This window comes from Erinaceus europaeus, chromosome 2 (assembly GCF_950295315.1).
Source record: "Erinaceus europaeus chromosome 2, mEriEur2.1, whole genome shotgun sequence".
Classification (NCBI taxonomy): Eukaryota; Metazoa; Chordata; class Mammalia; order Eulipotyphla; family Erinaceidae; genus Erinaceus; species Erinaceus europaeus.
Genome location: NC_080163.1, coordinates 73,287,508 through 73,359,596, shown reverse-complemented (window position 1 = coordinate 73,359,596; position 72,089 = coordinate 73,287,508).

The following is a 72,089-nucleotide window of genomic DNA, read 5'->3' as shown; positions in this document are numbered from 1 at the left end:
TGTTGTCTAGCCTCCCTTCAGAGTATGGAACATTCTCTACCGTTGTTGATCCAAGATGAGCAAGGTCCTATGGGGGGCCCACAAAGGGGTCTATTTTATTTTTCCTGATAGAGATGACCAGCAACAATGGAGAGAGGAATTTGTTCGAGGTCTAGGCCCATCATGTCTGTTTGGGAATCTCAGGACTCCCCAAATAGGGCCCCAGAAAATGGGGTGGCCTGATAGTGACTAAAGAGTCATCGTTAAAGTATGCCAGTCTCATGCCCTTATTCAGCTTTTGCAGTCCCTGCTTTGATAAGGTTAGCTTTGGAGTGAATTAGTGAAGTGTAATAAAGTAGGTGAGGAGGGTATCTAAGTCTAAGTAGACATTATTTCATTATGAATTTCATACTGACTCATTGCAGACTATTATGTACTTCCGCTTTCAGGTAAATATTTTGCTGCAGTTTATGGGTACATGCAAACATATGCCCTATCTTATGGGGCCTGGTCTATATCTAGTTTTGGGGACTTTGTTAGGAAGTGAACCTCCTGGAATGGAATTAGAGAATCCTATGAAAGGAAAGGTCTCACTGGAGTAATGAAGGTGAAGGGTTGACATTCCATGCTTGACGTCTCTGGACACAGTCTGAAGTGAAGCATGCTGAGGTGGTACTCCTTGCGTTGATTTGATTGAGATTGGCAGATGCAACATCATTTGGTATGGATTCCCCAGAACCCCACCGCACTAGGGAAAGAGAGAGGCAGGCTGGGAGTATGGATCTGTCAACACCCATATTCAGTGACGAAGCAATTACAGAAGCCATTCTACCTTCTGTATGTCACAATGATCTTGGGTCCATAATCCCAAAAGGGTTAAAGAATAGGGAAGTTATCAAGGGATGGCATATGGAGTTCTTGTGGTGGGAATTGTTTGGAGTTGTACCCCTCTTATCCTATGGTTTTGTCAGTGTTTCCTTTTTATAAATAAAATAAAATTAAAAGGTTAAGGCTAAGTTACTAAGTAACAAAGGCACTTTTTCAAGTCTCATCCCTTTGGGTTCTTTCTAAAAATGATTCATTTATTTACTGTGTGTGTGAGAGAGAGAGACAGAGACAAAGACAGAGATGAGAGAACAGAGCGCTGATAAATTCTGGCTTATAGCAATTCCAGAGATTGAAACTATGCATTAAAATATGCAAATCTTATACTCTAATATGCCAAGATATTGCCTCTACCTGAGAATTTCTTTCTTAAAATTTCCTGACCTCATCTCTTCCCAATTGGCTCTAAGTGTTTGTGGCTAAAGATTCTTTTAATTTCAGGAATGGAAAAAACGGTTGAGTGAAGGCAGACTAGGTTGAAAGAGAATGGGCTTTGGGTCATTGTATTGTTTCAAGGCAAATTGCATTCCTGCATTAAATATTTAAACTGGAATTTCTAATACTAATTATGTTGGACCTGCATGTGTCTCAAAGCATGCCACCATATGGCACAAGACAGAGTTGCTAGAACCAGATATAACTAAAAGGAATGTGAATTAGCAAAATAATGAGCTGAATCTTATACAAGGTATTAACCATACCTTTAATTACCAGGTACTATTAACACTGAAATTGTTCTGCTTTGATAAAACTATTATAATCTTCAAATACATTTGCTGTACATGGTTCCCATTGATGAAATATTAATGTATTGAAAAAATCAAACATGCTTATGAAAATGCACTTATGTCTTCATTTTCCAACGTGTATATAAGTAATGAATAAATATAAAAGTGCTTAGTTAAACAACAGGAAATTGGGGCTAAATAGAAGTAGACTGCATTACTATCTAGTCATTCTATTTGTGCAAAAGCAGCTATTCTTCCATATTTCTCTCTTTAAAGTAAAATGTGCTGCAGTTATAAAATCTCTTTGTTGAATTAAGTGTATATGAAGTCTAAGGCTCAGTGACCACTCAAGGGTGCTGGAAAAAAATAAAAGAACTTCAGAAAACAACCTTCCTGTTTTATATAACCTCTTGTTAATGAACTCAGTTTTTGTATTGATGTTTTCATAGTCCTGTAGCTAATTATGTCTGTGAAAAGCATGTAAAATATCTAATACAAAGACTTGAAAGTAAACAAATGATGTGTGTTATTTATACTAATGACTTAGTTATCATTACTATCATTGCTTTATTCTCATGGGTGATGGAGGGTGAGTTTACATGTTGATAAGGTACATAATAAACATCCTACATAATAAGAATATTGTATTATGATAATCATTTCCATCCTTGGTCCATGTGCATTCCTACCAAGGCTATCACTAATCAGGAACTGTGAACTCTGAGCTTTTGCTCTGCTGCCTACTTGTTAAAAGAGCTTCTGGAGTTTTCCCCCAGACTTCAAGAAAGAAAATAAATATAAGGAACTATTATTAGAGACCACTGAAAAGATAATATTAAAAAGTCATAGTTTTCTTTAATAATAAATTTCACAAATAATAAACAAGATATAAATCAAAATCTTTTTAGGTATTAATTATTTCAATGTTTCAGATAACTAGTCCGAAATCTTTATGTTTATGTCCTAGCAGGCTAGGAATTACTGCTACATCTTTAAAAAAACAATGAGAAGGAAAGAAAGAGAGAAACACTGTTCTACTACTCACTTTACCTTTGTTGCTCTCCTGTGGGAAAAGAAATCAGGGATCAAATCAAGTGTTTCAAGAATGCACAGTGGATACTCTATTGTTACTTTCTCATTTTAAGAAAAAATACAGATATGGAAAGGGAAAGTGAAAATCAATATTGAGGGACTTATTATATTTTACTCAACATGTCATTTCTCTTTCATGTGTATGGTTTCTAGGCTATATTACTGAGGTAGGTAGTATGATTTACAACTGAGGGGTAAGAAAAACTTTTCAATGTCATACTCCTATTGAAATAAGCAGAATGTAAAACAGTGTTTGAGCTGCATTGTTCCCAAGTCTGAATAAGCTCTTTTCCACACACCATACTAATTACCAAAAAAGTGTGAGACTGACATGTGGGGGTTGCACATAAATGTAAGTGCAACAAGGTAGAAACCAGAATGTTTTCTTGTCCTGAAAAGAGACAAAGGAAATACACCAGGACAAAATATTCTGGCTCTAGACTTAAACAGTACTATAATTTTACAACAATAATAAGTATTTAGATTTGCTTTCTGTTTCCTATTTATTAGATCCTATCTACATTCTCTGGCTAAGGGGTATGCAGAAATAGCTCTTTGTGATAAATTGTTGTGTTTGTCTATGAATGAGTGGGAAGCTACATCAGAGATAATGTAGTGTTTACGGCTTTGCTGTTAGCAAGATGGGCTTTCTTTATGGAATGTAATATTCAAATCTATGCACTAGTGCACTTTTAAATAGAAAGTTTGCTTTCTATTTTCACTTAAAACAATCTTTTATTTTAATTAAGAAGAACACAGTTTAATCATCCATCTTTATAGCTAAGGGAATTTCACAGGCCTATAATACTGTCAGTTAACATTATATAGAGAACTAGAAAAACAGTTTCTTGAGAAGAATTGAGTCTCTCCTTCTCTCTCTCTTTCTTTCCCTCCTTCCATCCCTACATATTACCCATTTCTACCTCCTTCTTCTCCACTTCTTACTTTTCTGTATTCTAGCCTCTCTCTTTCTCTCTCTTCCTTCCTTTTGTCCCTGTGAAGAAAATATTCTACAGTGTCTCCTTAATAGTGTATTGTGTCATGAATTGGGTTCTATCTCAAAACATCTTTCAGATTCAGACCTTTCTGGAGTTTCATTTCAATGCCATTCCTAACAAAGTCCCCAATCATACGTGCACATATTTTTCATAATACTAGAATAAAGAGTCTTTCAATAAGTATCTTTTAATTAGAATCAGTCATGTACAAGTTTGAAAACCAGGGAGGATGAGGGTCAGGGAGAGCCTTCATTTCTTTTTTTTTAAAGTTTTTAAAAAATATTTATTTATGTATTTATTCCCTTTTGTTGCCCTTGTTGTTTTTATTGTTATAGTTATTATTGATGTCATCGTTGTTGGATAGGACAGAGAGAAATGGAGAGAGGAGAGGAAGACAGAGAGGGGGAGAGAAAGACACCTGCAGATCTGCTTCACCGCCTGTGAAGCGACGCCCCTGTAGTTGGGGAGCCGGGGCTCCAACCGTTATCCTTAAGCCGGTCCTTGCGTTTGGCGCAACGTGCGCTTAATCCTCTGAGCTACCGCCCGACTCCCCGAGAGCCTTCATTTCTAATACTTTCACTGTAGTATAAATACTTCAGTCATAGCTAATTTCAAGGTAATTTACCCATCACATTTTATTGAGATCATAGAAGATATTACAGGAAAGAAAGCATGACGTTCAGCCTATATTTATGTATGGATACTTTATTCAAATCAAGTAACTCTTGTTTTCAGCACACAGACATTATTTCTTCCAATCCAGTTTCCTTTTTTTTTTTCTGAAGAGATAATAATAAATATGCAAGATAATTTAAGATATATCTTTTTCCCATTTTATTCAGTAGGACAAAGAGAAATTGAAAGAGGATAGGGAGACAGAGAAGGAGAAAGAGAGATACCAGCAGACCTTGTGAAGCATGCCTCCTGAAGGAGCACGCACTTGGGTCCTTTCGAGGGTCCTTGCACATAGTACTATGTGCACTTAATCTGTTGCACCACTGCCCACCTCCTTAAGATATATTTTATCATTTTTCTCTTGATTAGTGCTTTGGATGAAATTACATTTATGAAAAGATCTAGGAATGTTACATTTATTATATTGTGTTGGTTTGTTAATGAGATAGATGTTTGTTTTACTAATAAGCTTTTCTGATTAAGAACTTAAGGCAGTAGGCTATTAAAAGCTTTCTCAAAGGAGCTTGGAGGTGACACACCTAACTGAGCGCATATATTATTATGGATCTGGGCTCCTTCCTTCAATCCCCACCTGGAGAAAGGATAGCTTCACTAGCAATGAAAAATGGCTTCAGGTCTCAAGACAGTAAAATGATATAATAGAAATTGTAATATCAAATAGTGGTGATCTCTAAGATCTATTCATGGACTACTGAAAAATAGTTAAAAACTATATGGATGGGAGTCGGACTGTAGTGCAGCGGGTTAAGCGCAGGTGGCGCAAAGCACAAGGACCGGCATAAGGATCCTGGCTCGAATCCGGGCTCCCCACCTGCAGGGGAGTCGCTTCACAGCCGGTGAAGCACGTCTGCAGGTGTCTGTCTTTCTCTCCTCCTCTCTGTCTTCCCCTCCTCTTTCCATTTCTCTCTGTCCTATCCAACAACGACAACAACAATAATAACTACAACAATAAAACAACAAGGGCAACAAAAGGGAATAAATAAATAAAATAAAATATTAAAAAAAAACTATATGGATGAGGGGCTGGATGGTTGTCCTCATGGCTAAGCACAGATTACTATGCACAGAACTTGAGTTCAAGACTGTACTCCCCAGCTGCAATGGAGAAGCATTGTGAGCACTGAAGCCAGTCTGTGTGTAGGTGTTGCACCCTCCACTTCTCTCTCTTTCTCTGTCTGCTCCTCCCTCCCCAATTTTCTGTTTTATCTAATAAAAAAAAAAAAAGAAAACAATAGCTGCTGGGTGTGGTGGATTAGTGCAGGCACGGAGCATCAATGATAACCCTGATGGCAAAGAGCAAGCATTATGGATTAAAATTATACTCTGCTGGACAGTGGAACACATGGTTAAGCACACATAGTATTATGTGTAAGGACCAGGTTTTGAGACCCCCGCCACTCCCCAACTGCAGTGGAGAAACTTCACAAGAGGTGAAGCAGGTCTGCTGGTGTCTACCTTTCTTTCTCACTCTCTGTCTCCCCTCCTCTCTCAGTTTCTCTCTATCATATCAAATAGAATAGAAAAAAAAAAAAAGGGCCTCCAAGAGCAGTGCATTTGTAGGGCCAGAACCAAGCCCCTGTGATAATCCTAGAAGTAAAATAAAGTAAAATCTCAAGGTATAATTTTATGTATTTGTTTATTGGGGAGAGTTAATGGTTGACAGTGCAGTCTTTGACACAGAGGCACAACCTCTCATTTCTCCTTGATAGGTATCTAGGAAACGAAGAAAGGCATCTTTTTTTTATCTATAACTTAGTTTTTTTTATCTATAACTTACATAAAGACTACACTAAAAGTTACTCAAAAAATAGTCAACTATGTGCATTACATCTATCACATAGTTTTATTTTTACTACAATCACTTATTAAATAAGAACAATTAGAAATTATGTGTACCTAGATGTGTGATAGTTCATCTTCTAAATAAAAAATTTTCAATATCTAGATACTATCTGTGTATGTGAAGCAATAAGATTTATGTCAGATAAGACTACAAAGATTCTATTGTTTCAATTACCTTTGTTGTTCTCCAAGAAATTTCTGCCTCTGCTGGTTTGTATGCACAGTCTTCATTCATTCATTCATTCATTCATTCATACACTTATGAAATTCCTTTGTACCAAGTACTGCTTAAACAATGGAGATATCAGAATTAACAATGTGATAACCTTGTTATCAAAGAACTTACATTAATTAGAGATTTGTTTTCTTCATATAATAAATGTCTTCCTTGACCAATGTTAAGCAAATTAAAATAGGGTCTGGACCTGAGAATAGCTAAATGACAATTTCAGATAGTATACGTGCATATGAAACATTTAAAATGAAAAGGAAACTATAAGAAAGAACTAACAATGTCAACAATGGGGGATAGAATGAGAATTTCAGGGAAAGCCAGTATCTACTGTGATGACTCTAAAGCCCTTGTGATCTTCATTTGTTTCTTAGACAGACTATAACAGGACAGAAGAAAAAGTTGCTATATGACGAGGTTACATTTAAGCCAAATACTGGGGTTTCATAGCTAGGCTACAGAGTTTGCACTTAGTTCTCAATGTACCAGAACATGATGGTGGGGATTATGTTTGGGAAAATGGGAATTAGTTTACCTTTTTTATTTATGCATTTGTTGTATCGTGTTATTATTTTTACCACCATGGTTATTATCTCTGGGGCTCAGTGACTACTTTACAACTGCACCATCCCCAATGGCCATTTTTTCCCCATTTTTGTTCTTTCTTTTTTGATAGCCTAGAGAAGGAAGGGGAGTTAAGAGGCACTATGAATTCTGAACCCAGTGGTAGAAACAGAACTTGAACCCTGATCCTCACACTTGATAATGTGTGCCCTACCAGGTTTGCCACTACCTGATCCTGGTTTATTTCATTATTTTTTTTAATATCATCCTTCTGTTGTGTTGAAAATGAATTATGGAGCCAGGTGGTGGTGTGCCTGGTTGAGCGCTCATGTTGCAATGTGCAAGGATCCAGGTTCAAGCCCCTGGTCCCCACCTACACGGAGAAAGCTTTGCGAGTGGTAAAGCAGGATGGCAGGTGTCTTTCTGTCTTTCCTGCTCAATTTCTGACTGTCTCTAGCCAATAAATAAATAAAGATAATAAAAAATTTTAAAAAAAGAAAATGAGTTATATATGGCAAGCATAGAAACCAGTTAGGAGGCTTTAAGAAATCCTAACACTATCTGTGGTGGAAAGTGATGGTGACCTGGTATAGAATCATAGTAGTAGAGATGCAAAGGAGATTCCAAACATATTTTAAAGACAGAAGTAGCAAGATTTGCCGATGAACTAGCTTGTGGAATCAAAGTATTGAAAATACAGAATTAATGACTAGTTCCAAATTTTTTATCTTGATCACCTGAAATGATGGAGTTGACCATAACTAAGATAGGTAAAACTGATAGAAGAATAGAATTAGACGACTGAAAATAATAATTGGTTTGGTCATATTCACATTTTTAGATATTATCAAATAGGTAACCAGAAATATCCCATGGAAATTTTGCAATACCAGTCTTTCAGCTCACAGTTGCAATTGTTGTCTCTGAGGCAAAGATTAGAGTTTACTGCCCATTAACGTATTCAGATTATCTAAGCATATGGTTCCCCTTCCATAATATATCCCACTTGTGTGTGAACATGCCACCTGATCTTTACACATGCCTTAAGAGAATTAGATTCAGGGAACCAGTAAAAGTGCTTTCACTCTGATCACTGTAGTTGTCATAACAAAGATCTTAGTCTCTGATACAAAAGACTCATTATCCTACACTTATGAGACAGTAACAGGCTAACTTTGTAAGTAGAAGAGGATAACGTCTCAGACCTATTTCATTTCTTCCTAGATGTTAGACAGTTGTAGTTGTCCACTTGAGATCTGTAGATATGGTAGTGTTTTATTTTCCAGTGATAGTGACTGTTGCAATTATAGGTAGATTCGAACTGCCCCTGCGGCTACAGACAGACTATGACCCACATAGTCAACGACTGCCACCTCTCCAGATTCAAAGGAGGTCTCGAAACTTTATATCAGGCTCAACCTGACGCTGTTGACTGGAAGAAGGGCAAACACTAGAAGAAGAAGAAGAATAGGTAGATTGGCTTGTGTCTTAGGAGTTTGCTGAGTTTCTCACTATATGATCATTAAAACTCCTCTTGAATAATGAGAATTCTACATTATAGGATTGTGCAGAATCAGGAAAACCAGTATATGAATACTTTGGGATAAAGTACTGCTACGTGTACCAGCATATTTAGTTATTTCAAAGTATCACTAGATGTTTCAAAATTTTATATTCTTACTATTAAAATTAGACCTTATAGTATACCATAGTATTAGTAGCATCCTAGTATTAGTATCATATGCTTAAACATATACTTTATAAGTAGTAATAAAATAGTATATAATTTTAAGGTTACAAGGAAATAATTATCTATTAAAAGGCAAGCTACCTTTCTTAGATAAACATGTATTTTTTTACATTGTTTCTGACATGAATTTTTAATTGAATTAGGAGTAGTACCTTTACCAATTGGCTGTTTCTCTCTTTATAGTATATGAATATTATCCCTATAAAACAGTGAAGTGCATTTAATACAATTTAATAAGATTATACTTGTGTGTATATGAGATATTATGCATATGTAACATAAGAGGGATTATATGTACTTAAATCTGTTCCATCTATGGTCATTGTGCACAGAGATATATGTGCAAATCCCATCTCTGTGTCTAGGTTTGAACTTTCTCTCTTATCCTTCTCTTTGCATATAAGTACTGCATGCTAACCGATTGTGCCACTGGAGCTCCAATATACTTATCTTTCCATGTTAGCTTCTGTTGTACACAGACATCTTCTTCTGTAACATTGATTGTCTTCATTTGAATCCCAGATTATTACTTTCCCTTATTTAAAGAGTAAAGGATGCTTTGTGTAGGCCAGGATGGGTTTATTCCTGAATCTTCTCACCCAATTGTATGGTGTATTTTTTCATCTTACTAAAAATATCTGTTTCCTGGATTTTGATTATAGGGGTAGACTTCCACATCACCCTGAAATAGGCATCAGCACCAAACCATCATTATCTTTCACTATAGATCACTGACAACCCCCCATTCCTCTACCTGCAATCTCTGAGTCCCTATGTCTGCTGAAATTGACCATAGTCCATTGAAGTTACACCCTGTATTATTTATTGGTTTTTATCTTGGTTTCCACCTATGAAGGAGTTTATCTGATATTCATCCTTGTGGCTTATTTCCTTTCCTGCCTGTGTATGGCATCTGTTGCCAGAAGCAACTTTATGTTATGACTGAAGTTTTCTCGAGTTTTTCAGACATACCCTATGCTTTCTGATATTTTCTTGAAGGTGAAGGATCTAGAAGTAGACAGGAGAAGTTTTTAATATTGTGGAAGAATGTCCAATGTGCTTCTTAGAGTCAGAAACTCCTTTAAAACCAAATTTTCCTTCCAGCCCTTGCATTTTGCATTTTCATATTCAGTAACTATGCCTGACTTAGCAAAGTCCAAAAGCTGTCACCCAGCTTTAGTTCTGACAGCAGTGAGTGGATTGTCACTCTGGGGATAATGTACCAATGGAATAAATAGAATTTATAATCATTGCATCAAGGAAAAAAATGTGTCTGTACTCTCTATGTGGGGGTCCTCATTTAAGCCCCAAATCTAAGAAAGACAAACATCAAAAATACAGCTTGGTGTCACTAAGAAAAGAATCTGAACAAGGCATTTTCTTCACAAAATATAAATTATGGGATTTCATGTCAGTGATTTGATGCCAATCAGAACACAGCTTTTGCCCTTCTCCTGACTATGTTGTTTTCACTTTCTGAAATTATCTTCATCCTTCCTTCTATATAGTTATGTACTTCAAGGCCTTGTAAGCCACTCTTCTCCTTCACCAGTGATTTACCATGACCTACAACTCCATTTATCACTCCTGGGTATGGTAGTTGCATTTATTCATTATCTAAACTCAGAAATATATTCTGTGTTCCAGGAGGTGGTTCAGTGGTAAAGCTTTGGACTCATAAGCATGAGGACCTGTGTTTGATAGCCAAAGACATATATGTCAGACTGTTACTTTGGCCTCTCTCAAAATAAAATAAATATTTTTTGGAAAAATATTTTTAAAAATTTATTTATAAAATGGAAATATTGACAAGACCATAGGATAAGAAGGGTAAAATTCCACACACTTCCCACCACCAGAACTCCATATCCATCTCTTCCCTTGAAAGTTTTCCTATTCTTTATCCCTCTGGGAGAATAGACCTAGGATCATTATGGGGTGCAGAAGGTGGAAGGTGTGGCTTCTGTATTTTTTTATTCACATCTCTATGCCTTTGAATTACAGATCTTCTCCTTTTACACACACACACACACACACACATACACACCCACACAAACAATTGTGTGGGTTGAGTTCTGTTTGGGGTCGAGCCTTGCAGTGGATGGTGGTTTACCAGCTAGCAGATGTTATCGAGCAAAAACCAGACCACCATCCACTGCAAGGAAGCAAAGATGTTTATTACAGATTCGAATCTGGGCCAAGCAGTGACTGACAGCAGTCCACCAAGGCTCGACCCCGAACAGAACTCAACCCACACAATTTATAGGATTTCAGAGTACACTCCGGGTGGGGAAATATGCAAAATGAGGATTCTATAACACATTCAATAACACTCTACAGAAAACGTGGGATCCAATCACTTCAAACATTGCAACACACTCAGCAACCTATAGGAATTGTCTAATTTCAAGTCTTTATGCAAAATAGGGTCACCACACTTTCCCATTATCAGCTAAAACCACCTGGCCATCAGCTCCCTCGACCTTGAGCAAGCGGTTGGGTTTCAAGGACTTGGGTTTGCAGTTAAGCTAGCTATTTCCTTTAAGACAAACAACAGGTGGCTTACATCTTGGTGTGGTTTTAGTCTAGCCCCGTTTTCATGAATGGGAGGTACAGGGATTTTCCACTTCACAGCAGAGTCACACGTGTTTAGTTCCCAGTAGAAGTAGCCATGACAGATGCCTGAAACACCTCTGTAGAGATGTTTCTAACCAGAAGAAGAAGCAGCAGCCAAAGAGAGTGACTTCTGGCTGGCTGTAGTTTTAAGTCTACTCAGTCCACCCACAATGTTTTGTACACCAGCACAGACTGGATCCACCCATAGTCCACCATACTCCTATGCAGATCACTACAGACTACGTCGGCAAGGCTGACGTTAGCACTGTGCTGGGACTTCCATCCCTGGTTGCTGGTATACTGCATCACCACAAATATATAAGTACATGGTGGAAAGAGGGATCTAGTAGAATTCTAGGCCCACTGAATTTATGGGTGAATCCAAGGATTCCTTGACTAGGGCCCCAGGTGATAGGGTGGCCTGACAGTGACCAAGGCCATCATTAAGTGAGTCCGTTTTTTGCCCTTATACAGTTTTTGTAGTCCCTTCTTTATCTGACATGCTTTGGCTTTTTCCCAGTTGTTAAAGTGTTGAATGCCATTTGTTGTATCCAAACTGGTATTATGTTTATGGGGACTGGCCTCAAGTTAGAGAAGAAATACTTTGGTATTTTAGTGGCATCTAAGCTGACCTTGAATTTTATTGCATTAACTTGCTTGGTGATTTTAATAAAAATTGTTCCGGAGACAATAATTATAACATGCTCAGCCAAGTGCACCATGCCCTTGTCTCTAGAGGCAATAATTGTCCTTCTATTGATAAATATTTTTTCCAGTACATCTCTTGGTCAACTGTATACAGTGTTTTTTCTAAAAATTATCATGGGGTGATAGTAATTCTGATGCTGTCAAAAGAGATCAAGAGATATTTATTACTTTCTTTTGTGTAATTAATTGAGTCGATAAAATGATTGAGGGAAATGAAGTAGGGGGTAGAAGAGGAAGGTGTCTAAGCCTACATAATATACTTGGTTCGAAAATTTATGATACTTTCTTTAGGCCTTTCTACTAGATTGCTGAACTAAATAGTTCTAAAATCTAATCAGAGAGGACTATTAAACATTTTTATTTTGAGGTATATAGTTTCCCCTAATTTATGGATATATGTATATATGTGCCCAGTCCCCTAGACCCTAGGTCTATAACTTTACAATCTGAAGTGGAATTCAGTAGTCCCATGTGTTAGGAAAGGTCTCTCAAAATTATAGAGATGGAAGGTTGATATCTCTGGCTTTGTGGTGTCTCTGAAAACAATAGGAAGCAAAATGACAGTAGTGGCATAAAGTGGCATGGTGGCACTGGTTGAATTGATTTATCTGAGGTCAGCAAAGTCAGAGGTTCCGGGACAGGGAGAAATACAGATTTTAAAGAGAATGGGGAAGGCTCTCTGCAGGCTTGGGATTTAAAATGGGCAATAACTAATAGATAATTATTACTATAACCAAATTAGTTGGGAACTTGATGTTTTTTAATCAAAAATCCCATGGTTGTGATTTACCTTACTATACTTGATCTCACCATGCTTTATGTCATTAAATGATATCTACTGACAGTATCTTAGATAGTGACATGACCCAATGATCCTGATCTAGATGTTCTAAGGTTATAGATAACTTAGTAATAATAATAATAATACCAAAAAACCCTTATATTTCAAACTGCTTAAACCATTTAAATCCAAGGTCATTTTACAAATTTGATACATTAAAAACTTAGACTAAAGCAATACATACACAGAGTAAAATGTAGAAAGTTATAGAGCTTGAAATGTTAAATGTATTTTCCCCCAGATTATTGAATTAATAGTGATTTGTAAGACTATAAGTTCACAAGAGTACAGTTTCACACTGCCATCCAAGGACTGTTTTTCTACCATGACCTCCATAGAGTGAAACTGAAAGCTGACCCTTCCCCCAGAGTCCTTTAAAAAAAATTTAATTGGGGGATTAATAGTTTACGGTTGACAGTATAATACAATAGTTTGTACATGCATAACATTTCCCAGTTTCCCACATAACAATTCAACCGCCACTAGATTCTCCTCTGCCATCATGTTCCGGCACTTGAACCCTCCCCTGACCCCAGAGTCTGTTACTTGGGTACAATAGACCAAACCTTATCCAAGCACTACATTGTTCAAGTTGTATTTTTTGTAAGAAATGCTAATACAATTAAAATATATAGATCAATTTCTCTTTTCAAAATTTTGACCAGGTAAACCTTTTTATATGGACTCTTTAAATAGTATTATTTGACCATATCATACCTAAGATAATTAGTGGTATTTGTCAGATATAAGAGAGTTGCTGGAGTTTCATTTATTTCCAAGTGTCTACATGCATATGCATCATATATCTTATTAATAATAAATTACATTATATAATAAATGGTATATTTAATGTTGCATTTTATTACACATTAGTGACATATATACACTATGTGTAAACCCTCCATATATCCAAACTAGTTCTGAATTTTCTAATAATCACTGAATTATACTTGAAAAATTGATGACTATTTTCCAGCTAAAGGTCAGCACAGACATTTCATGTATTCCATAAAGAACCAGATCTTGCCCAGGTTGAGGTCTGCTGCACAATGAACTATTGCAAATATTAATAACTTCAAACAATAAAAATCACTGCTTTCCTAGTTTGAAAAATAAAAGGTAGCTGCTTGCTTCCTTTGCTAATGATTTCAATGTTGAAAAATCTTTTCAGGGAAGTTCCCTCTGCTGGAGTTTTGCTAGTAATCTTTAGCTCCGCATGAAGTCTTTGGATTATGTTGCCATCTCTGAAAGTGGCTGTCCTCTTCCATCAGTTTCCTGGGCAGAAGATCAAACCAGCTATTAGGTGTCTGTTTACACTGTGTGAAAACAAAATTAAGGTATAGAAACTTGTAGTTGCCCTATGCAAAAAGTCCCAGGAGTCTGACTCAGCCTTTGAAATAATAGGGTGATATATATTGCTGGTTCTGATTGAGCAGATCAGCTTAACATATTGAAAACCCACAAGATTATGGTCTAAGGATGGTAATGGAGACTTAAATGTGTATGTATTATCCTGCTTTTTCATTATTTCTAATCATAGGGCATGGGTCATGTGGTCTACCCTTGTAATATAAAACTTGATAACATTGTCATGTTAATTATTTGACTTACCCCTTTGCCTAATCTCCCTTTGGAGCTTTGGAGAGTCATTGTTTAGCATAATTGATCTTCCTCTCATATACCACTGTTCTTCAGAGACCACAAATAGGCCTACTGTACAAAGTATAAGATTCCTCCGTAATTGTTTAGTAGGTAAAATGTCTCTTACTTAAAGAACGTTAAACTTGGCCTAGTGGAAAAATGTCAGAGGAATGAATGCTCCTGAGGACTTTTCCACCTAATATGCATTCTTGGAGCTCAGAACTCAAGAAAACTTTAGTTTTTTGTTTGCTGCTTGTTTTTCTTTTCTTTTTTTTTTTTTATTTTTTTTATTTTTTTGGTTTAGTTGGTTACACAGTGTGGGGAACTGTGAGGCTGAGATTGAGCATGATGTGGACCGCCTATGAAAAATGGGTGCCTGAAAGTACAGCCACCTTGTCAGTCTCCCCCACACCGGGGCCTAGCAGGGGAGGGCCTTGGCTTTCCAGGTTCAGTCCCCCTATCAGTCTCCCCTGCCCCACAAGGGCCCCACATTCTCTAAGCACAAAGGTTCACTTCCTTGTTCTTAAACCAGTTAGTCTGCTTACTCAGCTACTAGGAGCCCCCTCACCTTTTCCCTGTCTCGCGTTCTTCTGACCATATGTGGTTCAATTCCCCCTGTCCACGCAAAGACCCTCCTCCCTCTCTCCTGTTGATAATCTCACTTCCTCATCCCCTGAACCAGCTAGACCACCCGCCCAGCGGTTACCAGAAAAACCCTCACCCTTTCTTAATCTCCTGGTGCCTTAACCATATTAGGTATAAACAAACTCTTCCCCCTACCACCCTTTAAAAACTCTTCTCTGCGGCTCAGTAAACGCTCTATTTGCTGCCATAGTCTCCTGGGGGTGATCTTTAGTCTCATCTCTTGCCACAGGTCACAAAGGTATCCCGGTGTACCCACCCCTGCTGCCTCGTTCCAGATTCTCACCTGGCACACATCTCCGGTGGCCAATGGAACAGTCAGGCTTAGAGTTTTGGACCGAGATAGGCCCCCCATGAGAGCTCGACAACACTGATGAATTATTTGCTAGGTCAGTGAGATAGCTTGGTAAGTTAGCCTCAAAGAAAGAAATATATTTTAAATAGTTCTGGCACATGTATAAATCCAGAATTTTATCATGTGCTAGAATATGGATTGGATTTCTAAAGATATGCTGTGTCTATATAAAGCTTGCACAAAAATTCTATGTATATATTTTAAGTGAAGCTTAGTATAGTAAATATAAAACAAACCTAAGTTATGTTACATCTTTTGTCATGGTGTTAGGATCCCAGACAGGGGTCTCTCACCATGTCATGTGTAATGTGCAGTTTTCAGATGTTAGTCATTAGCTAAAGGTCTAGCAGTCTCTCAGGTAAAATCTCTGCCAGTTTGAGGACAATAGAATTAATGTAACTTGCCTGTTATCACTTCTGAGTGGACAGATCACAGAGCAGATGGTCCTTGGAGTCCAAGCTGATAGTATTTTTTATGAGAAGTATTTCTTTGCCTTCAAAGGGTGTTACCCTTGTGAAAATATTCCAGGTTTGTACTAGTAGTTTATACACAATATAAATTCAAGTCATTTAAGACTGAAAATACTGGAACTTTGTATTTAAATAGCATGAACTATCAGGTAAAATCATGAAAGTATTCATTCTTTGTCTTACTATAAACTCATTAGAAACAGTCACATTTGTTCAGTATTCCCACTGTGCATAATACATATCAGATTTTTGCTACCCATTTAGTTGAAATGAATTGCAAATGGTATAAACTGGACTCTTCATCATATATGTTGGCTAGACATGTTTCCCAGAAAATTTTTTTGGGGGTAAGAATAAAATGGAAAAATGTGAGAACTAACTAGGACAGTTATTGAGTTTGGTTGCTATCTAAAGCTTAACTTTCATAGCTTTCCATTTAACAATACAGTTCACACCATTCACACCACACACACACACACACACACACACACACACACACACACACACACACACACACACACTTTTAAAAATGCATATACATACATGTTGTAATATTTGCTGGATTTAGCCTCTTGAAAGCAGTAGCAGTTTCCTGGGAATTACTCTCTTGACTCATCAGAGTAGATATGATTACATATAATATTATGTCTTGCCATGCAGGCTCTTTTGCCAGCAAAGTTCCCTTGGTCAATTTGCCATTCCTGTATATTTCTGTTTAGTGTCTATTTCCCCAACCATGAGATGACTGTCAGCTCTGTAAACTAGAGTTAGGGAAAAAGAAAAGCTAGAATACTACATGGCAATGGAGACTGCAAGGGAGAAACAAGCTTGTCAGTCCACAATGAAGATTGTGTGGTTCATATCACAGGGAAGTAAGGCTTCTGGTGACTGAGTCAGAAGCAACACTGCAAACTGACCAGCATCTGCTAGCAAATTTTTCAGTCATAAAGCAAAGGACAGTCATTCTGAAGGACAGTGTAAAAAAAGGAGTGAAATAGCTAAGTCCAGGACTATCATTTAGTCATGAAAGTCACAGATAGTGATAATAGATAGATGATTACTAGTGAAATAAGTGAATGTGAAAAATGAATTATACAGTGTGCATTTGTGGATAAGGATAAAGCAGTGAGTGGTTAAGACCTATGTGACCAAGTGTCACTATGGGTGAAATTCTATTTCATTAACCTGCCAAGACAAGGCCTACTGAGATTACCATCAGTATTATTCTGTTTTAAGTAATACTGCCTGTCTCTCCTGGTAGATTATTTTCCAGGCATTAGGTAAAGAGAGCTACTGTGGATGCTTGTAAGGATTCCCTATCTCTATTCAGAATGCTAGTACTATTCTTAAGATGCTGTTATTTAGTTACTTATTTTTAATCTGCTTTCCTTTAGTTTTCTCCCACTATGACTATTTTTTTAAGTTTGGTTATGATTTTTCTTTATTTTCTTTCCTAATGAGTTAACTTAGTGTTAGATACCTTAGGGCTGAAATGGGTTCTAAGTGAGGACCATGACTGACCTACTTCCATTAATATGGCACCGATACACGAAGTAGTTGTTGCTGCCAATTTACAGTAGTTACTTCTTCTCTGGAAATCCAGGGGCCTATGGATGACCATGTAGTATCATCTCTGTAAAATTACATACTAAAAAGTTTGCAAATTTTGTTAATGTTTAAAATTTAAAATTTTTTTTTATTATCTTTATTTGTTGATCGGATAGAGGTATCCAGATATCAAGGAGAAGGAAGAAATAGAGAAGAGAGGGAGAGAGACACCTGCAAGCCTGCTTCACCACTAGCAAAGCTTATCCCCTGCAGGTGGGGGCTAGGGACTTGAACCTGGGTCCGGTCCTTGCACATGGTAACATGTGTACTCAACCAGGTGTGCCACCACCTGGCCCCCCAGTTTTTTTTAACTGTTTAAACTTATTTATTTACTTATATTGGATAGAAACAGAAATAGTGAGGGGAAAGGGGGATACAGAGAGGGAGAAAGAAAAGGATAATCTATAACTCTCTTTTACAGCTTGTGAAGCTCCCTACTCCTGCCTCACCCCATCAGGTGGGGACTAGGGTGCTTGAACCTAGATCCTTGTGTGTGCTTTACCACATTCACCACGCTTAACCCCCTATAATTTTTCATATGAGAATCTCTATAACTTTTCTTGAAACCCCCTCTAAGAGTTGAAGACTGCTCTCTTTGAAACAAAAAGCAGAGATCACAAATATACATCCCTTAGATGTCACTTATCTGGAATAGTTTCAGTATTCAAAAGGTATGGGATTTCCTATGAAATGACTGCAGCTGTCTGCTTTTCTGTAAAGATAATATCTGACAAGAAGGTCTTAATTCTTACTTAAATTTATTAAGAACTTCCCTGTCCAGATGGGGCATTGTACTGTCTAGCCCTGCAAAGTTTACCACTTCTTACTTTTCTTACATAACTGGTTCAGCTATCTGCAGATAAGTACTATTCTCCTTGTAAACATTTGAACAGGTCCTTAGCAATATGATGAGTTTTGAGTTGCTGATCCTAGTGCATGGTCCCAAACATAGTCTCAAATTAACCCTTCCCTACTCTACTTTTTCAGGATTTTGTAAAATGTCAATATCTTCATTATATGATGAGTAAAGTAGATCAGATAAAAGTCTTTTATTCATAGGATTATTAAAACGTTAATGAGCATTTACTATATAGTCATAAGGATGCCCCCCCCCAGTTCCTTGATCAATGTTTCCTACTATTATTTAAATTGTACTAAAGGATTTCACAAGATGGACTTAAATCCATTGATCCATGGGCCTCCTACCTTGCTATGGTTTTATCACAGTTTACCACTTTGTCTAAAATCTAAAATACACTTGACAGAAGTGTTCATAACTGTTTCTCACATCTTTTAAATTTTAAGCAATAAAATATATATTCTGGACTACCACTTTTTAATATATCCACCTTATATTCTAGGAAAAATTATGTATATTTATATGTGTGACTAAGTGTATTCTAAAAAGACAACTGATACTTATTGAAAGGAATTAGGAAGAGTACTGAAGACATCTATCTAACTTTTTTTATTATTTAAGAAAGGATTAACAAAACCATAAAGTAGGAGGGGTACAACTCCACACAATTCCCACCACCCAATCTCCATAACCCACCCCCTCCCATGATAGCTTTCCCATTCTCTAGCCCTCTGGGAGCATGGACCCAGGGTCATTGAGGGTTGCAGAAGGTAGAAGGTCTGGCTTCTGTAATTGCTTCCCTGCTGAACATGGGCGTTGACTGGTCAGTCCATACTCCCAGTCTGCCTCTCTCTTTCCCTAGTAGAGTGTGTCTCTGGGGAAGCTGAGCTCCAGGACACATCGGTGGGGTCTTCAATCCAGGGAAGCTTGGCCAGCATCCTGGTGGCATCTGGAACCTGGTGAAAGAAAATAGAGTTAACATACGAAGCCAAACAAATTATTGAGCAATCATGGGCCCAAAGCTTGGAACAGTGGAGAGGTTAGGGAGGTACTCACTGCAAACTCTAGTGTACTTCTGCTTTCAGGTATATATTTTGCAGTAGTTTATGGATACGTGTGAACATAAGCTCTCTCTCACAGAAACTGGTGTATATCTAGGTTATGGGACTTTGTTAGAAAGTGAACCACCTGAGATGAAATTAGAGTTTACTATAAAAGGAAAGCTCTCCCCCGAGTAATGAAGCTGAAGGGTTGTCATTCCACACGTGAAGTCTCTGGACACAGTCTGAGGTGAAGCATTTTGAGGTGGCAATCGTTGCGTTGGTTAGGTTGTGATCGGCGGATGCAATATTATTTGGTATGGATTGGGAGAGGCATATGGGAAAGTGGGCCCTATCCAAGGGTTCCAGGACTGGGGGAATTAGGGGCTCTATAGTGGAGATGTGAGGTTCCTGCTGTCTTAGGGTTCAAAAAGACAATCGATAGTTAATGTTATCCTCACATTATTTGTTAATTGGGTTAACTTTGAAAAGTCCTTTTGTTATGGTTTGCTGTACAGTATCCAGTATCTTGTATATAGCTGTGCTATTGGATGCTTCTAATCTACTTGGTCTAGGCTTTTGAGAGAGTCCACATATCAAATACACAGCCTGTATATGAAAAAGATTCAGTTTGTGTTTTGAAAAACTTTGAAACATACAATTGATTTTCCCCCTCTCATATTAATTAACTACTGATTTATATGTCTACATTTTGCTAGGAGTGTACATAAACACCATTCCCACCACCAAAAGACTGTGACCCATCCCTCCCACCCACTCCCACCCCCCACTGTCCCAGGAAGCTGCATGTCTACCCCTCACCACAGGATTTTTACTTTGGTGCCCTACTTACAATTTGATCAGGTCCTGCTTTTAGTTTCCCTTTCAGATCTTCTTCCTCATCTTCTGTTGATGAGTGGGATCATCCCATACTCATCTTTATCTTTCTGACTTAGTTCACTTAACATAATTCCTTCTAGCTCTGTCCAAGATGGCTCAGAGAAGGTGGGTTCATTGTTCTTGATAGCTGCATAGTATTCCATTGTGTATATATACCACAGCTTTCTCAGCCACTCATCTGTTGTTGGGCACCTGGGTTGCTTCCAGGTTTTAGCTATTATGAATTGTGCTGCTATGAACATAGGAGTACACAACTCTTTTTGGTTGGGTGTAATGGAGTCCTTGGGGTATAACCCCAGGAAAGGAATTACTGGATCATATGGAAGGTCCCTGTCTAGCCTTCTGAGAGTTTTCCAGACTGCTCTCCACAGAGGCTGTACCAATTTACATTCCCACCAGCAATGTAAAAGGGTTCCTCTGTCCCCACATCCTCTCCAGAATTTGTTGCTGCTATCCTTTTTGATGTATGCCATTCTTAAAGGAGTGAGGTTGTATCTTAGTGTTGTCTTAATTTGCATTTCTCTGACAATCAGTGACCTAGAGCATTTTTTCATGCCATACATCAGACAAGAAACTAATCACCAAAATATATAAAGAGCTCAGCAAACTTAGCACCAAAAAAGCAAATGACCCCATCCAAAAATGGGCAGAGGATATGAACAAAACATTCACTACAGAGGAGATCCAAAAGGCTAACAAACATATGAAAAACTGCTCTAGGTCACTATCTAACTTTTTAAAGAAGCTCTTACTGCTTAGATCTGTACCACTGTTTGGTATATAATTTTATAAAAATTTTTAAAACAAAAATCTGTCACTTTTCTCTAGGATTCTTCCTAAATTTTCTTCCTTCTTTTCATTTGTAGAATGTTCTATAAAAAGCTTTAGATCCAAGAACAAAATAGTCCTGGAACCTGAGTAATTCTCTTTCAGCCGCAAATACTTAAAAGTTAAGACTTGATCCAGAAAGTTGTATACCACATCGGATGCAGCCGGAGCAAGCTAAAAGTTCAAAGATGGGATTGTTCCCATAAGATACCTGCTAAAATAAGTGCATTATACTTAAAATGGTTTCATAATCACAAGTGAAAATAACATAATAATTGCAGACCACCATGCTATCTTATGTTGTTTGTATCCTTTCCACGGTTTTAGTTTCTACGTTTATTGGTAACTTTTGATAAGTGTACACATGTTTGTTTTTGAAACAAAATTTGAAGATAGAGTGGCATGTTCTGCCCTTGTTCACATTATTCCCCATTATTATATTTTCCATTTTTTCTCAGCCATTGGTGTGTGAGTAGTAGCAGAGAAAAGGTGAATAATATGTCTGAGTGGGACTAACCACTTCATCTTCATGGATATACTTGACTTAGCCACCAACAGTGTGGAAAAATCTAAGAGTCTTGACATGGCCAAATTTAGCCAAAACCTCAATCTTTCCTTTGTCTTTATTCTTTCTTATAACTAATTATTGTCTTAGAAAAGTGCAGGGAGATCCTTTCCAAAACAAGAATAGGAAAAAAAAAAAAAGGTGTGTGTTGGGGGGATACATTGCTCTCTTGATTTCTGTGATACTCAAATCAGATCTTATTGAGTTCTAATTTTAACTTCCTGTATCCTGATTTTATTTATTTTTTAACTTACACTTTTTCATCAAGTCTTATGAGTCATTCATTATTAACAAGTGACACTGGCATTTGGGATGTATGTGTAACAAATTGCACAACTTTGAGCAGTGATGAGAAAGGGTGCCTTTGGAAATATGATGCAATGTACAAGGCTGGGCAAGTGTGAGGAAGTTAGCTTCACCTGACCACGTGTCTGATGAGAAGCTAAGCACAATGATGGTAATAGGCATTGTGTGAACTTGTCTCTGACTTTTAATTGACCTTGGACAGATCAATAGGAACTAGAGACAACTAAATGGAGAAAATCCGTGGTAATCTAAGTCAAATTCTCAGGAATTCTTTGGAGGAAAAAAAAAAATACAAAGTATTTCTGATGCTGAACAAGAGTGGTATAGTTCTATATGAAACATTTGAGAAATAACTGATGCTAACTAAATGAGGGACTAGAATTTTCTTGCAGTACAGAATGCCCCATGTGCCCTAATTTTAGTCTAATTCAGTTAGTAGGACATGTGTCTTGCCATTCAAGAAGCTCAGGTTCCAGTTTAGGCATTGCATAGGAGTTGTGATAGCACCAGGGGAAGTTGCAATGTTGCACTGTGTACACCCTCTCCCTCTCCCTCTCCCTCTCCCTCTCTCTCTCTCTCTGTCTCTCTCATTTTTATTTATTAATTGGATAGAGACAGCTATAAATTGAGAAGGTGGGGTTGACGGAGAGAGAGAGAGAAACAGAGACATGAGTGGTGACTCATGAAGCTTTCACCATGAAGGTAAGGACTGGGAACTTGAATCTGGGTCCTTGAACACCGTAACATGTGCACTCAACCAGGTGCGCCACCACCCAGCTCCCTGCTCTTCCTCTCTATCTCTGTCTCTTTATCTAAATAAAAAAATTACATGGAAAATGTATTAAAACCAATACAGAGTATGAAAAGAGGGAAAGAGGGTGTAAAGGGGGAGACAATGAGGTCTGCATCGGATGTCAGTTGTGGAAACACATAAATTGCCTATTTTGAAACATTTACATTTAAATGTAAATATATATATATCACTTGCCCAAAAGGAAAAAAAATCCTGCATGTGTGACGCTCTGGGTTCACAAAAATACATGTATACATATGCACATATTTATATTTCTCATAGATATCTATAAACATCATTCTGGGGGGGGCAGGAAGTGATGTACCAAGTAGAATGCTCATATTATCAGGAACAAGAGTTCAAGCCCACAGTCCCTACCTTCAGGTCTCCATCTTCATGAATGGTGAAGCAGTGCTGCAGGTATCTTTCTTACTCTCCCTATCACTCTCAATTTCTCTCTGTCTCTATAAAAAAGATAAAAAGGAAGGAGAATGACTGCAGGAAGCAATAGATGTGTTGTGCAGGCAGTGAGTCTCAGAGATAACTTTAGTGGCAATAGAAACAAATAATTATAATAAATAAAATAACAAAACCAACAACAATAAAACACTATTCCAAGCATGGCCATGGAGTAGCAGCTGCTGCATGTTGCTCCCCTGATCAACTAGTAAAAACAATGGAAAATAACTTGAAAACTTGCCAAATTACAACTAGAATTTCTTCAGAAATGCACTAAGTTACAGGCACCTTTAGTCAGTGGGTAGAAAGGGGATGAGGGAGACATTTTCAGGATTTAAGAAGCTATACTCCCAGAGGTAGATGGTGTCATGTTGCGAGCTACACAGCGGAGCACATTGTTGGAGGCAAGGCCACAGGGAATTTCTGCGTTCTTAACTTGTAAACTCAGAGACAACAGGATATTGAAATATGTACAATTTCTCACCAGTGTTTAAGGGCAAAACCCATCAGAGAATGAAAGCCATGTGGTTTGCTCAGCTCCCTACAGTTAGCTAGGAAAATAAATACCAGCCAATCTCTAGAGGCATGTCCAGGGATTAGCAGCTGCAACACTTCACTACAATGACAGAAAAAAATAAAAATAAAGCAATAAAACAGTCACTTGAAAGCTTGCTAATTTACAAATGTAACTTTTTAAGAAAGTTGACCAAGTAAGTGCAGGTGCATGTGCTCAGTGGATAGAAGTGTTGAGGAAGAGATTCTCAGAACTTAAGAAGATATGCTTAGTGGTTTCTGATGCCATTTTGGTAGTTACTCAATAGAGGACATTGTCTGAGAAAGGAAGTTTGGGAATTTTGGGGCACTTAATAGATAAATTCAGGAGTATTTGGATACTGAGCTGCATACAAGGATCACCAGTATTTAAGAGAAAAACCTAGATAAGAACTAGACCTAGAGGGGATGTTCAATATCTGGCACACATTGCAAGGGAAATAAATACCGATTAGTCTTTGAGCACTACAGAGAAAGCAATTCTGTCATGATGTTACCCCCAGAGGATGCAAACACACCAGTGAGACCTTATATTGACACCACAGGCATTTTAAACAGAGCTGCAGGGTATGAATGTAATTCAGGCTCAAATAACAGTACTAGGAAGCAGACTAAATCAAGTACAGGAGAGAATATCTGCATTAGAAGACACAACCACCACTCAGAGAATTTAAAGCTGTAGGAGAGGAAAGCCTTAAGAAAAGGGAAGCACTTCTCTATTAAATAGTTGACTCCATCAGAAAGTAGAATTTGAGAATTATTGAAATCCTTGAGGGAGAAGAGAGAGACAGAGAAAAGCAGGGAAAATATTTTTAAAAATCATAGCAGGAAATTTTCCACACCTTGGAATTGTACATCTTACATTGGACAAGAAAATGATTTAAAATATATATATACAAAAAATTGGTACATCTCTCCAAAAGAAAAATAATAATCCAGTAAAAAGTGGGTCAAAGAACTAAACAGTTGTCTAATGAAGAGATACACATTGCCCATGGACATGTAATGAAATGGTACACTTCACATATCATTGGATAATCCAACTTAAGTCTATACTGATATAACATCTTACACTTGTGAGAATTGCCGACATTTACTAAACACTGAATAATAGGTGTTGGAAAAGCTGTGGAGTAAAAGAGACTCTGCTACACTGCTAGTGGGGATGCAAACTGGTGAAGCACCTCTGGAAGAGGGAAAATTCTTTATTAAAAGAGGGGGGCAGTGGTAGCACAGCGGGTTAAGCGCATAAGATGCAAAGCGCAAAGACAGGTGTAAGGATCCCAGTTTGAGCTACCCCCCCACCTAGAGGGTGGTCGCTAAGCAATGAAGCAGGTCTGCAGGTGTCTATCTTTCTCTCCCCCCTCTTCTCTCTCAATTTTTCTCTGTCCTATCCAACAACAACAATAACAGCAACAGCAACAACAATGGGGAGAAAATAGCCTTCAGGATCAGTGGATTTGTAGTGCACTGAGCGCCAGCGATAACCCTGGAGGCAAAACAAAAACAAAAAACAAAAAAATATAGGAGGGTAGTTAGCGTAATGGTTATGCAAAGAGACTCTCATGCCTGAGGCTCCAAAGTCCCAGGTTCAATTTCCCACAGCAGCATAATCCAGAGTTGAGCAGTGCTCTGGTAAAAAAAAAAAAAAAAGTATAAAAGAATGGGATTACCTTATGATCCAGCAATACAACTCTTAAGCATTTATCCAAAGGACACTCAAACACTAATTTTAAGGGATATTTGTGCACCTATATTCATAGCTGCATTATTCAGAGTAGCCAAAGAGTGGTAGCAGCCTCATGCCTATCATCAGATGACTGGCTAAGAAATTATAGGATATTTACCCCATGAAATACTACTCTTCAGTAAAAAAAAAAAAAAAAAAAAAAAAAAAAGATGATTTTGTGTCCTTTGTGACAAAATGAGAAGAACTGGACGTGATTATGCTCAGCAAAATAAGAGATGAAAGAAAACTACCAGATGGTTTCATTCATATGTGAAATCTAGAGAACTAACATACATGAACTTGTAAAAATTTACAAACAAATACTGAAGCAAATTAACTGTTTCTAGACTTTGAGAGAACTATGGTGATTATTATGGAGAGATGGGAAGGTGAGGATATGGAGCTTTGGTTACCACCAAAAGTTGGTTCTTTGAAAAGATGTGTAAGTCTAGATACCAAACACTTTTTAGTGACCACATGCTTTATGTTTGTCAAACTACAATAATAAACATCTAATTTAAATCTCATCATGGGTCAGCCAAAGCAGAGGCAGCTAGGCTCTTTATTTCTTGGTCAAAGCCTGTTCTACGTTCATATCAAGGAGAAAACCTATTTGTGAGAAAGAGCAAACCTATTTTCTCAATACTTCTGGAGCAAATTACAAAGTTGAAATCTAAATGATGTTCATGGATTTTTGTGCACTCAACTGGGAGATGGGAGTTTTAACTGTGAAAAAACATCTCATTGATTCCTTTAGGTGTAAATGACTGATGTCTCTGAGTAGACCTTGTGAAAGGTGGTAAAATGTTTGTTAGCTGGAACAGAAGCATTATTTATTACTGACTAGTTGTGATTGTTTTACTTCTCTTAGGGAAAGGATAGAACTTGATAAAAAAAAAAAGTAGTCATAGGAGTCGTAGTGTAATTATACCTTTGAAAGTATGTCATGTAATTAGATTTAGTCTCCTGTATCCTCTTTATCTATGTAACTGTAATGTTCAGAATATACAACCGTGGCATATTAAAAATCCCCAATCAATTAAAAACTTAATTTCCCTCCCATATGCTATATTAATTATCAGCAATGCAGACCTATATATGCTGTAAATATTTCCCCTGAAGAACATTTTCATAAAAGATTTGGAACCTTTAATTAGTCAGGAAATTAAACACTCTGTGAAACTAATTGTTTGGTATCACTTGCAAAGGATTCATGACAGTATGCTTAAACATCATGATTTGGAGAGCACTCTTTTTTTTTTAAAGAAAGAGTTGATATTAATTTTACCTACACATGTAGCCTATTAAGAGGGGCAAGATTTTTCACTGAGCGAAACAACTATTAAGTTCTCCAACAGCTGGTTAAGAAAGGAAACATATTATTAAAAATATGTGACCAAAAGAAGAGCAGGAAAGGGAGATGGGACAATTATTATAAGGGTTTCTTTTTTTTTTATGCCAACTCCGATATCACTTTATTGAAGAAAAGTTCACTTAGAGAATTTTTGCTGTCAGTAGGCTATATTTTCATGTTTCCCCAGATTAGGTTTCAGTATATTAGACCCTCAACCTAACCATCATATTATTCCATGATAATTTAATAAGAAAGTTATATGCCTAGCATGTGGTATGTATAAATGTAGTAAACATTCATTTTCTTTTCTCCCTCTGCACTTCACCTTTAGCTTTCTTTCTTTCTCTGGCAATCATTTTGGCAGAAGCTTAGTGGATGGATCAGGCAGAGTTTGGTTTTAAAAGAAGGGAAATCTATGGTCTCTTGAGTTTAGCCGACTTTAGCTATAGCCGTTTGCTTCAGAATATAACCTATTTATAAAAGTATGAAGTGCTGAAAGAAATATTCCATGCAGCTCTGAGCCTGGGTGCACTATTCTCCCAGGCAAGAAGTGTGTGTGTGTGTGTGTGTGTGTGTGTGTGTGTGTGTTTATCTGAAGTAAGATTTGTTTCATGCCTTTTGTGCAGAATCTGAATATACTCAAGGCAGGGAATGACTAAATTGTACTCAACCATTCTAGAATAGTTGGCAAGTTGAATATGACATTAAAAAAAAAAATCAAGGTTTTCTTTAAATGTATTCTCTCCTCTCCCTTGCCTTAGCTGACTCCAAATTAAAAGTAATATGTAGGGTAGAACTCTCTGGGCTTCTTGAACCTTTATGTCCTTTATATTGTTTGGAGTATGGAGGTTCTCAGCTATTATCTCCTGTAGAATGCTTTCTTTCCCTTCCTCTCTTTTTTCTTCTGGCAAGCCATCCCATATGTCTCTGTTGTTGTTTTCAGTATCTCTTAGTCTCTTTTTTAATTTTCTTCTTCCTTAGTTATCTCTAATTCATCCTCAGTCTTGCTAATTCTGTTCTCTGTGTGTCAGTTATTCTGTTCTTGCTCCTCTCAGCTGTTTTCTGTAAGTCAACTGTTTTGTCACTTTGTTCATATATTGTATTAGCTTCTTCAGCTAGATGTGCTTTTAACTCAGCTATTTCATCTTTCAGTTTTCTAATTACCTTGAGATAGTGTTTTCTTTCAGAGTCTCATCTGTTGTTTCCCCATTTCTGATAGTATCATCTTCAAAAGCTTTTCTCACTCTTGTGATTATATTGCATCAAATTACTGATTAGATATTATTCTTTTTCTTGTTTGATTCTGTTTGGGATTTTTTTTTCTGTTTATTTCTCCAATGTTCCTCTTTATTTTGATCATTATATCAGGTGTGTTATGAAATTTACATAAATTTCCTTGGCATTATTCTTTATATGTGGTGTGAGGTCACTTCTGATCATTTGGTTCCTGGATCCCTAAAGCTGGTTGCCTTAGGGCTTTTGTGTGCTTCAGGAATGAGTGGAACTGTGCTGAGATATCTGCTTTTGGAATATGGAAGGTAGGGTCTCCTGTTCAAATTGAAGAGAGAAGAGGATGATTGGAAAAGCAAGGTAACATCTTCTTATGCTGGGTATAATTTTACAGTCTTAAAGGGTCTCTTCCTTACTACTTTTCAATACACTGATCACACTTGCCTGGATTGACTTGTGTCTAAATAAAGTACTTAGGCATTCACAGTTACAAATCTTGAACAATTTTTTTTTCTTTAAAACCTGAGGTGAAACATAGTGGCTGCTAAACTTTTATTATGTTGACAGTGGTTTTGTTTGTATGTGAACCTGAGCCAATCAGAAGGCTGTTCAAGTATAAGTAGATTTTTTTAACTTAATCACTCATTGGTGACCAAGAGATAAAACAAGGTGGAGAATAGATAGCACAGCAATTATGCAAAGATACTCCTATGCCCAAGGGTCCGAAGTCCCAGGGGTGGTCTCCTGTTCCACTCCCAGCCAGATCTGAACAGTGTTGCATGACCTAGCAAGTCCCAAAGAGACCTGGTTGCACTCTATTGGGTCCTCAAGTGATTCTTCGTCATTCTTCCCAGTCTATCAGAGCTATGTGAAAAGGCTCCTATTACACATCCACACCTCCCAGTCACCAGGAGGGTAGTTTTTTATCCTGAGTCACCAGCCAGTTTTGTGTCCTTGATGTCAATATAGGGTTTCCTTGCTGTTATTCGAGCCTCTGAGGGGCTATAGCAATGGAGATTTAGAACCCACTATTATAAATTGGTGAATTTAAAGTGATTATTTCCTTTTTTTTTTTTTTAAGTCTTTTTGTTGCTAAAACTCAGACCTAGAAGTGGTATGTCTGAGCTGGCAAACTTCCCAACTGGCTCTAACTATTCCTGAGTAGGGTCTTTTAGTCTCAGAATATCTCCCTCAGCTCCTTTCTGTCCATGAGCCACACATGTGGCTCGCCTGTGGCTTGGTGAGTTCTTGAAGATATCCTGGTTGTAAATTGTTGAAACTTCAGGTGATTATAGTTGATTTTCCTAATTGATAGGGCATAGAAAAATGTAGCTACTGCTACTCCATAGCCATACTTTCAGAATTGTGTGGGGGTAGGAGAGATCGCTCACTGGATAGGGTGGGGAATGTGTGTTGTCATGTGCACAACCTGGACACTTCATGGGAGACACTATGACAACTGAGGAAAATTTACTGCTTGTTGTCTCTCCCTCTTTTTTCTTTTTATTTCAGTCTGTCTAAATGAGAAAGTTGCCTTGAGCTGTGAAATTTCACAAGCACAAGACCCACATTAAAAGAGAAAGCTAAAGGGAGGGAGGGAGAGAGGGAGGGAGGGAGAGAAGGAGAGAGAGAGAGAAAGAGAGAGAGAGAAAGGAAGAAGAGGAAGAAGGAGGAGGAGGAGGAGGAGAGGAAGGAGAGGAAGGAGAAGAAGGAGAAGAAGGAGAAATTTTAAAAAATCTAGTATATACTGTCATTTTGGGGATGTTAGACTGAGGGTGATCAGTTTCTTAAATTGTTCTACATTGCCAAAGTCATTCATGTGCTTCTTATCTTATTGAGGAGATTTCTTAGATTAAGAAATAATTTTCGAAAAGAAAGCTTTAGCCCCCAAGTTATATAATTCTTAATGGAGACTTCAGTGTAAATATCCAGAGGAAGAGGAATTATTGATTGAGAGAACTCTGAGAATTAAACATTACTTCATTTGGCCTTTGGTAAAAGGTATGTTAACATTTTTTATCCCTAGTAGATAAGATAAGACATAATGTCTATGCTGAATTTGAACTTTTTTTTTTTTGGTTTCAATTTCTGGTTTTTCAAAATCTAACATAAATTAAGTAAAACAAGTTGTATCAATTGGAAACATAGAATCCTCTCTTCAGACTTACTATTCAAACTGTGTCATATTATGTAAGCTATTTAACCTCTCTGAGTTCATCATCTGCTGTATTTTTTCAAGCAATTTTTTTTTTTACTGGGACAAAGAGAGAAAGTACAACACTATCTGTGTGTGTGTGTGTCTCTCTATGTGTGTGTGTGTGTGTGTGTGTGTGTGTGTGTTTTGATGAGGATTGAGCCCAGAGCCTCATACATCCAGGCTATGTGCTATGTGCTGCATTGCTGAGACACTCTCCTGGCCCCACCTATTTTTAAATGGTGATATTAAACAAACAAAAAACAAATAAATAAATAAACAAGTAAAGTTAGTACTCAGGTTTGGCAAATAGATGATATTTGATGATAAATCTGTTCAAATGATGTGGGTCTTTGGTGCAACTTTTATGGAGGACCACTTGTCTATGTGTATCAAATGTATACTTGGAGTATCTTTTGTCATGTAGTTTACCTTTTATAGAACTTATATTAAGATGAATAAGTACAAAATCAAATGCCTTTGTAAAGATTAATTATTGGCTTGTTAAAATATGCAAAAGTTTGTAAATAATCTTATTAAAATAGGAAATTACCTTGGAAATACTTATTAATATATCTCCAGTCCTAGTTTTACCTGGACACAACTTTTCATTTGTTCATTGAGATTAACTGCCCTTTCTATGGGACTTCTGTTTTTCAAGTGTGGCTATCTTTCTATAGTAGCATGGTGAATCAACTGTTAGCTTTTGTTGAATATGTGACACTTAGAGTTTTGAGTACATTAATTAATTTAGACCTCACAACAAACCTATGATACTAGTTGTCTTATTTTGGAGATGAGGAAAAAAGATGTAACCATATTAAATAGCTAAATCTGGCAGAGTGGTATATTGAGCAGTACATGGGATTATTGTAGCATTAATCAATAGAAATATCACTTAATAAGAGGGTTTTCCCTCCTAAAAATAACATAGCTCATCAGCCTTTAGACAAAATTCACGAATTATATGTCTTCTAATATTTTTCATCTCCATGTACAATTTACTAAGACATCCTTTAGCTGTAGATGTGTTTCAAATCATCCTCCATCCTCACCAGTATCCCCATCCAACCCAGATACACTCAACAAAACCTTGTTAAGACAGTGCTGAGCATGATGTCATTTGTAGCATCAGCACATTTATCTGCATATTCGTTTGAATACACAAGGTCTAGAGGGTATTCATCAAAATAATGATTGGTTTTCTACTTAGTAGTGGAATCCAGCATTATATTTAAATTTCAGTATATATTGAAATAATAATAATTGAATAATAATAATAGAAATAATAATTTCTGTATATATTGTTAATGAAATTTTTTTAAGTATTTTTGTAATTTATTCACTCCACATATGTAACTACTATGAAAAAGAATGTTTATCAATTCATAGTGAATAAACAGACTCAAACTTGTGCTAATATAACAACAAAGTTAGTTTTTTTTTTTGAGGTAAAGAGTTAGCATGATGATGATGACGACGAAGAAGATAACTACAGCTTCCAAGCCTTATTGAATATATGACTGTAGCATTTTGAATGCACCAACTGTCCCCACAAAAAGTGGAAGGAATAAAACTTTCTTACTTCTCAAGAACATGTTGGCCTTTCTGTCTTGTTAATCATTCCTGTGTATGTGTGTGTGTGTTGGGGGGGTAAGCATTATATGATTCTACACTATGTATTTCAAAGATGGAGGTAAGTCTTGACCTTTAAAACTATTTTATCATCTAATTTTTTGCTTAATTTCCAAAGTTGCAGTTAAAATGCAGTTTTCTCATCTTGAGGTTTTTTTTTTCCCCCCATAGTTGACTTCTTCCCTATCTTCTGAATAGAGAATGCATACTCTGGTGTCTACATATGCTCCTGAATGACTCCTGGTCTGAAAATTCCTTCTATTCTCTTAGTAACTAAATTAGCTTCATTGAGGCTGTGCATTTTGTGTTGAATTTATTTATTTCTTTGTCAGGCTCTCATGGGGGGGGGGCCTATCTCGGGGCCAGACCTCTAAGCGTGACCATTCTGTTGGCCACCTAAGATGGGCGCCAGTGAGAATATAACCCGAGAAGCAGGGGTAGGTAGGCTGGGATACCTTGGCGACCCATGAGACCAAAGACCACCCCAGGAGACTATGGTGGCGAATAGTCTGTTTATTGAGCAGCAGAGCAGAACTTTTAAAGGGTGGTAGGGGGAAGCAGTTTGTTTATACCTAATATGGTTAAGGCACCAGGAGGTTAAGAAAGGGTGAGGGTTTTTCCGGTAACTGCTAGCCCATTTGGGGGATGAGGAAGCGAGATTATCAGCAGGCACGCGAGGGGGGGTGGGGGGGAGGGGGGTTTGCGTGGGCAGGGGGAATTGAACCACATATGGTCAGAAGAACGGGAGACAGGGAAAAGGTGAGGGGCCTTCTAGTAGCTGAGTAAGCAGACTAACTGGTTTAAGAACAAGGAAGTGAACCTTTGTGCTTAGAGAATGTGGGGCCCTTGTGGGGCAGGGGAGACTGATAGGGGGACTGAACCCCGGAAAGCCAAGGCCCTCCCCTGCTAGGCCCCGGTGTGGGGGAGACTGACAAGGTGGCTGTACTTTCAGGCACCCATTTTCAACATAGTATTGGAAGTTCTTGCCATAGCAATCAGGCAAGAGAAAGAAATCAAAGGAATACAGATTGGAAGGGAAGAAGTCAAGCTCTCACTATTTGCAGATGATATGATAGTATACATAGAAAAACCTAAAGAATCCAGCAGAAAATTACTGGAAGTTATTAGGCAATATAGCAAGGTATCAGGCTACAAAATCAATGTACAAATATCAGTGGCATTTCTTTATGCAAACACTAAATCTGAAGAAGAAGAAGACATCCAGAAATCACTCCCATTTACTGTTTCAGCAAAATCAATCAAATACCTAGGAATAAAGTTGACCAAAGAAGTGAAAGACTTGTATGCTGAGAACTTCATTTTTTTATATGAGAAAATAGAAAGATGTGAAAGCCTTTTAGAGTAATATATACCACACATTTTAATTTGAGAATCTTTTCATTGAAAGTATGCACAACATTAACTAACCCTTGGCCTACTCTAGCAAATATGAGGATACAGAAGAGGGGGTTAATAGGAAATTGGGGTTATAGTGACCGACAGTGGAGGGAGAAGGCATTTTGGTATCAGGTGAAGTATACTAAAATGTGCAATTGTACCCCAGAGACAACAATATTTTTTAACACATTTTCTTAAATTAAAAATAAGTAATGGATTATTGAATTAGCTAAAAGAACGTGAGTATGGAAAAGAGTAAAGAACCCTAGTCTGCAGACTCCTTATCATTCAATGCTTTTGAATTGGTAAGAGGATTAGATTTTCAGTTCTTTTCCTGTTCACATAAAATAGAAAAGAATGACTAAGCAAGTATCCATTCACATATTTACTGAAAAATGTTCTCCATCAGATTTTCTGGCAGTCAATAAAACACGGTATAAATTTGTAGTATAATCTGAAGATGCCAGTATTTGTATATCTGTTGCCTATTACTATGTCAACTAAGATGGTAGAGAGTATTTGTGTTATTGTTGTCATATTTTCAATTATAAACTGTAACTATGGCCAGATAATGGAAGAAAAATATTAATTGGGGAGATGGCTTAGTAGTTAAAGTAACTGCCTTGCCTCCTATGAAGCCCTGGGTTCTGTCCTTGGCAGCATGTGGTAGCACTACAGGCAGCCACAGGCTTACAGCTCCATGGTTGCTGGAGCTATACTTTATTGCCTCAGGCATTGATCTTTACTCACCCTTCCCCTCCATCTTTCCTTCTTTTGTTCATTTATTTATTTTAATTTCTCCCTTTTGTTGTTGTTGTTGTTCATCATTATTGTTATTCTTATTGTTTTTATTGTTGTTGTTGCTGCTGTTGTTGTTGTTGGGTAGGACAGAGAGAAACAGAAAGAGGAGGGGAAGACATAGAGGGGGAGAGAAAAACAGACACCTGGGAGTCGGGCTGTAGCGCAGCGGGTTAAGTGCAGGTGGCGCAAAGCACAAGGACCGGCATAAGGATCCCGGTTCAAACCCCGGCTTCCCACCTGCAGGGGAGTCGCTTCACAGGCGGTGAAGCAGGTCTGCAGGTGTCTATCTTTCTCTCCTCCTCTCTGTCTTCCCCTCTTCTCTCCATTTCTCTCTGTCCTATCCAACAACGACAACAACAATAATAGCTACAACAATAAAACAACAAGGGCAACAAAAAGGAATAAATAAATAAAATAAATATTTAAAAAAAAACAGACACCTGCAGACTTGCTTCACTGCCTGTGAATCGACTCCCCTGCAGGTGGGGAGCCGGAGGCTGGAACCCAGATCCTTAGCGGATCCTTGCACTCAGCGCCACATGCGCTTAACCTGCTGTGCTACCACCCTACTCCCTCCATCCTTCCTTCTAAAATATAAAATCACAGTTGGGTTGGAGAGGCAACTAAATGATTTACCCTAGGTTTTTTCCCTGAAATCATATAATGATAATTTAAATAAGTAAACTGGGTGTTATATCTCTTTATAAGAAACTGGGTATTTTTTAAATTTTGCATCAGTAATTTTGTATTTACTTTTTATTAGGAGGTTATTGCTTACAGTACAGTTGTTGCCACATGGGTGTAATTTCTCACCTCACCAAGACAGGAGCCTGCAAAACACTTTCAGCCCTAAATTATGTCCATCATCATGTACCAGGATTTAACAGTCTATATTCACCCACCTCTCTCCCTGCCCTCATCCCCTGAGTCCTTTGGCTTCATTCAATAACCCAAGCTAGTCCAAGTTTTAATTTACGTTTTCCCTTTTCTGTTCCTGTTTCTTAAATTATGCCCATGAATGAGATCATCCCATGTTTTCTTTTTGGCTTATCTTACTTAGCATGATTCCTTCAAACTCCATACAAGATGAGGTGAAGAAAGTGGTTCATTATTCTTAAAAGCTGAGTATTATTCCATTGTGCATATATACCACAACTTTATTTTTTTATAATTTTTATTTATAAAAAGGAAACACTGACAAAAACCATAGGATAAGAGGGATACGACTCCACACAATTGCTACCACCAGAACTTCGTATCCCATCCCCTCCCCTGATAAGAGCCATTCCTCTGTTGTACAACTAGGTTGTTTCCATGATTGGACTATTACAAATTGCACTGCTATGAACATAAGTATACACAGAGTTCTTTGGAGGGTGTGAAACTGGGTATTTCCTATGAAGAGATTTAGTAACAAATAAATATTTGAAGGAGATAATATCTATCAATGAAAAGTGACAGAATACCTGATAAATAAGTATATATATATATATATATATATTTAATAGGAGCTTCATAGGACTCAAGTATGAAGGGGAAAGTTACATATTCATAGCCTACATGAGGAGAATCCTAAAGACTGAGTGACATTGCATAGCAGTATGAAGCATATTGAGCTATATGTAGACTACATAGAAAGAACCCTTGAAAAAAATATCTCAGACTAAAAGTCAAGAGAAAACAAAAATGTCCAGAGGACATAGCTTCTTCGTGGGCCAGAAAACCTAATAATGGCTCTCATTTGGGAAAAAATAAATAATAAAATAAAAGTCATAAAGTACATTAAGTAAAAGGCAATAAGATCTTTTCTATTCATCAAAGAATTGGTTCAAGACAGCAAGATATGTGAGAATGGAAGAGATGTGAAGTGAGTTCCAGAATAGAGTTTTTTAAATTCATTTATAAAATGGAAGCACTGATAAGACCATAGGATAAGAGGGGTACAATTCTCACCACCAGAACTCCGTATCCCATCTCTTCCCCTGATAGATTTTCTATTTTTATCCTTCTGGGAGTATGGGCCAAGGGTCAAAATGGGGAGCAGAAGGTGGAAGGTCTGGCATCTGTAATTGATTACCCACTTCTTCTTCTTCTTCTAGCGTTTGCCCTTCTTCCGTAGCCAGTCAACAGCGTCAGGTTGAGCCTGATATAAAGTTTCGAGACCTCCTTTGAATCTGGAGAGGTGGCAGTCGTTGACTATGTGGGTCATAGTCTGTCTGGAGCCACAGGGGCAGTTCGGGTCGTCTCTGGCTCCCCAGTGATGGAACATAGTGGTGCACAGGCCATGGCCTGTTCGATAGCGATTGAGGAGGGCCCAATCATAACGTGCTAGGTCAAAGCCGGGTTGACGCTTGCAGGGGTCTGTGATGAGGTGTTTGTTCTTTACCTCAGCTGACTGCCAACTCTGTTTCCAAGAGTCTGGAACAGAGAAGTTCAGTGTAGGCGTAGGGGACCAGATTGGATGACGAGACGTCAAGCGTTGGACAGGGTGGGCGAAGATATCCGCGTATATTGGCAGGTCCGGTCGAGCGTAGACGTGGGAAATTAACTTAGATGATGCCGCATCCCGAGGAATATCTGGCGGGGCGATGTTGCTAAGAACTGGCAGCCATGGAACCGGGGTGGAACGGATGGTTCCAGAAATTATCCTCATGGAGGAATATAATTTGGAATCGACCAAGTGGACATGGGGGCTACGGAACCATACTGGGGCACAGTATTCTGCAGTGGAATAATATAATGCCAGAGATGATGATCATAGTGTGGAAGCGCTCGCGCCCCATGAGGAGCTGGCCAGTCTTGCAATGATATTATTCCTCGCGCCCATCTTTGCTGCAGTTTTTATGAGATGTTCGTGAAATGACAGAGTGCGATCAAGAGTAATGCCAAGATAGACTGGCTGGGCTTCATGCCGGATTCTCGTATTGCCAAGCTGCACATTAAGCTCACGCGAGGCCGAGGCATGGTGTAGATGGAAAACAGATGATACCGTTTTTGCAGTGCTAGGGATTAGTCGCCATTTTTTACAGTAATCAGATATCAGAGATATGTCTTTCATGAGTGTTTCCTCAAGGATGTCGAACTTGGATGCCTGAGTTGCACAGCAGATGTCATCGGCGTAGATGAACTTCCTTGAAGAAGTTTCTGGGAGGTCATTGATGTAAATATTGAATAGCGTAGGAGCCAGAACAGAGCCCTGGGGGAGGCCACTTGAGACAAGTCTCCATCTGCTAGACTTGTCACCCAGATGCACCCGGAATCTTCTGTTTTGGAGAAGAAACGATATAGTGTTGGCTACCCACTATGGAGGCAGGCATCTTGAGATCTTGACTAGGAGACCACGGTGCCAGACCGTGTCATAGGCTGCTGTGAGATCAACAAAGACAGCACCCGTCTTTAAATTCTTCTGGAATCCATTACCCGCTGAACATAGGCATTGACAGGTTGACCCATACTCCCAGGCTGCCTCTCTCTTTCCTAGTGGGGCAGGGGTCTGGGGTAGTGGAGCTCCAGGACACATCGGTGGGGTATGTGCCCAGGGAAATCTGGTTGGTATCATGGTAGCATCTTGAACCTGGTGGCTGAAAAATACTTAACATATAAAGCCAAATAAATTGTTGACTAATCATGAACCTAAAGACTAGAATATTGCAGATGAAGATTTGGGGTCTCCGTTTTTGGAATAGCTAGTAGGTCTATTTTAGGTATATTCCAAAGGGCCCATGACTTTACTAGTTTTTGCCTGACATCTGATATGCAGGTCGACCCAAGTTATGGTCTGGGGAGGTGATGTCATGGCTGGAAAAAAGGCTAGAAAGCTGGATCATGAAAGAGAGTAGCTTCAAAAATATGGGAAAAGTTTATAAATATTGTTGACTGTAGACTCCATCAGTTTGATCTGGGGCCCGTATTCAGCATAGGAGCCTATGTAACCTCTACATCCCTGTAGGTCTGAATTTGCATTCTGTGGTCATGAGAAGGAACATTCTGGTTTGCACCAATTTCAACACCTATCTTCCTCAGGTAGTAAGTAGATAGATGATGTTATCCAATGCCCCTTCAGAGGATGGAACATTCTCTAACATTGTTGAGCCACATTGAGGGCAAGGACCTATGGGATACCCCAAAGAAGTCCATTATGTTGTTTTTGATAGAGATGACCAGTGATAATGGAGAGAAGGATCTATTTGAGGTCTAGGCTCATCATGTCTGTGTGGAAATCCCAGGACTCCCTGACTAGGGCCTCAGATGATGGGGTGGCCTTATAGTGACTAAAGAGTCATCATTAAAGTATGCCAGTCTTGTGCCCTTATTCAGCTTTTGTAGTCTTTACTTTGAAAAGATTAGCTTTGGAGTGACTGAAGGAAGTATAATAGTAAGTAGGTGAGGAATATATCTAGGTCTAAGTAGAAACTATTTCATTGGGTACTTTATGGTGTCTTTTTTTAGGTCTTTCTACTTGCTTGCTTCATTTATTGACTCATTGTAAGCTACTGTGTACTTTTGCTTTCTGGTATATAGTTTGCCCCTAATATATGGATACATGTGTACATCTGTCTTGTCTCATGGGATTTGGTCTACATCTAGGTTTGGGAGCTTTGTTAGGAAGTGGACCACCCAAAATGGAATTAAGGAGTCCTGTGAGAAAGTAAAGGTCTCACCTGAGTAATGATGGTGCAGGGTTGACATTCCACGCCTGATGTCTCTGGACACATTCTGAAGTAAAGCATACCGATGTGGTACTCCTTGCGTTGAATAGGTTGGAATCAGAAGATGCAGTATCAGTGGGTATGAATTGAGAGACAGGAAAATGAGCCCCACCCTAGAGGTTCCAGGAATGGGAGAAATTTGAGCTTTATAGAGAAAGCAGGAGGTTCCTGCTGTCTTAGGGTTTAATCAAATTATTTGGCAATTGGGTTGGCTTTGAAAATCCCATTGTTAGGACTTGCTGTATCATACATGGCCATATATATATATATATATAAAGTAATAATAAACAGTTGCTTCTGTTCTCCTGGTCTAAGCCTTGCCAACATTTCAAAGACTTAGCCCATGCTCTGTGCATTAAAAAGTTTGAGACATTCAATCATTTTTCCCCTCTCATATTAATTAAATAGTGATTTATATGACTAAAAGTTTATAGGAGGTTGTGGGGACAAAGGAACCCTTCTGTAACTACTGGTGGGAATGTAAATTGGTCCAACCTCTGTGGAGAGCAGTCTGGAGGAGAACCCTCACAAGGCTAGACATAGATTTTCCATATGACCCAGTAATTCCTCTCCTAGGGATATACCCCAAGGACTCCAAAACACCCAACCAAAGAGATATGTGTACACCTATGTTCATATTAGCACAATTCCTAATAGCTAAAACCTGGAAGCAACCCAGGTGCCCAACAACAGATGAGTGGCTGAGAAAGCTGTGATGTGATATATATATATATAATGCAGCTATTAAGAACAATGAACCCACCTTCCCTGACCCATCTTGGATGGAGCTAGAGCTAGAAGGAATGTTAAGTGAGATAAGTTCAGAAAGACATGGACACTCTGCCAGTCCCTGTTCAGGGCACCATTTGCCAGGCTAGCTTCGCGGGCGGGAGACAGACAACCAGGGACTCATGGCTGAGCTGGGACGCAGTATCTTGTTTATTAATCAGATACATCACCTTTTATGCATCTCTTCATCGGAAGTAGCAAGGGAAAGGAAATGACTAGGAGAGGGGGCAGAGCAAAAAAAGAGCTTGAACAGAACATAGAAAGCTTCCATCTAACCAGTGGGGATTAAACCAATACCCTGCAGGCAGGGCGGGACCCAGGTAAAACAGTGATTATGTAAATAGACCACATCATAAGTAATGCAAGCGAACCCAATGTGATGATCAAAACAGAAGGTCTTATAAGCAGAATTTAGAAGCATACCAACACCACTCATAAACAAATGTTGAGAAAGAAGAACAGAGTGGGAAACTCAAACCAGGATCTGACTGAGTTTGGAGTAGGGCACCAAAGTAAAAATCTTTGGATGGAAGGTAAGGGTGAATGCTCAGCTTCAGTGGGGCAGCAAGCAGGGGAGGAATGGGATGGGAATAGTCTTTTGGTGGTGGGAATGATATTTATGTACACTCCAGAATAGATTAATGCTGTAGTTAATTTAGTGGAAGGCACTAAAGCCTAGAAATTAGATGCTAGAAAATGTGACTTCAAGGAAAATATTTATGATAGACTTGAAAATAAATGAAGGTTAGAAACCCAAGTGTCTATACTTACTGGATAATAAGTAAAGGGAGAAGGCCAGATCAAGTAGCTGGAAATAGTAACCTGGAAGAGAGGACCAGGCACAATGGAGACAGATTTAGAGTCAAATTTATATATCATACCTATGAGGCCCAGTGTCTGTGGGTCATCTTCACTAAATTTTAGTGTTAGAAAGGATTTCATAGATTATAGGATCTTCTCTATATGCAGTAACTTCTGCAATATTGCTAGTGAGTGGTGGGGTTAGGAGCAGGTGCTAACTGGAGTAGGGGAATGAAGTGGAAATTCCTAACTTGATCTCTGACTTCCTAGTGCGTTATACTAAATGAAGCAAAATTAAAAATAAGGCTATAATTATTTACAATGTGGCTATTTATTTTGTAACTAGAGTAATCTATCATTGTATGTAAATAATATTTTATACCTTAAAATAATTTATTGTTTTTGCATGTTTTAGTTCATCAGAGATAAAAATGCTGAATAAGTAAGGAGAAGCTGTTTTATGAAAGTTATTAACTTTATGTAGAGAAAGCCCTTTCTTCTGGGTATGACCTTGATGATGAGGCTTTACAAGTTGTATGAAACACTTGTAAGTACTGTCATTTGAAGAACCGAAAGCTTGGGAATGTAGTCTAAGTCTGACTTTTGATTTTAAATATAAAATATATCAACATTAAAAAATGGATAGAAGAAAATGACTCAAAACCCTTGTTTCCTTCATGTGTAATTACTATTTTAAGGGCAGCTAACTCTTATTCATAAATCAGTAGTGTACAGGATATGAGATAATTTCCTGTAGCATTATTGAAATAGTAAACTTCTTTGCTGTATGTAGTCTATGCATCAGTGTATACAGAACTATTTCCTGTAATATATCCATTCTCCAATTTACGAAAAGGATAGTATGCTTCACAAGATTTTGTAACTAATAGAAATATTTCATTTTAGTGTAATATAAAATAATAAAAGTATGTTTAGTTATTTAATATTAATAATAGATAGTAATATGAATTATTCTATATAATAATAAAATGATACCAGTCACTCCAGCACACATGGTATGTTTTTCAGGATAGATTACTCATTAGACCATAAAACAAATATAAGAAAATTAAAATCTGAGTACCTTTTCAGGCAATGATGGAGTGAAAGTAGGAATTAATAGGAAAAAGAAAACTGAAAAGTGACACACTATATATATATATATATAATTAGATACATATATATATATATATACATATATATCACAAACATATATATTCATGTATCTATCCTTTCCCTTTAAGTTTTCTTCCTCAAGTTTTATGGTTTTAGGTCTCATTTTTAATCCAATTTGAGTTAATTTGTATGTGATGTTCTTTAAGTGTCCAACTTCATTCTGTTTCATATTCAGTTTGCCTAATACAAGATGACTTTAAATGAGTTCTTTGAAATCTAGTTGTCCCAAATCGTGTGTTGAATGAGTAGAACCCTTAACTTACCCCATGAAAAGTACATTGAATTCATTAATCCATGGTGCAGTCTTGATTATTTAATTTTATAATAAAAACATTTAATCAGATAAATACTTAAAACTTTCTGTCTGAATGAATTATTCACTTACTCTGAATATATATATATATATATTCATATATGTATGTATGTATATATACATTCATGCAATTTGAATGAATTTGAGTGAAGGCACTCATCCAAATGTGTTCAGGGAGCAGAAATTTAAAAAGCCAAAGGTAGAACAGGCAGGGAAGATATAGTAATTTTTTTTTTTTTTTTCTCCTCCAGGGTTATTGCTGGGCTCGGTGCCTGCACCACCATGAATCCACCGCTCCTGGAGGCCATTTTTCCCCCTTTTTGTTGCCCTAGTTGTTGCAGCCTCATTGCGGTTATTATTGCCATTGTTGACGTTGCTTTGTTGTTGGATAGGACAGAGAGAAATGGAGAGAGGAGGGGAAGACAGAGAGAGGGGGAGAGAAAGATAGACATCTGCAGACCTGCTTCACCGCCCGTGAAGCGACTCCCCTGCAGGTGGGGAGCCGGGGGCTCAAACCGGTGTCCTTACGCGGGTCCCTGCGCTTTGCGCCACGTGCGCTTAACCCACTGCGCCACCGCCCGACCCCCATGATATAGTAATGTTTATGCAGAAAGATTTTCATGTCTGAGGCTCTGAGGGTCCTGGTTCAGTTGTAGCATCATCATAATCCAGAGCAGAACATTGTTCTGGAGCAATAAACAAACAAACAGACAAACAAACAAATAAATGTCAAATGTAGGTGGACCGTTAGTTTTCAGGACTAAGAGACAGCTCACCTGGTAGAGCATGCTCCTAAGTGTGCACAGCCTTATATTTATGCCCATTTAAACTCCATGAGCAGCACTAGGCTTTGAAGCTATGGATGATAGAGTGGTGTTGTGATGTTTCCCCCTCCTCTGTAAATGAATAATAAAATTGTTGGTCCTGGGAGGCAGCTGAGTGACTCAGTATCAAAATTGTGTCATTTCCTGAGTTAATTGCTTAGAACCACCAAAACACTACACATGTGTGCATCACACACACACACACACACACACACACACACACACACACACACACACACACACACTGTGGTACCATCAAACTCATGCACAGTTCCATGGTTCATAGGCCAAATTTTTATTCTTTTCATTTCAGAGAGGAAGAAGTAAATGAGTGGGAGAAGAGATAGTGACATCCCATCCTTCGAGAAGCTTCCCCTTGGTGCCTTACTGCACCAACATAGGATTTCAAGTATGCTTTACTGGGTCAATTGTCTACTGATCCTATAATAACTCTTTGGGAGAAATATACATTATTTTTGTTTCATAACCTTAATATGAATGGAGATTCTTTATGTCTAATGTGGCTTAGAGTGACATACAGTGTGTGCATAAATCAAAAAATTTAGCTGAGTCTATATTGTTTGACAGAAGTACATTTTTTTAAAGTTAGTGCCAAAAGGGATCAACCTTCTTTCTAATAAAATGCTTCAACCACTTACTTTTTTAAAATTTTTATTTAAGAAAGGAGACACTAACAAAACCATAGAATAAGAGGGGTACAGTTCTGCACAATTCCCATAACCCGATCTCCATATCCCATCCCCTCCCCTGATAGCCTTCCCATTCTCTGTCTCCCTGGGAGTATGGATCCAGGGTCATTGTGGGTTGCAGAGGTTGGAAGGTCTGGCTTCTGTAATTGCTTCCCTGCTGAACATGGGCGTTGACTGGTCGATCCATACTCCCAGTCTGCCTCTCTCTTTCCCTAGTAGGGTGGGGCTCTGAGGAAGTGGAGCTCCAGTACACATTGGTGGGGTCCTCTGTCCAGGGAAGTCTGGTCAGCATCTCGCTGGCATCTGGAACCTGGTGGCTGAAAAGAGAGTTAACATACAAAGCCAAAAAAATTGTTGAACAATCATGGACCTAAAGACTGGAATAGTGCAGATGAAGTGTTGGGGGGTATTCCCTGCATGCTCTTGTGTACTTCTGCTTTCAGGTATATATTTTTCCCTAGTTTATGGGCATATGTGAACCTATGCTCTATCTCAGGGGACCTGGACTATATCTAGGTTTGGGGACTTTATTGGGGAGTGGACCACTTGGAATGGAATTAGAGAATACTATGAAAGGAAAGTCTTACCCAAGTGATGAAGCAGAAGGGTTTTTTTCCACACCAGAAGTCTCTGGTCACAGTCTGAAGTGAAGCATGTTGGGGTGGCACTCGTGTTGATTAGGTTGTGATCCGCGGATGCAATATTATTTGATTAGAATTGAGAACAGCATGCAGAAAAGTGGGCCCCACCCCCACCCTAAGGTTCCAGGCTCTCTAGTGGAAATGTGAGGTTCTGTTGTCTTAGGGTTCAAGAAGACAATGGATAGTTATTGTTATCATCACATTATTTGGTGATAGGGTTAACTTTGGAAAGTCCCTTTGTTAGGGTTTGGGGTATAATACCCGGCCAGCATCTTGTATATAGCTGTGCTACCGGTTGCTTCTGTTCTCCCTGGTCTAGGCTTTTGAGAGAGTCAACATATCAAAGACAGCCTATGTATTAAAAAGAGTGAGTCTGTGTTTTAAGAAGTTCTAAACATATGATCAATTTTTCCCCTCATATTAATTAAATAGTGGTTTATATGTTTACATTTTAATAGGATTGTACATAAACACCACTCCCACCACTAAAAGACTGTGTCCCATCCCCACCACCCAGCCCCGCCCCCCCACCCCCCTGCCATGCTGGGAAGCCCAATGGCCACTGTCCCCTTCACCACAGTGTTTTTACATTGGTGTCAACCAATTACTTTTTAAGCAGAGTTACTCTCCGTTGTTCACAGAGGATGAACTTTAGTGCTCTTCAGGATAAGTCTGTTAGGACAAGAAGAATCTGAAGCAGTGAAGCAACCTCTGATAATCAATCTCAATCTCTCTCTCTCTCTTTTATGTGGTGAAAAGAGTAAAGTAAAAAAGAAATCTTAATGTTGAGCAAATGAAAGTTTGATGTAAGACTCAAGTGAGATTCTGCATTTGGGGACTTTCATCTAAGTGGGTCTGAAGTATAAGCAGGAGAAATGTATGTAGTCTAGGAGGAATTAGGTTAACAAAGAGATGGGGGTGGTGGGGGGAGGGGCATTGCAGGGACAAGTTCAAAGCCAGTTCACCAGCTCTAGTAGAGGAAGAAACAATGTCAGGTTATACTTAGCCTATATATTTGGCCTCTCCTCTCCCTATTAACAAATTTATTATTTGTGATCTGCTCTAAGCTAACTCTGACAAAGTACAAAAGGAAGGAGAGAGGGAAAGAGGGAGAGATGGAGAGAGGGAAAGAGAGAGAGAGAGAGAGAATACCAGATTGTACTATTGAAGAAGGAGGAAGTGAAGGAACGGAACAGCATGTCCCTTCTTCCATGGCTAATGAGCTTATATCATTATTCATAATTAAGGTTTTAGTATGCAAGTAAAGTACTAAGTAAGGGGCTGGGAAGTGATGCACCGAGTTGAGTGCACATGTCACAATACACAGTGGCTCAGTCTTAAGCCCCTGGTCCCCTGCCACCAACAGGGGGAATGCTTCATGATACTGCTGGTCTCTCTTTCCCTTCTCTCTTCTCTCTCTCTCCCCCTCTGTCTCTACTACTTCCTTCTCATTTTCTCTCTGCCTCTATCCAATAAATAGTAAAAGAATATTTTAAAGAAAGTATTAATTATATGTCAAACTCCTTGAAATTCCCTCACTCATAGCATAACATTGCACATTTGTCTGGGAATCAAGAATGATAAATTTCCAATAAAAAACTATAAATTAATTATAAATTATAATTATAAATTATATAATTATAAATTATGTAGGTGTGAATCCCCATGGATTTCTGACATCCCAGGGGCTTTAAAATTGGGAGACTTTAGGATTCATGAGTATACTAGGAAGAAAGTGATAGCAGTATTTTTTTTTTTTTCTGAGATCAAACGAAACCTATGTAGGCCTAAGAACCTTAAAATCACTGGTCTGAAAAGTAGGATGGGAAAACCTAGTAACTGTTTAATTCTAGGACCCAAATAACCAATCTGGCTTCTGAACTTTCTTCTAAGGCAGAGGCAGGGGGAACAATTCCTACTGAACATATGTTCTTAGTGAAACAGCATGTTCTGTGGGAAAGCTTTGTTTCACCTGAAACTTCTCTTGTTCTCTCTTGACTGCTTCATTTCTCTGATGATGAGAAAGAAATGTGCAGAATTTAGACGGCTCAGTCAGTAAACAATGGAAGAAAACCAGCCAGCTTATAATCAAATGCCTAGCTCTGGACCATAATGAGGAAAGTCAATACAATTTTGCAATCTCTCTTTTTCCTTTCCTATTCCCTCTATCACTTCTGACCTCTCCCTTCCTCATTCCTCTTCCCCCTACTATTTTATGTTAGTGATACTTAATATTATTCTTATGTTTCCTGATTTCCTCCCTACTCCTTTCCATACTTCATTCTACCTACTCTATCTACTTCCTTCCCTCCATTATTCCTTGGGATAGACCTGCCTTTCATCCTTACTTTCTACTTACCTAGCTACATACCTACCTAATTTCATTCCCTTCTTCCTTGCTTTTCTGCTTCCTTTCTTCTCCTTCCTTCCTGCTTTTCATATTCTTCCTTGCTGCTTCCTTCTGTTTCTCATTCTTCCCTTCCTTCTTTCTTCTCTTCTCTTTCCTTCCTCCTCCCTTCCTCCCTCTGTCCTTCTTCCCTTCCTTCCTTCCTCCGTTCCTCCCTCCCTTCCTTCCTTTCTTCTTTCCTTTTCCCTTCTTTCTTTCCTTCCTTTCTACTTCTGCAAAACCATCTTTTCAGTTTCCACCCATTTTCTTGTGTTAAGCACTTTTGAATTCTAGCCATCTGTTAATACAAGGCAGTGAAAAATGTTGAAGTCACATCAAATTCCACTTGCTCTGCCAGTTAAAAATACAGATGCTTCCTGTTTTATGCTTTCCTCTCACTTTTTCTGGAGTTTAAACATGAAAATATGTTCAGTGATAAAAACCAGCACATATCCCCTTTCATCGGGAAACCTATTCCAAACAATACAAGGAAGGGTTATTTTCCCAAGACTAGCAAGGATATTTAGACATTGGAAGAATCATACATGGAACTATAATTTCATAGAGCAAGATCATAATTATTCACAACTATCATATTTTACCAAAGAAGAAATTAAGATTTCAGGGAATTGTAATTGTTCTCATATGTAGTATTCATGATGTTGCCAAAGTTCACTTAAGCTTGTATTTTTACCCAACATAGTCGAGCTCCAACTGCTCCACATTTTGCTCTCCACTACTTTCAGAAAGAGTTCTTGTGACTTGCGAGAAGTATTACCTTAAAATTCAATGAAGATATAGAAGTGAAAAGCTTACATAACTAAGAGTGAGCACCAGAATTCTAGTTACATTTCTGTTACTTACTATCAGATGTCAGACTTGCCAATAATGTCTACTCTTGGGCAGGAAGGAGCTAGGTCACATAATTTCTAAATCTCCTTTTGTTTTTTTGAATCTTCTCCTTCTCCTCCTTTCTTCTTCTTCTTCTCCTCATTCATTTTAATTGTTTTTAAATATTTATTCCCTTTTTTTCCCTTGTTTTTTATTGTAGTTATTATTGTTATTGATGTCATCATTGTTAGATAGGACAGAGAGAAATGGAGAGAGGAGGGGGAGACTGAGAGGGGGAGAGAAAGATAGACACCTGCAGACCTGCTTCACTGCCTGTGAAGCAACTCCCCTGCAGGTGGGGAGCCCAGGCTTGAACCAGGATCCTTCTGTAGGTCCTTGCGCTTTGTGCCACCTGTGCTTAACCCGCTGCGCTATCGCCTGACTCCCCTTCTTTTTCTTTTCTTTCCTCTTCTTTCTTCACTTTTCTGCTCTTTAGAGTATATAACCTCATCCAAGTTATTAAATGCCATGAATTTCAATTTTTACAAATGCAAGAGGAGAATAACCCATTTCCATATTTTCCTAGCCTAAATATTCCAAATGATCTTGCAGTAGATTGAATATCTTTAGCAATCACATTAAAAGCAAAATAACTCAGCTAAATTGTGTGGCTGCTTTGCCATGATGGTGACCTAGGTTTGAACCCAGTCAATTTCTTCACTGGAAGGAACTTTGGTGTTGTGTTATGTTTCTGTCTCTGTCTCTCTCTTTTTAATTTTCATTATCTTTATTTATTGGATAGAAACAGCCAAAAATCGAGAGGGAAGGGGGATAATATAGATGGAGACAGAGAGACACCTTGAAACACATGCTTCACTGCTCACATAGCTTTCTCCCTGCGAGTGGGGACTGGGGCTCCAACCTGAGTCCCTGTGCTTTATAACATTTTCACTCAGCTAGGTGCACCATCACTCAGCCCCTCTCTGCCTCTTTCTATCTGAAAAATAAAAAAGTCAGCCTGAAGTGCTGGAACTCCAGTGATGACAGAAAAAGAAAAAAACAAAAACAGAAATCACATTATGCTTTATAGTTACTTAAGTGGTCACAACACTGAGCAATATCACTGTCATATAATTTGTTACAAAGTTTATAGTGTATGTGTTTCATTTCACTGGATTCTCCTGTCATATTAGATCTTATGCTAGTATTTCTTGCCTCATTTACTAGTTCCTCACTCTTTTCATTTATACAAGGTAGAAATGTTATACCTTTTTTTATTTTTGCTTCCTTATTCAGCCATTATTCAAATTCTCATTGATTTTGCCTCATGTCTGTCAGTTTTACCCATTTCTCTCTGTCTCTCTGCCTTCATATCCTAATTGAAGCTTCTATCCTCTCTCATCTAAACTACTGTACTCCACACAGTTGTCTAAAGCATTATTTCAAATCACAGATCTGTGTCACTCCACTGTGTAAACTCCCCCAGTGACTTTCCACTATGATTGACAAAAAGAACAAAATCCTTATGAATATCTACCCACCAGGCATCTCCTGATCCTTGCCTCAGCTTCTAGTATTCGAGTGCAGCCTGTGTGTGGTTCCTCCACTGGTCCTCCTCTTTTTCCAGCACAGGCTTTTCTACTCCCTGTGAATAGACACCTGCATGCAGCAGTCAGCTCTTAATCTTTCACTCTCACATTACTGATGAAGTTCTCAGGGAAGCCTTCTTGGACCTTCTTAAGTCCGTTCCCTCATTGCACTTGAGACTCTTGTTTCTACTGCATTCACCTTAACTCTAATTTCCCATTTGCTCATGTGACACCTTTAAAATTATGTTTCATATATTCTCTCTTACTAGATTGTAAATTCAAAAGTTGATTTTTCTGTTGCTTTTAGCCCCAATACCTAAATACTTAGCCCATAATATATGCACACATTAAATTTTTGCTGAGGAAGTAAATCAATAGGTAGATAAAATAAAAAAGCCCCTAATTTCAGAGCTTATATCGCCACTTAAATGCTACTCCTAGCATTTGTGGTAAAAATTAATATTAAAACAAAAAATTGATGAACATCCAAATGACCACCACACTAAGAAGTTCAGAATTTTGTGTGTGTGTGTTTATCTTTCTTACTTTTGTATTATTTAATATTTATTTATAAAATTTTGGGATAACAGGGGTATAATTCCATAATGTCCCTACCACCAGAGTTCTGTGTACCCTTTCTCTCCAGTGGAAACTGCAATAGTTCTCCTGAAGTCACATATGTGGGTTGACCATTGTTTTTAATATTATTTCTCTATATTTATATATATTTGCCCATATTTTTCTATGGTCCTGCCCTCTGTTCCTTTCTAAGTCATACCTCCATATGTTACTACTTCTGAAAGTCCTTTTTTTCCCCAGTTCTCTCTCTGGGTCCTGATAGAATTGGAGTTCAGAGCCCTCTGGACATCTTTCCCTAACATTTTTTCACCCTTGGGTAATATGAACCAAAATTCTTTAAGGGGTGCAGGAGTGGGAGTTCTGGAATCTGTGATTACTTCTTCGCTGAACATGGATGTTGCAGGTTGATTCAAGCCCTCAGCCTGTTTCTATCTTTCCCTAGTGGGGTAGAGCTGTGGAAAGGTGAAGTACTGGGATACATTGGTGAGGTCATCTGGCCAGAGAGGTCAGATGGTGTCATGGTAGTGTCTGCAACTTGGTGGCAGTAAGGCAGCAAGATATAAAGCAGGAAAAAATGCTCAATAAACAGGAACCAAAAAGTAAGAATATAGCAGATGGGATTAGGGATCCTGGGGTGGAAAGAACCTAGCAACTCTATTTTAGGTAGGTTCCTAGGGGCCTATGACTAGTAATTTTGCCTGAGCTTGATAGCTAACATGTAGGTGGACTAAATATATTGTCTGGGAAGATGATGTCAGAGATAAGGATAAAACAGGTCGGCTGGTAGCGCAGCGGGTTAAGTGCACATGGTGCACAGCACAAGGACCTGGGTAAGGATCCCAGTTCGAGCCTCTGGCTCCCCACCTTCAGGGGGGTTGCTTCACTGGCGGTGAAGCAGGTCTGTGTCGTATGCTTTACATTGGCTTGTTCTAGCCCTCCCCCTCCAAGAGAATTGGATGAGTCCTGTTAATTTCGCGGGCCTGCTTGGCCCCGCCCCAAGGGACCCTGGGAGAGGGTTCCGGAGTCCGAGAGTTCCTGAGTTCCCCAGTGACAGAGTTCCTGAGTTCCGGAGTTCGAGAGTGCGAGAGTGCGAGAGTTTCAGAGTTCGAGAGTAAGAGAGAGGGTTCCTGAGTTCGAGAGTGCCAGAGTTCCTGAGTTCGAGAGTTTCAGGGTTACAGAGTAAGAGAGAGTGCCAGAGAGACAGAGTTCCTGAGTTCCTGAGTTCGAGAGTTTCAGGGTTACAGAGTAAGAGAGAGTGCCAGAGAGACAGAGTTCCTGGGTTCCTGAGTTCCAGAGAAAAAGAGAGAGTGCTTGCGCCGCCGCAAAGAGACAGCAGAGTTCTGTTTGGTGATTAGTTTGTCTTAGTTTATGAATCGTTGTTCCTGAATAAAGAAATACAGCTTCCCTGCCCAGCCGTTGTCTCCGCGTCTCTGTTCACCACCGTGAAGCCAGCCCGGCCAGCTGGAGCCGTCCGGAAATTTTAACAACAGGTCTGCAGGTGTCTTTCTCCCCCGCCCCCATCTTCCTCTCCTCTTTTGATTTCTCCCTTTCTTATCCAAAAGCAATGATACTAATGGCAACAATAACAATAATGACAACAACAAAGGCAACAAAATGGTAAAAATGGCCTCCAGGAGCAGGATTTGTGGTGCCCCAGCGATAACCCTGGAGGCAAAAAAACAAAACAAAAATAAAAACTTTTTTTAAAGAGTACTAAAATACTGAAAGCAACATTGTTATATATAAAATAACTACTGATCTCCATAGGCTTCAACCAAATCACCATGTTCTGCAAAATAAAATATTTCAAATGTCAAATTATTCAGTCTAACTCCTTTTCTTTACGTGTGTAAAGAGAAAAGTCAAGATAAACTCTAAGTGTTATAAATCCAAGTAAATGAAACTGCTAAAAGCTAGTAGCACCAGGGAATGCTCCTAAGAGGCTACAGTTAAAGTATTTCTGTAAAAGGTAATTATAGTTTGAACAGGGAAGTATTTGGCTTATCTCTTTAAAATTAGTTTATGTTCTGAATATCCTCTATTTGTTATTCTATATGCAGTTCCCAATGGCTCTTCAGGCTCTGTGACCTGGGATGTTGATATCTCTGAATCATGTCTACAGAACTCTACTGTCATGTTGGATTCACCTAAGGAATAGCACAGGCAGGAATTTGTAGCATGGAAAGAGAGAGATATAAGCATTCAGTAAGAACTCTTTTCCTATAGCAAGACAGTAGCTAATCCCTTTTCTAAAGTTCACAGCACATGATAGATGTCCCCTTCTCGTAACTGCTGTTCTCAGTGTTCCCCCATCTGATCTGAGATGGTAATGACTTTCTAATCTGGTGACCCTCAGGATATTTTTAAACTTTCTGTATTTATCCATTGTATGATTGTGATATGCTTCTTGCCAAGAATGAGAGAATAAGCTTTTAAAAGGCAAGGAAATTGCCATCAATGAGAATTTTTCTCAAACAGGTTATAGTAGTATTTTCTTGTTTATTCAGTTCAGATGATACATATATTTTACCTCAAAACAAACAACAAAGCAGGGCCCACATTAAACTGGGTACCATAAGCAAGCCAAGAAAAATTAAACTTGTTTCTGTAAGTAATATAGAATATATTGGGCCAATAGTAATTGAAATACCAGCCTCTAAACACACACACACACACACACACACACACACACACACACACACACACACACACCAAATAGATCTTCAGATAAAATAAACCATCAGAGAAATGTTTCCCTCTGCTTTCTTCTCTGGGTCTATACATACATTCCAACTATCCCTGACATAACAGTCTTGTAGACATAGTATCTTTGCTGGATGGCTTTGGAGCTAAGAGTGGGAAGAAGGAGAAGCAAATATAGTAGCAGGATAAAAACTCTTCAGTCATGTCCATCTTGATTGTAAACTCCCTCTATTTCAGTGGTAGTGTACTGGCCCCACCCTCCCCCTGCCTCCTAGAAGTAGCTACCATGAGGGATGAGTCAGTGTGATCTAACCATGGCCCAGAGGGTGCCATTGCCACTGCATCTGCCGTCAGTCACAGCATTTGTGAAGAAAAAAAATGTCCAGTATATGTAGCTACCATACTTTTTTGTATTGGATAATCAATAAAGCATTTACTGAACTTATTGATTATTGGTTATCTGCTTGTAATTATTTTTTCATCAGTAGTTGTAAAACCAGTAGCATGGCTAACATTGTGTAGAACTAGACATTGATTAACTTTTAAAGTGCATTGTTTGGTAAAAAAAAAATAGGGCTTTATATGGCAATTGGGAATAGAATTATTTCCTCTAACATTATCCCCATTATTATTTAAAGTAAAGAAACACTTGGTAGATGAGAATGTAGAATATTTGCATTAATTAGGGTAATTGAATACTTTACAGAACATCCTTTGGAAAAAGAAAAGGCTTACATTGTTACAGTGGTTAGGAGGTAAATTCATCTGAGTAATCTTATTATAATACTCCTATTACTAACAATGGAATTAATCACCATAGTCTACAATTATTATTTAAATAATATAATTTTTGAAGATCGACTTTTTCATGATCTTTTGTAACAGAATCTACTATAGGAGATCAGTGATTTTTGGCTAACATATTAGAGATTCTGAATCAAACTAGCACGGTAGAGAATTCACTTTCTCTACTGCCTTATTAACTGTTCAGAGAAATATCATGGGACAGATAAATAAGTATATGAGTCTGGCATAGGAAGATAGTATGTTTCTTCCTTTGTGAAGTATCTTGTGAAAGTCACATGTGAAGAAACAATGGGATATTAAAGTGTTGTTTGGGAGAATTCTGAATTAAGAAAACAGATACCCACAGAAACTGTTAACTTGTTACCTACTCACCTATGTAGTGTTCTGGGTTTCTATAAAAGAAGGAGAATATAACAGAAATCCAGAGAGAAAGCAGAGAGATAGCTCATTCAGTAGGTGCCTGCACTTATGTGGGTCAGATTTGAATTCAAGCAGTAATTTTAGAACTTGGATATGAATCCAAATTGACTTCAGAGATGAGGCCTAAACATTAAGTGAAATAGGAAACATCTTTTTATTCAAGACACTTTGTATATACACTCAATTAAATATTTGGTGGCAGAGAATCCTGGCTTAGTAGCAATATTGGAATGCTTTTTTTAATAAGAGATTGTAATCTTGACAGTTTTGGATTTAGTTAAACTTCTAATGACTATATTATTATCATGTATTAAAAATAAGAAACATGTTTTACTGGAATTTTAGAACATTTCCATTTGTAAACACTAGAATAGAGGGACCCTTATCTATATGCGGATTCCTAAAATCCTATAGAAAAACCTTTGAAAAATACTTCTACTGTATTTATGGATTTAAAGATTTACCTGATGAATCTTCTTGATGCACTTTCAAGCTTTCTTACTGAGATCACAGTGAATGTTTTTAAGTGTCATCAGAAGAGAATAGTTAGAATTCCAGGTTTTGCTTCATTTGGAGGATTTGTGGAGGCATGGCTATGGAGTAACAACAGCTACAGTTTGCTCTCCTTGATCAACCAGGAATAGCAAAGAGGGTCTACTGAGAACAAAACAAGACAGGACTAGGATTACTTCAAGAACCCTTCAAGGGAGTCGGGCGGTAACACAGCGGGTTAAGTGCATGTGGCGCAGAGCACAAGGACCAGAGTAAGGATCTCGGTTCCAGTCCCCGGCTCCCCACCTGCAGGGGAGTCGCTTCACAGGCAGTGAAGCAGGTCTGCAGGTGTCTGTATTTTTCTCCCTTTCTCTGTCTTCCCCTCCTCTCTCCATTTCTCTCTGTCCTATCCAACAACAACAACATTAATAACAACAAAAATAACTACAACAATAAAGCAACAAGGGCAACAAAAAAGGAATAAATAAAAAAATAAAATAAATTTAAAAAAAAGAACCCTTCAAGCCATGGGTGAGTGCAAACATGTGTGGTTCATGGACTGAGAGGGTCTTATGAAGAGACATCTGAGGCTAAAGGCCCATATCTACTCAGGAGCCATTAATACCAGAGTGGCAGTTTGCCAGTTGATGCACCACTTCAGTCTGAGTTTTATCAACAAAAAGACTGCTAAAGGGAGAAGAATATCACCTAAACCTCACCAATTTACAACTGTGGGTTTCCATTGTTATTGCTCCTCAGGGGCTGGAAGAGCAGTAGGGAAACTCTATACTGAGATCTGGCATACAGAGAACTGGCAGAGGAACTAGAAAATATGAACAGGCCAATCACAGTCAAAGCAATTAAACAGTTATCAAAAATCTTCCCAACAATAAACGTCCTGGACCAGATGGTTTTACAAATGAATTCAACAAAACCTTCAAGGAAGAGTTAATACCTCTACTTTTAAAACTCTTCCAAAATATTGAAGACAAAGGAATATTTCCTTCCAGCTTCTATGAAGCCAACATCACCCTGAGACCAAAAGCAGACAGGAACACAACAAAAGAAAACTACAGACAAATATCTTTGATGAACATAGATGCTAAAATATTGAACAAAATTCTTGCCAACAGGATATAAGATTATATTTAAAAGATTGTTTAAAATGACCAAGTGGGGTTTATCGAAGGGATATGAAATAAATAAATCAGTCATATAAATATGCAACTCAATCAGCATGATCCACCACATCAATAAAAGCAAGACCAAAAGCCAGATGATTATATCATTAGATGCACAGAAGCCTTTTACAAAATCCAACATCCTTTTATGAACAAAACACTAAAAAATAAGGGGAACAAATGGAAAATTCCTTAAGACAGTAGATATAGCAAACCTACAGCCAACATCATACTCAATGGTGAAATACTGGAAACATTCCTGCTCAGATCAGGTACTAGACTAGACTACCCACTATCACCTTTACTATTCAACATAATATTGGAAATTTTTGCCATAGCAATCAGGCAGGAGCAAGTAATTAAAGGAATACAGATTGGAAGAGAATAAATCAAACGCTCACTATTTGCAGATGATATGATAGTACACATATAAAAATGTAAGGAATTCAGCAGGAAGCTTTTGGAAATTATCAGGTCATACAGTAAGGTGTCAGGCAACAAAATCAATATACAAAGTCAGTGGCATTGCTCTATGAACACAAAGATAGCGGAAGAAGAAATCCAGAAATCAATTTTACTCTATCAACATAAACAGTAAAATATCTAGGAGTAAACCTAACAAAAGAAGTGAAAAACTTGTATACTGAAAATTATGAGTAACTGGGCCAGTGGTGGCACACCTGGTTGAGCTCACATGTTACAATGTTCAAGGACCCAGGTTCAAGCCCCTGGTCCCTACCTGCAGGGGAAAAGCTTTGCAAACGGTGAAGCAGTGTTGCAGATATCTTTATATCTCTCTTCTTCTCTACCTCTTTCCTTTCTCAATTTCTGGCTGTCTCTATCCAATAAGTAAATAAAACTAAGTTTAAAAAAGAACATATAAAAATTATGAGCCACTATTCACGGAAATAGAAAAAGACACAAAGAAGTGGAAATATATTCCATGTTCATGGGCTGGAAGAATTGACATCATCAAAATGAATATACTACTCAGAGGTATATACAAGTTTAATGCAACCCCCATCAAGACCCCATCCATTTTTTAGGAGAATCAAACAAAAGCTACAAATGCTTATCTGGAACCAGAAAATACCTAGAACTTCCAAAACAAACTTGAGAAGAAAGAACAGACTGGAGGCATCACACTCCCAGATGTCAAATTGCATTATAGGGCATTTGTAATCAAAACTGCTTGGTACTGGAATATAAATAGACACATTGACCAGTGGAATAGAATTGAGAGCTCAGAAATAAGCCCCCACCCCTCCCCCACCTATGGACATCTAATCTTTGATAAAGGTGCCCAAACTATTAAATGGGAAAGGAGAGTCTCTTCAACAAATGGTGTTGGATAAAAAATGGATTGAAACATGCAGAAGAAGGAAACTGAACCATTATATTTCACCAAACACAAAAATAATTGCTAAATGGATCAAGGACTTGGATGTTAGACCAGAAACTACCAAATACTTAAAGGAAAAAATTGGCAGAACTCTTTTCTGCATGAATTTTAAAGACATCTTCAATGAAACGAATTCAATTACAAAGAAGACGAAAACAACAGTAAACCAATGAGACTACATCAAATTACATAGCTTCTGCAAAGCAAAAGAAACCACCACCCAAAGAGACCCTTTACAGAATAGGAGAAAATATTTATAAGGCATACATCAGACAAGAGGCTAATAACCAAAATATATAAAGAACTCAACAAACTCAGCAACAACAACAAAAAAGTGATACCATCCAAAAATTAGCACAGGACATGGATAGAATATTCACCACAGATGAGATCCAAAAGGCCAATAAACATATGAGAAAATGTTCCAAGCCACTGATTGTCAGAGAAACGCAAATAAAAAACAACAATGAGATACCACTCCACTCCTGTGAGAATGTCATACTAAAGTAAAGGTACCTGCAACAAATGTTGGAGAGTTTTTGGGGAAAAAGGAACCCTCCTGAACTGCTAGTGGGAATGTCAATTGGTCCAGCCTCTGTGGAGAGCAGTCTGGAGAACTCTCAGAAGGCTAGAAGTGTACCTACCCTATGAGCCTGCAGTTCCTCTCCTGGGGATATATCCTAAGGAGCCTAACACATTCATCCAAAAAGATTTGTGTATACCTATGTTCATAGTAGCACAATTTTCAACAGCCAAAACCTGGAAGCAACCCAGGTATCCAACACTAAATAAGTGGCTGAGAAAGTTGTGATACATACACACAATAGAATACTACTCATCTATTAAAACTGGTGAATTCACCTTATTCACCTCATCTTGGATGGAGCTTGAAGGGATCATATTGAGTGTGATAACTCATAAATATAAAGTTGAATATAGGATGATCTCACTCATAGAAGTCAAGAAATACTGCCATGAATCGTCCGGGAGGTGGTGCAGTGATTAAAGCATTAGACTCTTATTCATGAGGTCCTGAGTTCAATCCCTGGCAGCACATGTACCAGACTGATGTCTGATTATTCTTCCTCTCCTCCTATCTTCTCATTAATAAATAAATTAAATTAAATTAAGTAAGGGCAGAGCAAGTGCTCTCATACAAGCTGATGATGCTGCATAGATGGGCCAGCTTCACCTATGAACCTGATGTCATAAAATTAAAATATACAATGGATTATTAGATGACCTGGAGCCTAGCTTACCCAGAGCCCCACCCCACCAGGGAAAGAGAAAGACAGACTGGGAATATGGTTAAACCTGTCAGTGCCCATATTCAGCAGGGAAGCAATTACAGAAGCCAGACCTTCCACCTTCTGTACCCCATAATGTCCCTTTGTCCATGCTCCTAGAGGGATAAAAAATAGGAAAGCTATCAGGGGAGGGGATAGGATACGGAGTTCTGGAGGTAGGAATTGTTGTGAAGTTGTACTCCTCTTATCCTATGTTTTTGTCAGTGTTCCCTTTTTATAAATAAAAATTATTAAAATAAATAAATTCTCAAAAAATAATATACTGCTTATGCAAGAATACTAGTTAACATAACCCATTTTTACCTAGGTAGACATTTTATCAGTATGCTAATTAGAAAAAGGAATATGTTATTATTTATATGATTTTTGTCAAGGTATGCTTATAGCTCTTCAAAACATTCACGCCCTCCCTAAGGTGCTCATACAGTCAGACTGATATTGGTTCAAATTCCAAATCAAATCCAACATTGTTTGGTTCAAATCCAACAGTTTGGGTGTTACTTCTCTTAGAGGTGACTCAGACATTTGTTTTCCTCTTTTGCCATAACAGAAGACAGTGACAATTCTTATCTTCCACACATGGCTTCAAAGTCACTCTAGCATTATGAAGACAGGGGGTCATAATGACTATTCACTTACATGCACATACACACATACACATGCACATGTCTGTTTTTGATAGTGACATACTGTCTGTTCACTTCTCACGCGTCAAAAATAGTTACTTGGCCCTACTTAAATTTAAGGTAATGCCTGGTTAGCTTCGTGGGCGGCAGACAGACAACCAGGGACTCATGGCTGAGCTGGAACGCAGTTCAGTCTTTGTTGATGAGCGGGGATGCAGTTCAACAATCTGATTTCTTCTAATCTCTCTTCATTAGAAAGCCCTGTCTTTTATATCTCCTCAGGCAGAAGTGTCAGGAAGAGGAAGTACTTAGGATAGGGGGTGGGGAGAAGGAAAACAGCTCTAGAACCAGTGGGGATTAAATGAATGAAAACAATGATTACATAAATAGACTACAACGTCAAGCAATGCAACAGAAGGGGTCTTAGAAGCATAATTTAGAAGCATACCAACAAGGTAAACTAGAAAAGAGTTTAACTGTGAGCTCAGATGGAGGAGATTAATTTGATATTCATTTAGTCAGTCTCTGTGACAGAGTCAATTAAAATATTACTACCAAAGGCTTAGCAAGAGAGTTTACCTGGCATCCTGCCTGCTTTGTCAGATGTTAGAACTAAGTTTGAGCTTTGTTCTCAGTGCATTAGGTGTTTTGGTGCTGTGGTAGCTTTCTTGTTCACCCTCTATGTCTCTCTTTCTGAAAAGGTAAACCTGGAGCAACAAAACTGAAGTCCTTCCTATGGATATATGTGTATAGCTATAGATATATGCACACACATATATGTATGCTTGTATACATAAGTATGCATGTATGTATCCCCATCCAGTGAAGATTTAATAGTTTAAGAAACAATACTACACAAGATTAATCAATTATCGGCAAGTAATATAAGCAAGCAGCTCTTCTTTTACAAAGTAAAGATTAAATTGATGTGATGGAAATAAAGAATCACAGAAAATATTTTATCATTATCATGGCATACTGGCACCATAATCTATATCTGAAATTTGCCAAAATATCTGGATCAAAAGAAAGCAAACCAATCATCCCAGTGTGGCAATTGTGTACATACATGCTTTATGCTGATTTAAGTTGTATTGGCATTTTATAAGTACACCTATAAATTTGGCTAAAATACATAATGGTAAATCTGCAAAAATCATGGCAGAATCAGTGGTTTGTTTTTTTTTTCAGACTGAAAATAAGATGTGAAAAATTCTAAGAAGAAACTTATGTAGATGAATAGTATAATAGGTAGGTAAATAAGTAAATAAATACAAATTGAGGCTGCAGAATTAGTTTAACTCATAGAGTTGGATGTTTGAGTCTCCTGGTTTGAATTCTGGTGTTACATATATATCTTGATTTCTCTCCCATTTGAAAATATATCTCACCCTCATAAGAAATTTACAAAATAAATATTAAAAAAGATAAATAAAAGTTAGAATATAAAGGTAGTGGTAATTTACGGTCCCTGGTCAAGGAGAATATTTGCAGTTATTAGGAGCTATGAAAAGCTTCAGTGCAACCTGATTAACCATATATGTTTTATGAATGAGAACACAGTATGGCAAGAATTAAGGTTAAACAATTATGTGAATCTACTACTGTGCCTTTTTGAATAATAAATCTGAAGAAACGTTACTGTCTAGAAATATAAGGAGTGTGTAATTACTCCCACCTACTGGGTAAAATCTTTATTACATGGGCATTAAACTTTACTCCCACGAGGGGTGAAGAATAACGCATGTGATACAACTGTATCTCAAGGCTAATGGTCATGAGCCTTTTTACATGGTAGCTCTTGACCTTTCTATCCAGCTTTCAAAGGTGCCATAACTTAGGCCAGAAATTGGGATGCTTAATCTATAGACAAAAATCAACTTATTTCCACCTGAAAAAAAAAAAAAGCTAATAGGGAGAGACTTGGAGGGATAAAAAAGAGTCAATATTTATTCAGTAGGTTGTTCACCTTTAAGGAAAGCTGAATAGAATTGGTCCTCAGATTTCCTAGTCTGTGGGCCAAAATAGGAGGATATGGCCCTTTATCACTGACCACTCCTCATGCATTCTTCCTCTGATTTTGGTTAAAAGAACATTGATTTCAGAAACTGATAATGAGTTTGCAGCTTTCAGGAGCACACTGCTCACTAAAGGATTCAGGAAAAAACAAAAACACTACAAGTCTAGAGAAAGCAATATATAGAGCCTGTAAGATACACATAAGCTTTTATGATATGTTAATAAATGCTTACATCCTTTATAGGAGATGAAAAGAAATTGGGTAAAGGGCACAGTTTGGGTTTTGTTTACCTTCAGTTTGCAGAACACCATTCCCACCTGCATCAACCATAGTAAAAGAAGAGTGAGTTCAAGATGTAAATTCTGACTATTTTGCCACAGTGCATGGTTCACAGTCCAGTCCTCTAATGACATCTGACAAGTAGTACAAGTCTTTCTTACCCTGAAAGAAAGTATCCTGAAAAGAAAACAAACATAGTTAACAACGGAGAAGACACTTATATGCCAGGGATATAAATCATTTAGAGTTCTTGGTCCTTGTATTTAGCTATTATCCAGGTGACTCAAACTACTTTCTTTTATGTTAAAAAGTGTTTTTTTTTTCATTGTTGTTGTTGTTGTTAAACTGTAGGCTCAATTTTCTGTATTTCATCAGTTAAAGGGATGAGAAATTCACGGCAACATAGAGACCATGAGCTACTATCTTCTGTGCTTGACAATGGCAAATGTAGGTATACCTGTGTAGATACATTGTTTCTTTGACTTTTCATTTTTATGTTCTCTTTTTGCATCCTCACCTAGACATTTTAATCATTCTTCATGCTATATGTTCTATTGTTTACACATTATCTTTTTGTCAGTTCCCCTGTTCTATGTCCCCTTTGCCCATACACTTTGAATCTGACAAATAACCATTTCATCAGTTAAAAACACTATGGAAAATGTTAGTCCCATCATCTCTATCTGAAAAAGAAAAATATTTCTGCTTTCAGTACCTGTCTTACCGTTTGAATGGCTACCTGACAAAAATACTGCCCTCTAAAACTGCTTGGATTTTTCTGTGTCCACGAAGCATCCTAGTTAATAAGCTACTTCCAAATATTAGTTTGAGTACATACGTTGATATTTCTTACTGCTCCTTGTTTTCACCAATAAAAGCAGATTGTATATACTTAAACATGTAGTTAGACTTTATGAGACAAAAAAATCTCCAGAGAAAAGATACTAATTTAGATTAGATTTTAAGTGTTGCCCAGTAAAACTATTTTCAAACTACTCTATTGTCTCTAATATTTTGTAAAAAGTAGACATTTTAGAAAATAGACTCTCAATATAACTTGAGTAAATTTAACCTATAAAATTCATTGCTTTGATCTTATTTTCTCATTTTAACAAAACTTAAATATTAACAATCTTTGATATAACTTTGTGTCATAAAGGTCAATAAAATTGTTCCTTTTCCCATGAAAATAATTTGCTTTGGAGATGGTGGCTCTGCCTCTTGGGCAATGACCATATTTTGTTGCATTTATATTAAAGTTCACTATTCATCTAATCCTTAGTTATACTGTCTCAAAGGAGTATAAATCTCTAGCACTAAATGTGCTAAGACATAAAATTAAATGTCTTGACACACAAAGAAAAGGAAGCAAAAGGGTCAGTCAGCTTTATATATACAATCATTTATATGTTTTTTTAATTATAATTTTATTTAACTTTAACTACTACATAAAGCAGCATGGAAGTGACTACAGACATGGAAAACAGTACTAGGAGGTGAGATGCATGCATATGGGGTGTGGGATTAAAGAGCACAAATGCAAGATGTGGTCCTCGAATAGATTACAACATTTTGAAACAGAGACATTTCCTTAATTTATTACAAGACTGTAGTAAACACTGAATACTTGAACAAGAAAGGTGCTACTAAAGAGTAGAGAAAGGAGGAATTCATTTTCACTGACTCAGAAGAGATCACTGAAGCATTATATGTAACTGTAATTGTGTGATTGCTTGTTAATTATTTTCTTTCCTGACTATGATTATCAACTCTATGAGGACAGTGTCACTATCACATGTATGACACTCTATATTTCTGTCCTCAGCACAGTAGTTAATACCTAATACATAGGGAGTCAGGTGATAGCACAGCGGGTTAAGCACAGGTGGCACAAAGCACAAGGACCGACATAATGATCCTGGTTCAAGCCCCTGGCTCCCAACCTGCAGGGAGTCGCTTCACAAGCTCACAAGCGGTAAAGCAGGTCTGCAGGTATCTATCTTTCTCTCCCCCTCTGTCTTCCCCTCCTCTCTCCATTTCTCTCTGTCCTATCCAACAATGACAACAACAATAACAACAACAACAACAACAACAACAAAAATAGCAAGGGCAACAAAAGGGAATAAATTAAAAAAATAAATATATTTTTTAAAAAATCTAGTACATAGTCCAAAATATCTCCTAAATGATTCAATGAGCTATTGCAGTGATAGGTGCTATGAAAGTTACCAAGAAATTGAAGCTTCATTTGTATTTTTTTTGTGTGCCAGGGCCTTATTCATGTGTGATTTCACAGTTCCTGGCTTAGCCGTTTCATTCAGATAGAGACAGAAGAGAATGAGAGCTTTCTCTTCTATTGCCATGATACTATAAAATATCCCACCAGCTCTCATTTTGAATTTTGTTTTTATTTTTTATATTTATTTATTTATTTTCCCTTTTGTTGCCCTTGTTGTTTTTCATTGTTGTTTTAGTTATTATTATTGTTGTTGTTATTGATGTCATCATTGTTAGATAGGACAGAAAGAAATGGAGGTGGGGGAGATGGAGTAGAGAAAGACACCTGCAGACCTGCTTCACAACCTGTGAAGCAACTCCCCTGCAGGTGGGGAGTTGGGGCGTAGAACTGGGTTCCTTATCCCAGTCCTTGCACTTTGCCCCACGTGTGCTAAACCTGCTGCGCTACCTCCAGACTCCCTGAATTTTGTTTTTCTATCAGTTACTGATTTGAGAGAAAGCTACTCAATTCTGGTGGTGCTGGGATATAATCTGAGATATGTAGGACCACAGATTATATTCTGAAATGGAATAAATTCATTCCTACTAACCATTTCCTTAAGCATAGGATTTAATGTCATGAATATCAAGATATCTATTTGGAAGTAGATGTGCTAATATGAAGAAACATTATAGACAAATGTTACAGCCACTTGCCAAGTAATGACTCTTACTAAGCAGTTGCTTAAGAGGCTGATTTTGTTTGTTTCTTTATTTATTTACTTTGTATGCTCTTGTAGTACTTGGGGAAGAAGGAAGAGTGAGAGAGCAAAAATTTCTCCCCCACCTCTCTTTTGGTAACCAGTAATTATTTGAAGAACTCTGGGGAAACTGCCAATTCATACCTGAGGACAGGATTCTGGTTAAACATTGACTGTATAGATATTTACACATTTCCAGACGGCGGTTTGCCATCTGAAATGCAGAAATATGCAGAAATGGACTTGTCATTCCTTGTTTTTGGAATGTTATCATTGCTTGCACAAATTCATTCTTCTTCTCTCTTGTACTGTCAACATAGCTTCAACAGTGAGTTATATTATCCGGTGACATCAGAGGAAGCAAAGTTACATGTGTTGACTTGGCAGGAATTGCTCACTTACGGAAATTTGTGACAAGTTGCTCTTTCTGCTATTTTCCCTTGAGTGATGATAAATCTACAGTTTACTGAGACAGCACAGGGCCTCCCTAGATGGTAACAATGTTCTGTGTAATTGAACTACTGGTTTTTTTTTTTTGTTTTTTTTTTTTGTTTTTTTTTAAGTATCAGAGGGGAAAGAGCACAGTTTTCCCAATGAATATGGCAAGCTATCCCCAACGTTGATTGCCTGTCTCTATAGGTAATGGAGACTTAACTGGCACTAAAGTCATAGCCAGTTTCAGACCCGTTAAATTTAATGATTTGTATAATGACAGGTTGCAACTGATGAAATAACCGAAAGAACAGTTCATGAACTGTTGACAGAAGAATACCTTTATCATTCAAAATGGACATTAAACTATGACTGGTTTCACTGCAAAGCATAAGTTTCCTTCTTTATTTTCTAGTTAGGTCTCTGTACAGCTCATAGGGTATGAAAAATGTATATCTCAGGAAAGAAATTGATACTTTTAAGCTAATGAGTTTGAACCCTTGAATGTTTTCTATTAGTATTTTTAGACAGTGGTGATATATTGATAGAAGTTAATGTATATACATAAGTTGAATTACTGTAAATTAAAGATAATAAGAGGAAACCAAATATGCACATTAAAATGACAGTAGTTTCACCGATTCTTTGGTGACTCATGGAAAGAAAATGTTGGTTAGGATGCCACAAAGTTAAGAATTACTCTCTGTTTTAAATGCCTGGTAGGAGCTGGGTAGGGGTGTATCCAGTTGAATGCATACATTACCAAGTACAAGGACCTAGGTTCAAAACCCCAGTAAAACAGTGCTGCAGGTTATTCTATCTTTCTCCTGTCTGCCTTCCCCTTCCCTCTCAATTTCTCTCTGTTCCATCAAATTAAAAGAAAAAAACAGGGGGTCAGACTGTAGTACAGCAGGTTAAGTGCATATGGCGCAAAACTTGAGGAACAGCGTCAAGATCCAGGTTCGAGCCCCCCACAGCTCCCCTCCTGCAGAGGGGCTCACTTCACAAGCAATGTATGCAGGTGTCTATCTTTCTCTTCCCCTCTGTCTTCCCCTCCTTTCTCCATTTCTCTCTGTCCTATCCGGCAACTACAACATCAATAACAACAACAATAATAACCACTACAATGATAAAAACAACAGAGCAACAAAAAGGAAAATAAATAAATAAATAATGTATAAAAAAGAAAAAAAAACAAACAAACAAAAATAAAAAGGGAAAAATATCCCCTCAAGATTTGTGGATTTTCATGCAGGCAACAAGCCTCAGTGATAACTCTGGTTGAAGAAAAGAAAAACTGCCAGGCATATATCAGGCACTCAAAAAATAGTTGAACATAAGTAGTCATGCATCTATAACTGTTCAAGGGCTTGGCTGCTGTGCTTCATTTCTAAAGGGTTGAAATTCTTTCAAGAAAAAAAAAAGGGGAGAGAAAAAAACCTCTAACAAAAATTCATCACCGGTTGATATTCTTCCCAGTTTACCATTCTTCACATAGATCTCTCCTTGAGAGTAAACTACAGGGATTTGTGGCTGTCGCCACCAATGATAGGTTTGGGATATAATAAAATGAACAAATTGGATTAGTGGGAAAGTACAACCTTTATAAAATAGAATTTAAAATAACAGCTATCAGCAACAGAATTTTACAGGAGACACATGCTAAGAAATATCAACCCCACCCCAGTGATGGCTTCTGGTACAAACTGAGAAATGAAATGGACAACAAAATAGAATGTGACTTGAGCAACCATAAAGATCAAATCACCAGTGATTAAAAAAAGGAACTTTGGAGCCTCTACCTTCCTCTTTCTGCAACAGCTTAAATCAGTAGGGTAGTGCTCAGGAAATGGCTTCATTATCTATGAGAAGTTTGCCCCTCCCTCCAGATATCAAACTCTCCAAACATGCATTTTGATGTAATTTGGGAGTTCTCCTATCTAATCATTTAATTTAGAAAAACAAAACAAACAAAAAATACCCCTCCCTGACCTCATCCCACATTGTTACTTCATTGATTCCTGACTATTTTGACATATTCAATAATCTTACATATTACTCAACTGGAAAAAACATCATGGCTAGTGATATGTTAACAGCATAAAGGATAAGGGAAAATGGAAACTAGTAATCACAGAAGAAGCACATATTCAGTGGGATAAAATCAATCCTGGTGATCAATCCCAGTGAATGCTCCAAGAAAATGGTGAATTTAAAAAAATTTTAATGAACTCCCACTAGTTGTTAAGCATTAGGGTATATCACTGAGCAACACAAACTTCCATGTGCTTCTGGAAAATGAAAATGCATGTGCCACAGCATGCATTCTGGCAAAGATGGCTGACCCAATATGAAAGCTGTCACTCATTTTTATTCACTCCTAAGGCCCTACCTTTATCTCCTTTCTAAGTCGCTCCTATTACAACCATTTTATTTATTTATTTTTATTTATTTTTAATCAGAGCACTGTTTAGGTCTGGTTTATGGTGGTACAGGGGATTGAACCTGGGACTTTGAAGCCTCAGGGAGAATTTCTTTGCATACCAATTATGCTATCATGTATCCCTACTCAGTAGTAACCTTTTCTTCTTGTGTTATTCATTCAATCAGGATGCATTAAATTATGCTAATGATTATGCAAATAAAAGAAGTATGACATTTAATTTGACATCTCTAAAGATGTCAAACATTAGATGTGGAAATGTTGTCTGGTAACTATTACCACTTTATCAATATTATTAATTTAAAACTACAAACCTCATTACAGCCCTATCTGACTAATTTATCCATTTTGCAAATATTGACAAAGTTTGCCAAGTGCTGTGCTAGGAGCTGGAGAAGCAATGGGAAGAAGAAGGACTTAGTCCCTTGGGGCTAAACTGATAGGGACTGAGAAACACAAACAGGTAGAGAGCCTTGCTCAGAATTGTAGCAAGAGGAAACTCTCAGAAGTTGTAATTGAAGAGTGAGTGATATTTGTCAGGATATGAGGACAGGAAAAGGGGGAGGGGTAGAAGTGATGGCCCCAAAATTAGCATTTTAAAGGATTCAGTGTTTCCAAGATAACCAAGTGGAATAATAGAGCAGGAGCAATTTACACACAGTAGAATTGATGGGCAACACAGAGAAGCTTGCTCCGAAACTGGGGAGAAGTTACCTTTAACCTCTAACAATAACTCATTCCTTGAGACTTTTAGTATATTTCAGTCTGGAAGAATTTACTCCTGAAGCAATACTGAAGGTAAATATCTCTCAGGATATCACCAACTAAAACCTAGCTCTAAAACATGGGAACTTTTGTCAGGACACTCCTCTGAAAATTGAATGTACTTGGGCTTGTGAGATTGCTCACCTAGGGGCACACCTGCTATGCCATGCATGTGATCTAGGTTTGAGCTCTCAGGATAGCAGGGGTGGGTGTGGGGGCTGAAGCAGGAAGGAGTTTTGGTATTGTGGTGTCTCTCCCACTCTTTCTCTGTCTCTGTTTCTCTGAAAAAATTGACTCAGAGCAGTGAAGCTTTAGAGATGAACAAAAGAAAGTAAAAAGGAAGGAAGGAAGGAAGGAAAGAGGGAAGGAAGGAAGGAAGGAAGGAAGGAAGGAAGAGATCGATTTTATTTCTGCCCTTTGAGGTTATTTTGTTTGTTCCAATAATTAAATTGAGATAAGATAGATTAATTGGAACACAAGTTTAATTACATACAAACATAGTACATAATTCATTCATTGTGCAGAAACCCATATAGGTATGACAGCCAGACAAATGTGATTTTAATGCCATCTTGAACTCGAGAGAAGGGAGTAAGGGATCTGGAATTTCAAAGGGGAATAAGACAATTTTCAGAAAGTTGAGAAAAGCAAATGTTTGGTAAGTGAGTGCATAAGCAAAAAGGATGCAGAAAGAATTTGAACAGAAAGGACAGAAAGGGAAACTCAGGGAGCTGGGAGGTAACACAGCGTATTAAGCACACATGGCAAAAAGCGCAAGGGCAGGCTTAAGGATCCCCATTAGAGGCCCCAGCTCCCCACCTGTAGGGGGTTGCTTCACAAGTGGTGAAGTGCTTCGCAGGTGTCTATCTTTCTCTCCTCCTCTGTCTTCCCTCTTCTCTCTCGATTTCTCTCTGTCCTATCCAACAACAGCTATGACAACAATAACGATTAACTGCGACAAAATGGAAAAAATGGCCTCCAAGAACAGTGGATTCGTACTGCAGGCACTGAGCCCAGTGATAACTCTGGAGGCACAAAAAAAGAAAGAAAGAGAAGAGAAGAGAAGAGAAGAGAAGAGAAGAGAAGAGAAGAGAAGAGAAGAGAAGAGAAGAGAAGAGAAGAGAAGAGAAAAAGAAAGAAGAAAGGGAAACTCAAAGCAGAAGAGTCTGACTGAGTTTGGAGTATTGCACCAAAGTAAAAATCTCTGGGTCTAGGGTAAAGGTAGATGTTCAGCTTCACCGTGGTGTGTATGGGGGTGGGGAGAGAGGAGGGGGTGGAGGGACACAGACCTTTGGTGTCAGGAATGGTATTAATGTACACTCCTATTAGCTTATAGTCTTGCAAATCACTATTTAATCCATTTTAAAAAAATAATTTGAACAGACTTGCCAAGATCCTCCTCTTCTCCAATTCTCCTTACCACACCTAGTTTATAATCTCTATAATTATCTCTGGTAATATTTCCAATAGTCCCCTTCCTGGAATAGGATCCCTTTACTAAGTTCTCTCAGGCAATTAAAAGAGAAGTGATGAAAAACTTCTTGAAAATAATATATGTTGAAGAATTCTTATGCTAAAGAGATGTATTTGGGGGTGGCACAGTTTAGTAGCCCACATTCTCCCATTTTTTAAACTCTTAGCACATAATTTTTATTTGGTTTGAGTCCCTTTTTTCCCCTCTCCTATTATATGTATATATTTAGTTTGGAATTTCCCTTTACAAAGGACTATCCAGTTTATTTTCAGGGCTTTTTAATAGAGTGAGCCCCTCCCTTTTCCAATTCCATCTTCCATTTCTAATTTAATGTAGTTATTATAGTTATCACTGATATTGTTCCAATAGTTATTTTTCTAGAAATTTTTGGATTGAGGATTTTTAAAGTAGTCTCAAATGGAATTTTGCATTCCCTTCCCTGTACTTTTTTTCACAGCTTGTTGTAAACACTCTATCACTGCATAAATTAACCATCTTATGCATTTCTAATAGATAGAATATACTCTAAGCCTGGTAATAGAAATATTTGGTGCCATGATCTGGGGCCCATATTCAGTTTAGGATCCTATGTGACCTTTGCATCCCTGTAGATCTGAGCTCAAGCTGCCTCAGGTGAAGGACCCATCCATCTTCCTCAGGTGGAACATAGAGTATGTTGTCCAGCCTTCCTTTGGAGGATGGAACATTCTCTGTCATTGTTGATCCACATTGAGTGCAAGGTCCTATGGGGACCCATAAAGGGGTCTATTGTGTTGTTCCTTATAGAGATGACCGGTAACAATGTAGAAAGGGATTTATTCGAGGTCTAGGCCCATAATTTCTATTTGGGAATCTCAGCACTCCGTGACTAGGGCCCCAGGTCATGGGGTGACCTGATAGTGACTAAAGAGTCATTGTTAAAGTGTGCAGTCTCTTGTCCTTATTCAACTTTTGCAGTCCTTACTTTGATAACGTTAGCTTTGGAGTGACTGAGGGAAGTATAACAGGAAGTAGGGAAATCTGGTCGGCATCATGCTATCATCTGCAACCTGGTGGCTGAAAAGAAAGTTAACATACAAATCCAGACAAATTGGTGAACAATCATGGACCTAAAGGCTGGTATAATGCAGAAGAAGAGTTGGGGGGGTTACTCCATTTTGTAGACAGCTAGTAGGATATTTTAGTTATATTCTAAAGGGCCTGTGGCTATACTAGTTTTTTGTTGTTGTTGTTTGTTTGTTTTGTTTTGTTTTTTCCCTGAGCCTGAAATCTGATATGCAGGTGGGTCCAAGTTATTGTCTAGGGAAATGATGTCATGGCTGGAAAAAGAACAGAAACCTGGGTCAGGGAAGAGAGTAGCTCCCTAATATGGGAAAGGGGTACAAATATTGTTGACTGTAAACCCCATTAATTTGATCTGATCTGGGGCCCATATTCAGCTTAGGAGCCTATGTGATCTCTGCATCCCTCTAGATCAGAGCTTACTTTCTGTGGTCATGAGTAGGAACAGTCCAAGCTGCCCCAATATTGACCCGTCTTCCTCAGGTGTAGCATAGAGTATGTTGTCCATCCTCCCTTTGGATGATCCAAGTTGAGGCCAGGGTTCTATGAGGGGCCTACAAGGGGGTCTATTTTGTTGTTCCTGATAGAGATGAACAGTAATAATGGAGAGAGGGATTTATTCGAGGTCTAGGCCCATCATGTCTGTTTGGGAATTTCAGGACTCCCCGAATAGGGCCCCAGCTGCTGGGATGACCTAATAGTCACTTAAAGTATGCCAGTCTCTTGCCCTTATTCCGCTTTTGCAGTCCTTGCTTTGCTAAGGTTAGGTTTGGAGTGAGTGAGAGAACTGTAATAGGAAGTAGGGGAGGAGAGCATCTAAGTCTAATTAGATACTATTTCATTATGAACTTTATACTTACTCACTGCAGACTATTGTATACTTTTGCTTTCAGTTATTTATTTTGCCCTAATTTATGGATACATGTGAACATATGCTCTATCTCACGGGACCTGGTCTATATCTAGGTTTTGGGAATATCTAGGTTAGGACTATGTCTTTAAGGATGTCTTTCAAATATTTTAGAGAATGAAATTTAAATTTACATACCACTGCATAGTTGTTAAGCTGTGACTTGGTAATAAATAAACTCCTTTATGATGCATTATCTATTAAGATTTAACAGCAGGTTTTATCAATATTATTATGGTGTGTTGCTTGCATTCAAAAGCAGTGAAAAGCTGTGTTTTCAGATAATATTGAGGTAAAGAAAATATGAAAACATTTCTTCCATTCAAGTTCATGGTTTTCCTGTACTCTGTAACAGTGGGAATGAGGGCATATCTTGATTCTAGGCTAAGAATTGCTATTAGTCCTCTGTGCCTCAAGATTCAACTCAAGTAACTACCTCTATAAAACCTGATTAATTCACTAGACTCACTTCTCTGTTTTGATCTGGCTTGCTCAACTCTTATTCATTGTTGTTGTTATTATTACCACCACTAACATAAGTTTTCCTGAATTTTCTCCTATTTATAAACATCTCTGCCTTTTATTCACTCTTATTTTCTTGTTATCCAAGACAGGCAGTGTCTGCCATGTTGTAGACACAAGTAAATATTTGTATAATAAGTAAATTAAAACTCTAGATAGTTTCTGGTAAAATTTTCCAGGTCACCAGTAGTAGAAGGACCTGAATTTAATTTATTCACTTTTGCAGAGAGTGCAGTGTACAAGCAGTGACCTTTAATAAAAGGTGTACTTTCAGCAGTGTCATTTTGTGCTATTCTCAACCTTTGAGACATGTCCCCCAGGCCTCATGTTTCTTTGTTTCTGTGAAAAAAAATTTTTTTTTCTTCATGACTGGCATTTTACCATGTTAAACACAGGAACTTGCATGGGTGAAGCCTTAAACTCACTCCCTGGCCCTATATTTGGCAAAGTTATCCTCTGAACTCTGTGTGTGTGTTTATATATCTGTTTCTCTATTTCTCATTAAATGTATAACTTAAAAATGTTCTCCTTTATTTTAAATATATTTTTATATAGAAGGCATTCAGATGAAATACTGTCAATACTGGGGACAAATAATCTTGCTTTTAATTTCCTTTTATTTATTATT